Source organism: Rutidosis leptorrhynchoides, chromosome 4, assembly GCF_046630445.1.
Source record: "Rutidosis leptorrhynchoides isolate AG116_Rl617_1_P2 chromosome 4, CSIRO_AGI_Rlap_v1, whole genome shotgun sequence".
NCBI classification, from domain to species: Eukaryota; Viridiplantae; Streptophyta; class Magnoliopsida; order Asterales; family Asteraceae; genus Rutidosis; species Rutidosis leptorrhynchoides.
Genome location: NC_092336.1, coordinates 572,115,266 through 572,187,354, shown reverse-complemented (window position 1 = coordinate 572,187,354; position 72,089 = coordinate 572,115,266). Strand labels below are relative to the sequence as shown.

The 72,089-nt window shown below is 33.3% G+C and overlaps 6 protein-coding genes and 1 non-coding gene across 12 annotated transcripts; all 7 read right to left on the bottom strand.

Annotated features, from left to right (window-relative positions):
- Window positions 1-29,737: 29,737 nt before the first annotated feature.
- LOC139845421 (phosphatidylserine decarboxylase proenzyme 3-like) lies at window positions 29,738-30,447 on the bottom strand. Its single transcript, XM_071835680.1, has 3 exons — window positions 30,331-30,447; window positions 30,145-30,245; window positions 29,738-29,845 (listed from the first exon to the last, which is right to left on the bottom strand). The coding sequence occupies exons 1-3, from the start codon at window positions 30,440-30,442 to the stop codon at window positions 29,798-29,800; spliced, it is 261 nt and encodes an 86-aa protein (XP_071691781.1). The 5' UTR covers window positions 30,443-30,447; the 3' UTR covers window positions 29,738-29,797.
- A 99-nt stretch (window positions 30,448-30,546) lies between these two features.
- Window positions 30,547-31,940, bottom strand: LOC139845422 (phosphatidylserine decarboxylase proenzyme 2-like). Of its 6 annotated transcripts, XR_011758305.1 has the most exons (6): window positions 31,675-31,940; window positions 31,469-31,519; window positions 31,266-31,386; window positions 31,056-31,147; window positions 30,754-30,910; window positions 30,547-30,631 (listed from the first exon to the last, which is right to left on the bottom strand). XR_011758305.1 is itself a non-coding variant. In XM_071835681.1 (5 exons), exons 2-4 carry the CDS (start codon window positions 31,390-31,392, stop codon window positions 30,811-30,813), a joined length of 246 nt encoding a protein of 81 aa, XP_071691782.1. In that variant the 5' UTR covers window positions 31,393-31,519; window positions 31,675-31,940; the 3' UTR covers window positions 30,547-30,631; window positions 30,754-30,810. The 6 variants fall into 6 exon arrangements, 2 of the variants coding, with proteins under 2 accessions (XP_071691782.1, XP_071691783.1); XR_011758306.1 differs by having other exon boundaries at window positions 31,231-31,519; XR_011758304.1 differs by having other exon boundaries at window positions 31,056-31,386.
- Window positions 31,941-32,551: 611 nt separating this feature from the next.
- LOC139842794 (DELLA protein RGL1-like) lies at window positions 32,552-34,818 on the bottom strand. Its single transcript, XM_071832899.1, has 2 exons — window positions 34,129-34,818; window positions 32,552-33,478 (listed from the first exon to the last, which is right to left on the bottom strand). Exons 1-2 carry the CDS (start codon window positions 34,816-34,818, stop codon window positions 32,552-32,554), a joined length of 1,617 nt encoding a protein of 538 aa, XP_071689000.1.
- Window positions 34,819-36,894: 2,076 nt separating this feature from the next.
- LOC139846291 (small nucleolar RNA snoR83) lies at window positions 36,895-37,035 on the bottom strand. The gene has a single exon (XR_011759017.1). It is a non-coding gene; the product is annotated as a small nucleolar RNA snoR83 (small nucleolar RNA).
- A 1,467-nt stretch (window positions 37,036-38,502) lies between these two features.
- LOC139842793 (putative lipid-transfer protein DIR1) lies at window positions 38,503-38,832 on the bottom strand. Its single transcript, XM_071832898.1, has one exon. It carries the CDS (start codon window positions 38,830-38,832, stop codon window positions 38,503-38,505), a length of 330 nt encoding a protein of 109 aa, XP_071688999.1.
- Window positions 38,833-39,885: 1,053 nt separating this feature from the next.
- Window positions 39,886-41,857, bottom strand: LOC139845420 (probable 1-acyl-sn-glycerol-3-phosphate acyltransferase 5). The gene is made up of 3 exons (XM_071835679.1): window positions 41,276-41,857; window positions 40,916-41,046; window positions 39,886-40,353 (listed from the first exon to the last, which is right to left on the bottom strand). The coding sequence occupies exons 1-3, from the start codon at window positions 41,830-41,832 to the stop codon at window positions 39,947-39,949; spliced, it is 1,095 nt and encodes a 364-aa protein (XP_071691780.1). The 5' UTR covers window positions 41,833-41,857; the 3' UTR covers window positions 39,886-39,946.
- Window positions 41,858-48,975: 7,118 nt separating this feature from the next.
- Window positions 48,976-49,554, bottom strand: LOC139842792 (secreted RxLR effector protein 161-like). The gene has a single exon (XM_071832897.1). The coding sequence runs from the start codon at window positions 49,552-49,554 to the stop codon at window positions 48,976-48,978; it is 579 nt and encodes a 192-aa protein (XP_071688998.1).
- Between the last annotated feature and the right edge of the window lie 22,535 nt (window positions 49,555-72,089).

The following is a 72,089-nucleotide window of genomic DNA, read 5'->3' as shown; positions in this document are numbered from 1 at the left end:
AAATCAACACGTCAAACATCATGATTACGGAAGTTTAAATAAGCATAATTGTTTTATTGTATTTTTCAACGTATTTTATTTACTCGCTATTTTATTTAACGTCATTTATTTATTGTCATTTATTTTTCGCTACTTTAATTATCGTCATTTATATTTTGCATTAGGTTTTAATTGTAACTTAAAATATAAAATCGACAAAACAGTCATTAAACGGTAAACCCCCTTTTATATATTATTAATATAATATATTTTGTACAAATATAATTGTTTAAAAATATAGTGTGCAATAAGCCCGCTCCCTGTGGAACGAACCGGACTTACTAAAAACTATACTACTCTACGATTAGGTACACTGCCTATAGTGTTGTAGCAAGGTTTAGGTATATCCCATTTGTAAATAAATAATTAAAACTTGTGTAATTTGTAACGTATTTCGTAGTAAAATATAGTACTATCACGTACCCCCACGCTACCACAGCAACCACAAACCGTTAAATCAGAATTCTCTAGTGATTCGTATTCAACAAATTCAATTATGGAAGTAACTGAACCTCTAAGTATGGAAAACCGAATGAGAACCACACGCACTGGCTAAGGTCACGCCATTATTAAGCCAGACATTAATGCGCCAGATTATGAAATCAAAGGACAAATTCTACACATGGTAACTAATCAATGCCAATATAGTGGTACGCCAAAAGAAGATCCAAACGAACATCTTCGAACATTTAATAGGATCTGTACTCTATTCAAAATCAGAGAAGTTGAGGATGAACAGATCTATCTCATGTTGTTTCCCTGGACTTTAAATGGAGAAACCAAAGATTGGTTAGAATCATTACCTGAAGGGGCGATTGATACATGGAATGTTTTAGTTGAAAATTTTCTTAAACAATTCTTTCCGGCATCTAAAGCCGTGAGACTTCAAGGAAAAATTGTTACGTTCACGCAAAAGCCAAATGAAACTCTATATGAGGCGTGGACAAGATTTGGAAAATTGTTAAGAGGATGTCCGCAACATGGTTTAGACACTTATCAAATAGTACAAATATTCTACCAAGGATGCGACATTGCTACACGAAAAGACATCGACATAGCAGCTGGTGGTTCCATTATGAAGAAAACCGCAACCGAAGCTCACAAAATTATTGATAACACAGCCTCCCACTCACATGAGTGGCACCAAGAAAAAGATATCTTTCGTTCATCTAAAGCGGCAAGAGCCGATTCTAGCCATGACTTTGATTCCGTTTCCGCAAAAATAGATGCTTTCGAAAGACGAATAGAAAAGATGACTAAAGATATTCACGCAATACGAATCAGTTGTGAGCAATGCGGTGGACCACACTTAACGAAAGATTGTCACATCGAGCAAACGATGGAACAACGTGAGAATGTTTCCTACATGAACCAAAGGCCGGGAAATAATTATCAGAATAATTATCAACAGCCAAGGCCAAACTTCAATCGAAATCAAAACATTCTTTACAATCCAAATGGGCCAAACAATAACTCGTACAACCAACAAGGTCTGAATAACCAAGCAACTCAAAACAACACTTTCAATCAACAAAGACCTTGTCATAACCCGTCCTTAACCATAAGAACGAGTTAGATAACGTATGATTTCATTGCGAGGTATTGACCTCTATATGCGATATTTTTAAAAGAACAACTGCATTTATTTTACATTACAAACCATAACTCTTATTTTAATACAAGCTTTAGACAATAAAAAGATGATTATCGTTTAGCGATAATCTTAGACTTACAAACTTTACATGTGATGATAACAATACGATTTCTAGCATATTTTACATTACAATTCCTCGGATATGCAGTTTTATTTTTGACACAAATATGCATACTCAAGATCTTGCTTAAATTCAACATGTTGCAGCGGAAGCTTCTAATTATCACCTGAGAATGAACATGCTTAAAACGTCAACATAAAGTTGGTGAGATATAGGTTTAATGCCGGCAGCAATATATATATATAGACCACAAGATTTCATATATAAACATTTTAATAAAAATATTCTAAGTGGTTGAGCACTTGGTAACCATACTTAACATTTAATCACGTCGCATATTCCCTTTATTATGAAATCTTACTACACCGTACCAAGTGTAGTCACGAAACGAAGTACTGTGCAACCGTTGAATACTGGTCGTCCAGTCCGGTTGGGGTTGTCAGGCCCGATAGATCTATCAACAGGATTCGCGTTTACAATACCGCTGTAAATAATAGTTACCAAGCTACAGGGAAGTATGCCAGTGGTACAACTCAACATAGAATATATTTTTCAGTTACTTGTGTCCATATCGTAAAACATAAAATACATGTATTCTCATCCCGAAATATTTAGAGTTTAAAAGTGGGACTATATACTCACTTTTGCCTTGAAGATATATATATTTTGACTTGGTCTCCGATTGATATCACAAACCTATCCATATATAGTTTATCAATATATTTCCATTTTAAACAATCGTCACATATATATACTTATTATACTTTTAATAGTTTTAATAATTTCTTAGTCCGTAGTTAGCAGTCCGATGTTAGTAATTCAATTTTAATGGTTCATATTTAGGTGTTTAATAAATAAAACCCCCATCGAAATAAATAAAACCCCATCGTATTTGTATTGGTCGGGATTAATCTTGACCCACGGTACCGGTGTTGTCAAATGACGTGTTGCGTACATAAAGTACCGGTGTTGTCAAATGACGTGTTGCGTACAATCATGGGATCTTATGATTAATCTTCTCGTATTGTTTACGGGTGGTCCTGAAATATATAAAATTAAATTATGAGTACATATATATAAAATATCATGTTATTTTAGAAAGATGTGATTCATTTAATTTTTCTCCAATTATTTTCGTGGCTAAACTAGTTTTGGATATCCGATCTTGTTTTGGTCATAGTTTCTTCGTTACAACTCCGTTTTCGTTGGTTCAACTTGCCACTTCCTTGGATCGAGTTCTTCTTTAAGACTATGAACTGTAAATACCTTAGTTTGTATTCGAAATCACAGGTCATAGGTCAAACTTTGGTGAAACTTATGAAGTTAATCATTTTCCCTTATGTAAACAACATTAAATGATTATTTTTCTAAAAATACTTATACTTTGAGTTAAATCATGAAATTTTTATGTGTTATCATATTCATAGTAAATATCATTTTTCCAGAAAATAAACCTCCAATTAAAGGTTCAAAATAGTTTTTAATTATCCAACCCAAAACCGCCCCCGGTTGCACTCCGACGTCGTAAAAACAGTTTTTAAGGTGTTCTTTGAAAAACCAAGTTATACCTTGTTAAATTAGCATATATTTATGATATATTACATGTCTTGAAGTATTTTAAAAGTTAAGTTAGAAGGATCTATTTAGTTTGCAAACAAGTTTGAAAACATTCAAACTATGTTCTTGTTGTTAAAATTTTATACCATAAAATAAGATAGCTATATATATGAATCGAATAAGGTTATGAACAAAGTTACTACCTCAAGTTACTTGGACAAGATTGCTGTAAAAGAGGAGTAAAAACCTAGAACCAAAAGAGTGATGGAGTTGAATGAAAGATTGGAAGTAAACTTGTGTTCTTGGAAGGATTCTTGAAGTGTTTTTGTAAGAGTTTTCTTATGATGATTAAGGCTTGTTTCTATGGCTAGATCTTCATGGTTTCTTGCTGAATTGATGAGGGTTTCTTATGGCTTTCAAGTAGGTGTGTTAGAGAGTAATTTGGAAGTGATAATGGTGAACTAGAATTGATATGGGGAAGGCCATATAAAACGTGAATGGGGGGGATATGGACAAGTTTCCTTTTGTTATTTTGTATGACTTTCAATGCTAGCATCCAATTTCTAATTACCTTATACATAAGGCATGAACAAGGGCTGGTTGGTGGTGATTTGATGTGTATATACCAATAGTAAATACGTATAGAAGCTAGGTATGATACGAGTACATATACTCTAGATATACGTATAGAAATCTTGTGAAAACGGAATGAGGATTCAAATATAGCTATCTTTTGTGAATACACTTATATTGTTTTATGTATTTAAGTCCTTAAAAGTGATTAAATACATTACATATACGATATATGTATAAACATTATAGGTCATAAGTATTTATGTCAAATAACGTTACGTATGGTTATTGTTTTGAAAACTTAAGTTAGTAGTTTCAAAATATACTTATAACTTATTGTTATTAATACAAAATGAGGTATTACAACATCCTTAGATCATGTTAAATATGTATATATACATATATATACACAAACGTATAATTATCATATGTTATATAGTTCGTGATATCATCGGTCAACTAGACGGTCAAACGTTGTATAAAACTCTTTTCAAAAACATAAGTCTCAACAATTTGGATTGCTTATCATGTTGGTAAGGTTTAATTTATGTAAATATTAATCTTATAAGTATAAATTGATCGAAAAAGTCCGGGTCATTACAGTACCTACCCGTTAAATAAATTTCGTCCCGAAATTTTAAAATTGTACCTATTTTGCGTCATCGAGAAACAAGTGTGGATACTTTTGTTTCATTTGATCCTCTCGTTCCCAAGTAAACTCAGGACCTCTTCGAGCATTCCAACGAACCTTAACGATCGGTATGTTGCTCTGCTTGAGCCGTTTAACTTCACGGTCCATGATCTCGATTGGTTCTTCTATGAATTGTAGTTTCTCGTCAACTTGAATTTCTTCAATAGGAATGGTGAGGTCTTCCTTTGCAAGACACTTTTTAAGGTTCGAGACGTGAAATGTATTATGTACTCCGGCGAGTTGTTGCGGTAACTCGAGTCGATAAGCTACCGGTCCGATGCGTTCGATAATTTTGAACGGGCCTACATACCTTGGGTTCAGTTTACCTCTTTTACCGAAACGTATTACACCTTTCCAAGGTGACACCTTTAGCATAACCATGTCACCGATCTGAAACTTTAATGGTTTCCTTCGGACATCGGCGTAGCTCTTTTGGCGACTACGGGCTGTTTTCAATCTCTCCTTGATTTGTACTATCTTCTCAGTCGTTTCGTGTATGATCTCGGGACCAGTTAATTGTCGATCTCCTACTTCATTCCAACAAATAGGAGATCTACACTTCCTTCCGTACAATGCTTCGAATGGCGCAGCTTTAATACTCGCATGATAACTATTATTATACGAGAATTCTGCTAATGGTAGATATTTGAAAGGACCCGTTCATATACATTATAAACGATTCACAATAGTTGATTACTTCGCTAGGTATTTGACCTCTATATGATACATTTTACAAACATTGCATTCGTTTTTAAAAGACAAACTTTCTTTAAAACGAAAGTTGACGGCATGCACACCATTTCATAATACATCCAACTATAATTGGCTTAATAATAATCTTGATGAACTCAATGACTCGAATGCAACGTCTTTCAAAATATGCCATGAATGACTCCAAGTAATATCCTTAAAATGAGCTAATGCACAGCGGAAGATTTCTTTAATACCTGAGAATAAACATGCTTTAAAGTGTCAACCAAAAGGTTGGTGAGTTCATAGGTTTATCATAACAATCATTTTAATATATTAATAGACCACAAGATTTCCATTTATAAATATATGTACACTCGCAAGTGTATAAAAGTATTCTATAAGTTGTAGGCACCCGGTAACAAGCCTTAACATTCATGTTTTACCCTCTGAAGTACACCAGATCAGGTGTGTTTAAAATAACCTCGAAGTACTAAAGCATCCCATAGTCAGGATGGGGTTTGTCAGACCCAATAGATCTATCTTTAGGATTCGCGCCTACCGTACATAGACAAGTAGTTTAATGTTACCAAGCTAAGGGTATATTTCTGGTTTAAACCCACATAGAATTAGTTTCAGTACTTGTGCCTATTTCGTAAAACATTTATAAAACAGCGCATGTATTCTCAGCCCAAAAATATATATTGCAAAAGCAATTAAAAAGGGAGCAAATGAAACTCACCATACTGTATTTCGTAGTAAAAATACATATAACGTCATTTAACAAGTGCAAGGTTGGCCTCGGATTCACGAACGTATCAATATTGAGATTCAATATTGCAGGAAAGTACGTAGACGCAACGGAGATGATAAACACTAGATTGACCTCACGAGCATACCCATGAACCATACCCATCACCTCCATAGCTATAACCCATAATTTCCTTAGCTTCGACTTATTCAAAAAACTATTTTGAAATCACTCGGACATCACTCCGTCGTAATATTTTATGTATACTAATAATATCTTGAAATAATATAGAGCAAATATATATATATATATATATATATATATATATATATATATATATATATATATATATATATATATATATATATATATATATATATATATATATATATATATATATATATATATATATATATATATATATATATGTAAATCGATTGAGAGAGTTTAGAGAAATATATTTTCAAGTTTCTATGAAATAATGAAACCTATTGAATTCTATTTATAATAAATTTTTGAATTATTAAAGTGAATTATTAAAGTATGAATTATTAAAGTGAATTATTAAAGTATGAATTATTAAAGTGAATTATTAAAGTATGAATTATTAAAGTATGAATTATTAAAGTGAATTATTAAAGTATGAATTATTAAAGTGAATTATTAAAGTATGAATTATTAAAGTTAATTATTAAAGTATGAATTATTAAAGTAAATTATTAAAGTTAAAGTAAAGTAAAAGTAAAGTAAAGGTAAAGTTAAAGTATAGTAAAAATATAAAAACTATGTATGTATAATACGTGTATAAATATATATAATATTAATTTAAATCGTTATATATATATTTAATGAAATAAAATATAAATATCGTTATATTTATTATACTAGTTAAGTAATGAGTTTTCAAAAGTGATTCTAGATATTTATAAAAGTTATATACGTTTTAATAATAAAGTTCTTTTTAAACTGAAAACGTTTTTGTACGTTTGAAAATAGATTAATAGAATATTATGGAAACCAATTCTCCAATAGCTTTTGTCTAACTTTCGTAAATGACACTTTTTATTTTTATTTATAAATAGCTTTACAAATTATTTCGAATATCGTTAAGCGGAATAGATTTCTCAAATCATAGTGGACCTCTCAACAGAGACTGGTAATCATAATTCAATGTTTCTGATAATTCAATCATTTAATATATATATATATATATATATATATATATATATATATATATATATATATATATATATATATATATTTTTAATTTCGTCGATAATCATATTGAAACAAATACATTCATATAAAGCATTATACTTTTAAATACTTTGTTGACATTTTCAATTTATAACATATACACATATACATACATATTCATATATGTTCATTTAATGGTTCGTGAATCATTGGAATTTGGTCGAGGTTTAAATGAATGTATAAACATATTTTAAAATCCTTGAGATTTAACTTAACAAACATTGCTTATCGTGTCAGAATAATATAAAGATAAAGTTTAAATTTAGTCGGAAATTTCCGGGTCGTCACAGTACCTACCCGTTAAAGAAATTTCGTCCCCGAAATTTGATAGAGGTCGTTATAGCTAACAATGAGAATGTTATTATGACGATTATGAAGTTTTATCATGTCTAAGAAGTATGGATAAAATAATTCGATTACTCAAAGCGTATGAGGGAAGTTATCGTAAATGAAGGAAATAAGATTATAGTGATTCGTCATATCTTTTGACGTCATCACAATTGATCTCCGAATTTAAAGAAAATCTTTATAATCTATGTTGGATTTGATGCTTCGGTGATTAAGGAGATTATGATTCTCTTCGAATTAATACGATAATCCATCTTGATTTCTCTGTCGGGTGTTTCACTATAAATCCACCTCCTTCGTTTCCTTACAACTCACACCTTCTATTCTTTCTCCCTCAACTCATATTTTAAAGTATTTGTCAATATGCTTCATCCAGTACTGATTCTCGATATACTCCTCACTTTCATATCTGTCGTTCTTCTTTTTCATCTGCCTCCGGAAGAATCTATTTATTACTACTATACTCTCGGTTTTATAGTGTTTTTAGTTCTTCCGTGTCTTTATATTGCTATATGCATCGATATATACGGTTTATAATTTTTGGGTGGTTGTTGGGTTTTTTTATCTTCCCTTATATTTCAAAGCCCCTGCTTTTGTCTTCTATAATCATTGACATCCAAGTTAATGCTCCCTTCTATTTGCTGCGATTTATACTCCAATTTCTATTTTGGAGTTTTGTCCTTTCGTTTCTTCTTCTTGCGATTAAGCAACGTTTGTAATGGTCCAGTATTCGCAGATATGAATTTCAGAATGAACATAGTTAATGTTCTAAGAAGGAAATGGTAATGGCACGATCTTGATTTGTTAATTTACCAGAATACCCTGAAAAGACCGAATCATCAAGAAAATATATTCTTGATATTTTTAGAGATTAAATAGAATACAAGACTCGTGTAACATGGAACATGATGACGGCATGGTCTGTGAATCGTCATGTCCCATTAGAAACTCAGCATGACTTACTGTAATATAATCACGTTGATCAAGTGTCATTATATTATGCTAACTCATGCTTCAGTTCCCAACACTACTTCAAAACATTCATAATTTAAACTCGAAAGTTTATAGAATATAGAAACTAATAGTTTCTTATATGATGTAACACTGATAGCGCAAAGAGATAAATGACTTCAGATAAGATTAGTTGTGAAAATATCTTCAGAAATATCGCGGATATTTATAATGAAAGATATGATAATATCTTAGAATTTCTAATATTGATGGATGATGATGAAGATTTGTCTGTAAAGGTTTAGAATAAAGAGTAAGGTATTCGTTAATGACTTTAGCAGGCACTGAATCATTTGGATTCTTTGAAGGCAGATTTAGTCTTTGTGATTTGTCCACAGCCTCCTTCATAGTCTGTTCAATCCGTTTTCCAGTTCCAAACCTTCTCTTTTTCTCAGCTTTACCACCTTACTATTCTTTGTCATCAAACTTTTTACTGTTAAGATCGTTTACAGTTTTTGATGCTTCGTCAGCATTTCAAGAACTAGTTTGCAGTTCAGAATATTTTTCAGAACTTCACATTCAAAGTATGTAAGTCCAGGAGATAGACGTTTTACGTACACATATAACTGTTGGCGTAGACATGCTGCGAGATTTCAAAATACTGGTTACTGTTTTTCGATGATTCGTATGACAATTCTCGTTACAAGATGCGAATGAGTAAATGATGTGATTTCAATAAATATAATGATTTTTCGAAAAGTCAAAGATAATTGAAGTTGTTGGTAAGTTTATTACTAAGGTGGCGAGATATGAAAGGTCCCCAGTAATGATGATGAAAGGGCAACGTATCTATCGAGATTATAATAAGACTAGTCCGACTGAAAAGTCGAAGTTGACTTGCTGGAGCTGTGACAAAACTGTCTACTTTGAAAAGGAATTGAAAAGTCATTTTAGCTAATAAATGCCAAAGGGTCTGACACGGATACGCGTCGAACTATGACTTTGGCTTCGAGAGCTTTTTAGGTACATAAATGTGGGTAATATGTGGTTGGATCATCATCTCGATTGTTCATTGTTTGAAGTGTCTTCGAAAACTTCGGAGAGTTTGAACACAGTTTGTAATCGTTAATATACATATGATGTTCTAACACGGTTTTGAAGTCAAAGTATAGCTTTGAAAGATGTAGGAATCTAAGAGTGATGTCTTCTGTTAAATCATGACTTGGATTTTGATTTGTCAAAATCAGAATGCGTAATCAAATTTGGGTGAGAATGGTTGTTTTGATTTCTATACAAGAATGTATATTGTTGTGAGATTTTGGGAGTATAGTTGATGATTTGCTTAATCAGATTCGAAAAATGTAATATATTAATTGTGAATTTATATATCTCTCGGGTATTACCTACCCGTTAAAAAAAATTTCACAATTAATATTTTGTACAACAGAATTTTATTACAGTCTTTATGAAAATATATATGTGCATATTTTCTTCAGATGTAATATAGATTTAATGAGTTAATATTAAATTAAACTCATTTGATTTACGGTTGAAACTAGAACTGAATAATCCCTAAAGACTTTAGAAATTACATAACTTTTACGGAGTATTTATTCAATAAAATTGAAATTATGAATTAATACTTCGTTATTTGTTGGTGTTTGTAACCCTTGCACCATATTCTCTAAAGCCACTACTCGAGCGCGAAGCTCGTTGACTTCTTCTATTACATCGGGGTGATTGTCGGTTCGGACGAGCGGATAAATAAAATCTAGAATTTGATGTAGTATATAATCGTGACGAGATACTCTGAAAATGAGAGAGAAAATGGTGTTTCGGACCGGTTCGCCGGTAAGTGCTTCAGGTTCATCGCCAAGAGGGCAATGTGGTGGATGGAAGGGATCACCTTCTTCTTGTCTCAAATTATTGAGGAGGCTACGAACCTATCCCCAATTCATTCATAATAGATGATGGCTAATTGGTTGATCCATTCCGGTCACACTGCTTTCGGAGCTTGAGTAGGATTCCATATCGGAATTCGAGGGACTTGAACTAATGACGAATTCCATTTCGTTCGATTGAATAAAGAATTTTTTTGATATGAAATGATTTTTCGGCTATCGGGTGGTATTCTAATTACATAGAATATCTATATATATAGCACAAAAGATTTCGTAATTTAAATTACGGGATATGTCAGGCAAAGTTTACAGTAACAGATACGCTAAGATATGGATTAGCAGATATGCTAAGATATGAATTTTGTCTATACACTATTCATGCAATCAATGCAGTAAGACGTGTCTAGACTAAGAATGATAAGCAGGCAATTTCCGACAAAAATGATGAGCAAAACTTTTGAAATGCAGACACGGTCGAAGTCCAGACTCACTAATGCATCCTAACGACTATCAGTTAGACACACTAATGCAGACCTGAATCGCTAAGACCACCGCTCTGATACCAACTGAAAGGACCCGTTCATATACATTATAAACGATTCACAATAGTTGATTACTTCGCGAGGTATTTGACCTCTATATGATACATTTTACAAACATTGCATTCGTTTTTAAAAGACAAACTTTCTTTACAACAAAAGTTGACGGCATGCACACCATTTCATAATACATCCAACTATAATTGGCTTAATAATAATCTTGATGAACTCAATGACTCGAATGCAACGTCTTTCAAAATATGCCATGAATGACTCCAAGTAATATCCTTAAAATGAGCTAATGCACAGCGGAAGATTTCTTTAATACCTGAGAATAAACATGCTTTAAAGTGTCAACCAAAAGGTTGGTGAGTTCATAGGTTTATCATAACAATCATTTTAATATATTAATAGACCACAAGATTTCCATTTATAAATATATGTACACTCGCAAGTGTATAAAAGTATTCTATAAGTTGTAGGCACCCGGTAACAAGCTTTAACATTCATGTTTTACCCTCTGAAGTACACCAGATCAGGTGTGTTTAAAATAACCTCGAAGTACTAAAGCATCCCATAGTCAGGATGGGGTTTGTCAGACCCAATAGATCTATCTTTAGGATTCGCGCCTACCGTACATAGACAAGTAGTTTAATGTTACCAAGCTAAGGGTATATTTCTGGTTTAAACCCACATAGAATTAGTTTCAGTACTTGTGCCTATTTCGTAAAACATTTATAAAACAGCGCATGTATTCTCAGCCCAAAAATATATATTGCAAAAGCAATTAAAAAGGGAGCAAATGAAACTCACCATACTGTATTTCGTAGTAAAAATACATATAACGTCATTTAACAAGTGCAAGGTTGGCCTCGGATTCACGAACGTATCAATGTTGAGATTCAATATTGCAGGAAAGTACGTAGACGCAACGGAGATGATAAACACTAGATTGACCTCACGAGCATACCCATGAACCATACCCATCACCTCCATAGCTATAACCCATAATTTCCTTAGCTTCGACTTATTCAAAAAACTATTTTGAAATCACTCGGACATCACTCCGTCGTAATATTTTATGTATACTAATAATATCTTGAAATAATATAGAGCAAATATATATATATATATATATATATATATATATATATATATATATATATATATATATATATGTAAATCGATTGAGAGAGTTTAGAGAAATATATTTTCAAGTTTCTATGAAATAATGAAACCTATTGAATTCTATTTATAATAAATTTTTGAATTATTAAAGTGAATTATTAAAGTATGAATTATTAAAGTGAATTATTAAAGTATGAATTATTAAAGTGAATTATTAAAGTATGAATTATTAAAGTGAATTATTAAAGTATGAATTATTAAAGTGAATTATTAAAGTATGAATTATTAAAGTGAATTATTAAAGTATGAATTATTAAAGTGAATTATTAAAGTATGAATTATTAAAGTAAATTATTAAAGTTAAAGTAAAGTAAAAGTAAAGTAAAGGTAAAGTTAAAGTATAGTAAAAATATAAAAACTATGTATGTATAATACGTGTATAAATATATATAATATTAATTTAAATCGTTATATATATATTTAATGAAATAAAATATAAATATCGTTATATTTATTATACTAGTTAAGTAATGAATTTTCAAAAGTGATTCTAGATATTTATAAAAGTTATATACGTTTTAATAATAAAGTTCTTTTTAAACTGAAAACGTTTTTGTACGTTTGAAAATAGATTAATAGAATATTATGGAAACCAATTCTCCAATAGCTTTTGTCTAACTTTCGTAAATGACACTTTTTATTTTTATTTATAAATAGCTTTACAAATTATTTCGAATATCGTTAAGCGGAATAGATTTCTCAAATCATAGTGGACCTCTCAACAGAGACTTGTAATCATAATTCAATGTTTCTGATAATTCAATCATTTAATATATATATATATATTTTTTTTTTAATTTCGTCGATAATCATATTGAAACAAATACATTCATATAAAGCATTATACTTTTAAATACTTTGTTGACATTTTCAATTTATAACATATACACATATACATACATATTCATATATGTTCATTTAATGGTTCGTGAATCATTGGAATTTGGTCGAGGTTTAAATGAATGTATAAACATATTTTAAAATCCTTGAGATTTAACTTAACAAACATTGCTTATCGTGTCAGAATAATATAAAGATAAAGTTTAAATTTAGTCGGAAATTTCCGGGTCGTCACAATATTTATCCCATCCGTTTCCAAAATCGATCACACATGCCCTGAGCATGTCTTCAAGAGTCTGAATTGTTCTTTCACTCTGCCCGTCGGTTTGCGGATGATATGCGGTACTCATATCCAAACGAGTTCCTAGTGCCTCCTGTAGTGATTGCCAGATCTTTGAGGTAAATCTACTATCACGATCAGACATAATGGAAATAGGTATTCCATGCCTTGAAACTATTTCCTTTATATATAATCGTAATAATTTCTCCATTCTATCCGTTTCCTTTATAGGCAAGAAATGTGCAGATTTGGTAAGACGATCAACAATTACCCAAATGGTGTCGTATCCCCAAGCAGTCTTTGGTAACTTCGTGATGAAATCCATGGTAATACCGTCCCATTTCCATTCTGGGATTTCTGGTTGTTGAAGTAATCCTGACGGTTTCTGGTGTTCTGCTTTGACTTTGGAACAAGTTAAACACTCCCCAACATATGTTGCAACGTCTGTCTTTAAATTAGGCCACCAATAATGTGTCTTAAGATCTTGATACATCTTTCCAACTCCAGGATGTATCGAGTATCTTGTCTTATGTGCCTCATTCAATATTAACTTCCTTAATCCACCCAACTTTGGTACCCAAATACGGTTTGCAAAATATCGAATTCCATCTTCCCGCATAATGAGTTGTTTCCCATACTTCTTCATTATTTCATTTCCTATGTTTTTTTTAGTAAGAGCTTCTCGTTGAGCCTCTTTGATTTGTGAGTTGAGATTCATGCGAATTTTTATGTTCATTGCTCGTACTCGAATTGGTTCTCGTTCCTTTCTGCTTAAAGCGTCGGCCACTACATTCGCTTTCCCGGGATGATAGCGAATCTCACAATCGTAGTCGTTTATCAGCTCGACCCACCTACGTTGCCTCATGTTCAGCTGTTTCTGATCGAAAATATGTTGAAGACTTTTATGATCAGTAAACACAGTGCATCTAACCCCATATAAGTAGTGTCTCCATATCTTCAACGCAAACACGACTGCTCCCAGTTCTAGATCATGCGTCGTATAATTCCGCTCGTGAATCTTCAATTGTCGGGATGCGTATGCAATAACTTTCTTTCGTTGCATAAGAACACAACCAAAACCTTGTCGCGAAGCGTCACAATATATTTCAAAATCATCGTTCCCTTCAGGTAACGATAAAATAGGCGCCGTAGTTAACTTCTTCTTCAGTAATTGAAATGCGTTCTCCTGCTTCGAGGTCCATTCGTATTTCTTCCCTTTTTGCGTTAATGATGTCAACGGCTTAGCTATTCGGGAAAAATCTTGAATAAACCTTCTATAATAACCGGCTAAACCCAAAAATTGGCGTATCTGCATTGGTGTTTTAGGAGTCTCCCATTTTTCAATGGCTTCAATTTTTGCTGGATCAACCTGAATTCCTTTGCTACTAACAACGTGGCCAAGAAATTGCACTTCTTTCAACCAGAAAGCACATTTAGAAAATTTAGCATATAGTTGTTCTTTTCTCAACAACTCTAATATCAACCTTAAATGCTGCTCATGCTCTTGCTCACTCTTGGAGTAGATAAGAATATCATCAATGAAAACAATAACAAACTTATCTAAATATGGACTACAAACTCGATTCATGAGGTCCATGAATACAGCTGGCGCATTCGTCAATCCAAACGGCATGACCAAAAATTCGTAATGACCGTAACGTGTCCGAAAAGCAGTTTTCGGTATATCTTCTTCTTTGACGCGTAATTGATGATAGCCCGATCTTAGGTCAATTTTCGAGTACACACATGATCCTTGGAGTTGATCAAATAAGTCGTCAATTCTCGGTAGTGGATACCGACTTTTGATAGTTAACTTATTTAATTCACGATAATCTATACACATCCTAAAAGATCCATCTTTCTTTTTAACAAATAGAATCGGAGCTCCCCACGGTGAAGTACTTGGTCGTATGAATCCACGATCCAGTAATTCTTTTAACTGACTCTGAAGTTCTTTTAACTCGGACGGTGCAAGTCTATATGGAGCACGGGCAACTGGTGCAGCTCCTGGTACTAAATCTATTTGAAATTCTACAGATCTAAATGGAGGTAATCCCGGCAACTCTTCCGGAAAAACTTCAGGAAAATCTCTTGCCACAGGCACGTCGTTGATGCACTTCTCTTTTTCTTTCTTTTCGACTTTATTAACATGTGCTAGAATAGCATAACATCCCTTTTTTAAACACTTCTTGGCTTTCAAATAGCTAATGAGTTTTAGCTTTGAGTTACCCTTCTCTCCATAAATCATCACCGGCATTTTATCCTTACAAGGAATGCGAATTGCCTTCTTGGCACACACAACTTCAGCTCCTACTTTGGACATCCAGTCCATGCCGACTATTACATCAAAACTTCCTAATTCTACGGGTATTAAGTCAATTTTAAATGTTTCTCCAGCTAAATTTATTTTACAATCACGGCAAATTTTATCGGCTTTAATTAGTTTACCATTAGCTAACTCAATCATGTACTTAGCATCTAGAGGTAATGATGAACAATTCAATTTAGCGTGAAAGTCTCTACACACGTAACTTCTATCAGCACCAGTATCAAATATAATAGATGCGGATAAGTTATTAATGGTAAACGTACCCGTAACAAGCTCCGGGTCTTCACACGCCTCTCTAGCATTAATAACAAATGCTCTTCCACGTGCAGATCCATTATTCTTCTCTGGATTCGGACACTGGCTCTTATAGTGACCTTGTTTTCCACACCCATAACAAGTAATGGTAGCCAAAGCAGTTCTATTTGCATTGGTGGCAGGAGTCTTGGTACCATTTGTATTTGTAACGAGAGCCCTACAATCTTCAGCAAGATGACCCTTTCGATTACATTTGTTGCATACCACATTACAGTAACCAGAGTGATGTTTGTGGCATCGGTTGCATAAAGGATTTTGTCCTTTGTAACCAAAGCTTAAACCACTACCCGCACCTTGCGTGATTTCTTGTTTCTTAAAAGATTGTTGTTGGTTACCTCGATCATAATTTCCATTCCACTTTCTTTTGTTACCTGATACCTTCACATCAGTATTGGATACTTTCTTATCCATGATGACCTGATCCATTAGCTCGTTTGCCATGGTTATAGCTTCATGAATTGTCTTAGGTTTCGATGCTATAACATTTGCCTTGACCTTTTTGGGCAAACCATCTTTGTACATTTCAATCTTCCGTTCTTCGGTTGGAACCAATTCAGGACATAGCAAAACTAATTCCATGAATCGCTGATTGTAGTTGGTGATTTCAGTACCAATAACCTTCAGACTTCGTAATTCATCTTCCAACTTCCTAACCTCGTTCCTTGGACAATATTCGTTGATTAACATTGTTTTGAATTCTTCCCATGGAGTATCATAAGCTACATCTCCTCCTACAGCCTTCACAAAATTTTTCCACCACGTGAGTGCACTATCTTGTAAAGTGCACGATGCATACTTGGTCATGTCCTTCTCAACACAACCACTGATTTTAAACACAGTCTCCATCTTTTCTATCCACCGGGTTAAACCGATCGGTCCTTCTGTTCCACTGAATGATGAGGGCTTGCAAGCTTGAAAAGTTTTGTAGGTGCATCCTACACGAGGATTTGGGTTAACTGCAGCAGCTCTTGCAGCCTCGACCCATAACATTCTGTCGTTCACTCGCTGGTTGATGAATTCCTCGACTTCCTGTTCCGTCATTCGATTCAATCGCGCCATTTCCTAATGAAAGAAAATAATTATTCACATGGAATATTATAGATGTAGTGTGTATTTATAGTACATTATAGCTTGTTAATAATATGAACCAGGTATTATTATAAAAGCCTTTTCTTCTTATTAGCGTTTTATAATTATATCTAGGGTAGTACCTACCCGTTAATGTTCATACTTAATAGCTTAGTACAGAACCAATTACTACCATCTAAATAATACTTAACCATGGAAAATTATTGCATTTCATACTTCACTATTTTACATATGCTTATCTTACATCGAACATTAAGCAAACCACACTAATAATATTATACAAAACATTATATGATCCCATGGTTTAATACGGCAGCGCATCGTTTGGTCTATTTTCTAGGACGTTTAGGTTCAATGAATCGCTTAACGCTTATCCTAGCTGTCTGCCTATATTTTGGCTGTGGGGCTGAAGAACTGGATGCCGGGATAGAACGAATAGGAATAGCGGGAATAGGGGTGGTAGTGTCTAGTGGAGTTGGTGCCACATCATCCTTACTAAACTCGGGATTTGAATTTTCTAATTCACTAGCCTTTCGTTTCTTTCCTAGTTCGAACTTGTCTTTTGTAATTTCCTGTATTTCTTCCTCGGGTTCACTTTCCTCCTCGGGTTCACTTTCCTCCTCGGGTTCACTTTCCGGGTTCTCTATAGTCGGTTCATCCGGAATTTGTGAGTCTTCCCCAAAGATATTATTTTCGTCATCGGATAGGTTAATGACTGGAACACCATCTGAAGATTCTGGTTCGGAGTCGCTGAATGTGATAACAAGTTTTGAGCCCGACATCTATCACACAACAACTAACCCATTAGTACTACATAATATTTACATATAAATTTTAACCAACAATGATAAGCAATGGTTTTTAAATTAGACCCGGTCAAAGTCCAGACTTACTAATGTATCCTAACGACTTATCAGTTAGACACACTAATGCAAACCTGGTTCGCTAAGACCACCGCTCTGATACCACATGTCATAACCCGTCCTTAACCATAAGAACGAGTTAGATAACGTATGATTTCATTGCGAGGTATTGACCTCTATATGCGATATTTTTAAAAGAACAACTGCATTTATTTTACATTACAAACCATAACTCTTATTTTAATACAAGCTTTAGACAATAAAAAGATGATTATCGTTTAGCGATAATCTTAGACTTACAAACTTTACATGTGATGATAACAATACTATTTCTAGCATATTTTACATTACAATTCCTCGGATATGCAGTTTTATTTTTGCCACAAATATGCATACTCAAGATCTTGCTTAAATTCAACATGTTGCAGCGGAAGCTTCTAATTATCACCTGAGAATGAACATGCTTAAAACGTCAACATAAAGTTGGTGAGATATAGGTTTAATGCCGGCAGCAATATATATATATATAGACCACAAGATTTCATATATAAACATTTTAATAAAAATATTCTAAGTGGTTGAGCACTTGGTAACCATACTTAACATTTAATCACGTCGCATATTCCCTTTATTATGAAATCTTACTACACCGTACCAAGTGTAGTCACGAAACGAAGTATTGTGCAACCGTTGAATACTGGTCGTCCAGTCCGGTTGGGGTTGTCAGGCCCGATAGATCTATCAACAGGATTCGCGTTTACAATACCGCTGTAAATAATAGTTACCAAGCTACAGGGAAGTATGCCAGTGGTACAACTCAACGTAGAATATATTTTTCAGTTACTTGTGTCCATATCGTAAAACATAAAATACATGTATTCTCATCCCGAAATATTTAGAGTTTAAAAGTGGGACTATATACTCACTTTTGCCTTGAAGATATATATATTTTGACTTGGTCTCCGATTGATATCACAAACCTATCCATATATAGTTTATCAATATATTTCCATTTTAAACAATCGTCACATATATATACTTATTATACTTTTAATAGTTTTAATAATTTCTTAGTCCGTAGTTAGCAGTCCGATGTTAGTAATTCAATTTTAATGGTTCATATTTAGGTGTTTAATAAATAAAACCCCCATCGAAATAAATAAAACCCCATCGTATTTGTATTGGTCGGGATTAATCTTGACCCACGGTACCGGTGTTGTCAAATGACGTGTTGCGTACATAAAGTACCGGTGTTGTCAAATGACGTGTTGCGTACAATCATGGGATCTTATGATTAATCTTCTCGTATTGTTTACGGGTGGTCCTGAAATATATAAAATTAAATTATGAGTACATATATATAAAATATCATGTTATTTTAGAAAGATGTGATTCATTTAATTTTTCTCCAATTATTTTCGTGGCTAAACTAGTTTTGGATATCCGATCTTGTTTTGGTCATAGTTTCTTCGTTACAACTCCGTTTTCGTTGGTTCAACTTGCCACTTCCTTGGATCGAGTTCTTCTTTAAGACTATGAACTGTAAATACCTTAGTTTGTATTCGAAATCACAGGTCATAGGTCAAACTTTGGTGAAACTTATGAAGTTAATCATTTTCCCTTATGTAAACAACATTAAATGATTATTTTTCTAAAAATACTTATACTTTGAGTTAAATCATGAAATTTTTATGTGTTATCATATTCATAGTAAATATCATTTTTCCAGAAAATAAACCTCCAATTCAAGGTTCAAAATAGTTTTTAATTATTCAACCCAAAACCGCCCCCGGTTGCACTCCGACGTCGTAAAAACAGTTTTTAAGGTGTTCTTTGAAAAACCAAGTTATACCTTGTTAAATTAGCATATATTTATGATATATTACATGTCTTGAAGTATTTTAAAAGTTAAGTTAGAAGGATCTATTTAGTTTGCAAACAAGTTTGAAAACATTCAAACTATGTTCTTGTTGTAAAAATTTTATACCATAAAATAAGATAGCTATATATATATGAATCGAATAAGGTTATGAACAAAGTTACTACCTCAAGTTACTTGGACAAGATTGCTGTAAAAGAGGAGTAAAAACCTAGAACCAAAAGAGTGATGGAGTTGAATGAAAGATTGGAAGTAAACTTGTGTTCATGGAAGAATTCTTGAAGTGTTTTTGTAAGAGTTTTCTTATGATGATTAAGGCTTGTTTCTATGGCTAGATCTTCATGGTTTCTTGCTGAATTGATGAGGGTTTCTTATGGCTTTCAAGTAGGTGTGTTAGAGAGTAATTTAGAAGTGATAATGGTGAACTAGAATTGATATGGGGAAGGCCATATAAAACGTGAATGGGGGGGGGGGGGGGATATGGACAAGTTTCCTTTTGTTATTTCGTATGACTTTCAATGCTAGCATCCAATTTCTAATTACCTTATACATAAGGCATGAACAAGGGCTGGTTGGTGGTGATTTGATGTGTATATACCAATAGTAAATACGTATAGAAGCTAGGTATGATACGAGTACATATACTCTAGATATACGTATAGAAATCTTGTGAAAACGGAATGAGGATTCAAATATAGCTATCTTTTGTGAATACACTTATATTGTTTTATGTATTTAAGTCCTTAAAAGTGATTAAATACATTACATATACGATATATGTATAAACATTATAGGTCATAAGTATTTATGTCAAATAACGTTACGTATGGTTATTGTTTTGAAAACTTAAGTTAGTAGTTTCAAAATATACTTATAACTTATTGTTATTAATACAAAATGAGGTATTACAACATCCTTAGATCATGTTAAATATGTATATATACATATATATACACAAACGTATAATTATCATATGTTATATAGTTCGTGATATCATCGGTCAACTAGACGGTCAAACGTTGTATAAAACTCTTTTCAAAAACATAAGTCTCAACAATTTGGATTGCTTATCATGTTGGTAAGGTTTAATTTATGTAAATATTAATCTTATAAGTATAAATTGATCGAAAAAGTCCGGGTCATTACAGACCTGGCTTATATAAACCACCACAACAAACCGGAGAGAAAAAGCCAAATCTAGAAGAAATGATGGCAAAGCTAATGGAATCTCAAACACAATTTATTACAACTCAAACCCAAACGAATGAGAGGTTTGATCAATCATTAAGAACTCAACAAGCTTCCATTTTGAATTTAGAAAAACACGTAGGTACTCTTGCTAGCATGATGAGTGAGAGGGAACAAGGAAATCTACCGAGTAATACTGAAGTAAATCCTCGGAATGACAATGTTAATATGGTTTCAACAAATTCTGAAAAACCAGCATCAGAAGATGGGAAGGTTTTAGATGTGAGTAACAATAAGAAGTTACAACACCACCACCACCCGAGTATGTAAAGCCAGTGGTAGCACCATACAGACCACCCATCCCGTTTCCAAGAAAAGGAGTTGAGTATGAGCAAGTGATAGGTAATAAAGTTTGTGATACCTCTGGAAAGAAGAAGAAGAAGAAGAAGAAGAAGAATAAGAAAGTGCAAGAAACAAAAATCGTAAAAGTAAACCCGGTGAAGACAGTTCCACCAAAACCTCCACCCAGGGTGGGTGATCCGGGTGAATTTATTGTTCCTTGTCTACTTAGTGATTGTGTCATGTATGATGCACTAGCAGATTTAGGTGCAAGTGTGAGTGTAATGCCTCTTTCATTATATAAGAGATTAGGAGTAGGTGAGTTAAGTCCAACGAAAATGAGTGTTCGACTCTTTGATCAAACCATTAGGCACCCAGTTGGAATTGCTGATAACCTACCCGTTCAAGTGGGTAATTTAACCTTTTTAGTCGAATTTATTGTCATTGACATAGAAGAGGACCCAAACATTCCTCTAATTTTAGGTCGACCATTCTTAGCGTCCACCGGGGCGTTATTTGATGTAAGAAAAGGTAGAATGACACTTAGTAATGATGAAAAATCGATCACCTTTGTGAGTCGAAAGTCTAAATCTCCACCATCCAAAACCGTTGAACCAAAAACGATTGGTAAAAACCATATTGTTTTACCAACTCCAACGATAGTGCTTAACAATAATAAAACGCCTAAGTGTGGGAAAAATGAAGTAACAACTAATAATGACATGATAACAAAGAACCCCATTGTTGGTACGAAATTAAATGATCCCGTTATTAACAGTTCAATGAAGAAACTTATTAAACGGATTCGCGATGCTAGAACCAAGGGAAACTTTAAGTTATGTAACCGGTTAGTATCCAATCTTTTGTCTAAAGAAAAGGAGAAACTAATTGAATTTGTGGATATTACACATGAATCCGACCAATGGCTTAAAGCAAAAGTCACAGATATGCAAGTTGATTATGGTCCAAGAGAAATTGACGATGAAGTTTAACACAATTTCGACACCACAGCTACCTAAGTGTGGGAAGATTCAAATGTTCTAAGAAATAATGCTGTCTAGGGTTAGTTGTTCTGTTCTTGTGTAGTTCTGAGAATGGAATCCGATTGGTCTTTTCCACTAGCAGACACTAAAGAACTAGTTTTCTCCCCCCATTCTGAATTTTTGTTTTGTAGGTTTTGTATGAAATTAATACGCTTTTTCAATTTAAGTTTTGTGTGAATTTAAAAACAAAATTTACTTTATTTCATTAAGTTTAAAAAAAATGATTTCTAAAATTCATCGTAAGTTAAAGACTAGGTCATGGAACCGAAATTGCTTTACCCGAGGGCGGGGCGAAAAATTTTGTTATCATTATTTTTAATTTTATTGATCTAAAGTATACAAAAAATTAAAAAAAAAACCCGAAAACCTTTGCTTTTAAAACAATCGCTTTAAAAACGACAAATTTTAAATTTTTTCGAGGGACGGACTAGGTAAACATACCGAAACTACCTAAAGTAAAAGGAAACAAAATTTTAAAAAATTATTCACTTAAATTGTTTTAATAAATAAATGTTTTATAAATATATGTTTTATATATATATATATATATATATATATATATATATATATATATATATATATATATATATATATATATATTATATGTTTATAGTTTATCTTATGTACAAAACAGGGTAAAACAACGCATTTTCAAAGACTGGCATTAAAGTTTAGCAAAAGCTACTAATTTTAACGACAAGACGTAAAATATCAAATGTGATATAAAACAATATGTTTGCAAACTCGGTATTTTTAATCATTTTTCTACACTAATTACCCTCATGAATTTAAATTTTTACTGATTTATTGCAAATGAGGGCATTGCATGATCTCAAGTGTGGGGAAGGGTTATAAATTCTCTCGGGTTTACACTTAGTTTAATTGCCAAATTTTGTGAAAATTTAAAAAATTTTCAACTAAATGAATTCAAAATCATGTTTATACATATTTATGAACGATAAAACTAGGTGTTAATACCGAAATTATTGTTACCTCGGAGAGAACATAAATGGAGAAACAACCCAAAACGCTTGAATTCATTTAAAATGGAATAGAAGAGAATAAAAAGGCAAAGAAAAGAATAAATAAAAGCTAAGTGTGGGAAGAATTTACCAATTTCTTTAAAACACATATCACATATTTGGTACATATTATTGCAGGTACTTTTGCTTTGGACTAAACTAATCAGTTTTACCCGATTTACTGTAATACATTTGAAAGAAAAGATGGATCTACACGATGAATCAATTCCATCATTAAAATGAAGTAAAATCTTCAGAAAAAGACACGCGCTTCTTGATTTAGGTCAGGAAGTTGACGTCCAGACCAGCTGTAGGTTGACGAAAAATCTAGAAAAGTCATCACTAAAATCAGCAGGAAATCCACGGACCTCAGCATCAAACAGGGTCGCCAAGTGGTCAGACTTATCCTAACCATGAGAGGATCTGTCTCGTAAAATGGGGAGGGCACCGTGCAAATTAGCTTGATAAGACTAATGAATCAGACCCCCAGAAAGGATAATCTCCTTAAAGATTAAAAATCAGCATTTAAGCCTGATATTACTCAATCCTTGAGATTGACCTTAAAGTTTAAGAATTACAAACTCATGGAATTCGATGATATCTAAACTCGAGCTTGAACGAGAAAATATTTTAATCAAAATTATAACCGATTTGTTTTCTGAAAACCTATTTTCAATGCGTTCATTACCATTGAACGTAAAATCCTAAGAATTCACCGGAATTCATTAGGTCACCTGAACCAAATCGGGTGTCAACCGTAAGAACGGTGGTTGCATAGCATGGTCGAAGACAGGACCGTGTGCCAGACCGAAAAATTATTGGGTGATCTTTACTATTGCTCCTATAAAGGATAGTAATTGCATCCGACACGTTTTAGACCATGAACAAAACCATGTCACGGGACATTGCCTTAACAGTTGCTTGTTCAACGCTTTCCTTTATAACCGGACTGTAGTTTACTGAAAGGTAATATACGGAGCAAGTATACTGGACGTGTTGCTTTCCCAATACAAGGTTAGCAAGTGGGTGACACAAAACCATAAGTTTTGAGCTAAAATTTTCAAATCTGAAACTCATCAAACCCACAAAAACAATTTGCACACACCGGTGAAGGGTTATTCTGGAAAACTTATCTAGGGTAAAATCTAGAATGAATTTTCAAAAGATCAAATGTTTTCATAAAGATCCAATTTCCTTAAGGATCTAAATTTTCATAGTCATGTGGGACTGTAAACCACATCGTTACTATCATTGTTTATACCGCCGTATCAAAATCACTGATGTATAAAGTGTGAGAATAAAAAAAGTGATTCGAGTGAAGTGTGATTTTATTTCAAGTTCTGTATTGCTTGAGGACAAGCAACGTTCAAGTGTGGGGATATTTGATAGTGCTCCAAATGAACATATATTTAGGCACAATATCCTTCCAATATGTAAAGCTTTTAGTTACTATTGTTCTATTTTTATGTAATAATCGTTTAAATAAATAAGTGCGAAGACAAAAGATGAAAACGACGATTTGAAGAAGCAAACGACCAAAAAGCTCAAAAGTACAAAGTACAATCCAAGTGGTTCAAATTATTGATAAGAAACGTCTCAAAAGTTACAAAAGTACAAGACGCAAAACGCAAAGTACAAGATATTAAATCATACGAAAGGACGTTCGAAAATCCGGAACCGGGACCTGAGCCAACTATCAACGCGCGACGCAACGGAGCTAAAATCACAAGTCAACTATGCACAAGAATATAATATAATATTTAAATAATTATATAAATTATTTATATATTATATATTATATTAAATAACGTCGACAAACTAGCAAACAAAAAATATGTGAGCTGGATCTGACGGCCATGCAATCGCATGGGAAATAGGCATAAAACTCATGCGAGTGCATGAGCCCATGCGAGTGCATGAGATTTACACTAAAATCTCATGCGACCGCATGAGTTACTATAGCAGGCCACATCCTATAAATTCGCCAGTTTTCTGCGAGTTTTATGACATCCATCTATCCTCTCTATCTCTCTGTAATATATATATATATATATATATATATATATATATATATATATATATATATATATATATATATATATATATATATATATATATATATACATATATATATATATATATATATATTATAATTTTAATTTTAATTTTAATTTAATAATAATAAGGGTATGTTAGCGAATATTGTAAGGGTGTAAGTCGAAATTCTGTCCGTGTAACGCTACGCTATTATTAATCATTGTAAGTTATGTTCAACCTTTTTAAATTAATGTCTCGTAGCTAAGTTATTATTATGCTTATTTAATGCCGAAGTAATCGTGATGTTGGGCTAAATATTAAAATTGGGTAATTGGGCTTTGTACCATAATTAGGGTTTGGACAAAAAAATGACACTTGTGGAAATTAGACTATGGGCTATTAATGAGCTTTATATTTGTTTAATTAAATGATAGTTTGTTAATTTAATATAAATATTTACAATTGGACGTACCGGACTTACTAAAAACTACACTACTGTACAATTAGGTACACTGCCTATAAGTGTTGTAGCAAGGTTTAGGTATATCCATTCTATAAATAAATAAATAACTTGTGTAAAATTGTATCGTATTTAATAGTATTTTGTAGTAAAAATATAACTATTTCGTATACACCTCTACGCACATCATACCCTCACTTATTCGCGGATCCGGAAACGCAAGATCTCGAAGAAGAAACAACGACTACTACGCCTACTTAAATTTCGGGACGAAATTTCTTTTAAGGAGTAGATAATGTAACATCCCGCCTTTTTCTGTTAAATTTCCGTCTAACTATTTAAAGTCCGTTATATATTTATAACATCTCCCGTTGGCACGCGTTTTAAAATTATCTCGTTTAGATAATTCACGCACCCGTTTCCAAAGTTGAGGGACTAAGATTGTCAAAAGAGCAAAGAGGTGACTAGGTCAAGAGTCAACATTCTTCCTCATCCATTCATTTATCCATTTTCATTTCCCTTTTCTTTTCAAACTTTCACCATTTTCTCTAAATCTCCAATACAAAGAGTCATCATCTAAATCAAATCGAGCAAGCATCAATCTAAACAAATTACATATTCGGAATCCTTGCATCTTCCTCTTCGAATCCATAATGATTACATCTCATTTGGGTAACTTTCTAAAATCACTAGATTTTGTGTTCTTGATGTTTTTAACTTATAAAGTTGTTAATTAGTGTCTATGGCTCAAGTCTAACATGAATATATGATTTATATGCTTGATCTCGTTGTTTAAATGTAACTAGCATGAACTTGAAAAGTCTGTGTTTGATTTTGAGTTTTGGATGATTTAATGTTGTTGTTATGATAAAGTGCAAGTATTAAATGTGTTCCTAGCATCATTAGCTTCAATTTGATGTGTAGGTTGATTAAGAAAAATTCACTAATATGATTATTGATTTTGTGGTTCTTGAGTTAGGGTTTGATAGAAGTAAAATGGAATTTAAATACATTGAATTCTTTGGAATGTAAATTGTGAGTGCATAATAATATTGTATGCATAATTACCTACAAAACGGCTTATGATATGTATGCATTTAATTCTCGAATCATAAATATGCATTTATGGACTTGAAAGCATTAATGGTGGATATTTAATGAGTTTTCCACTTGGTTTTGTTTATTGCAAATGATAATTTGATTGATGAAATGTGTTTAGTTGTGTTCCTCGTCAAATTACTTTTCCAACGATATATGGTATGCGTTTTGAATGTTTTCGGTTCATGAATTATGTTAATTTGGGTATGCGCGCCGCGCACACCTCAGCGCTCCACGCAAATCAGAAAATCCAGATGATTGCCCCTTTTAGTTGATTTTTGACCTGGTTCCACGTTGAAGTGCGCACCGCGCAACCCTTCGCGCGCCGCGCATCTGCCAAGTTACTTTTTATTTGTGTTTTGTTCTTCATAAAAACTTTTCCGCTTAACCGTAACTCCGATTAACATGAAATTTGACTAATGTGCTCATATATGATTCCTCATCAAGGGAAAATTGTCGGATTCCCGACCCGACACGTTGACTTTGACTTTGACCAAGTTTGACTTTTAGTCAAACTTAACCAAACATTTATACGATTGTTTTAACATGCTTAACTACTTGTAACGTGCATGAAACTTGACAAATTGATTCACATGCTATATAATCGAGTCGTAACAAGCCATAGGACTAATCGAACATCTTTGACCAATCGTGATTACCGTTATTGATACGACCTATTTGTTTAGGTCAAGACTAGCATTGTTCTTTGCACACGTATACTTGCGAAGTACTTTTTACTCGTGCACTCAAGGTGAGATCATAGTCCCACGTTTTCAACAACTTCTACTTTAAACTATGGGATGAGAAACATATACGTACCATACTTTTATGCTTTGAACACAAGTACGAAAACAAACATTCCACGTGCTAGTTTGAACAAAAAGCCTCAATTCAATTATCATTAGTTACACTTGCAGGCTGTAAACGAGAACTTATATTATGTGATCACATGGGCTTGACGAGCCTTATTCGGACAGTTCGCTACCGTTAGCGGATGAAATATATTTTCGAGTATAGTGTATGTTCTAACACTACGTAACAGGGTACAAAACAGTTAAGTCTTGATAATTGGGTGCTCGCGAACATACTTTTGGAATACAAACGATTTGGATAATCAACTATATTAAATCTTGTGGTTCAAAAACAACGTTACTAATACACCTATGATTTCACCAACGTTTTTCGTTGACAGTTTTCTATATGTTTTCTCAGGTCCTTAAACGCTATGTGATACATGCTTCTGCACTCTTTTTGATACTTGCTTGGATGTCGAGTATATATGCATACATGGAGCATCTTTTGGATTACTTTCAAAATTGTGTCGCATAGGTTTCAATTGTACGTTAAACATTGTAATGTAGCTAGTCGTGGAACTACCTTTGTAAACTTGAAACACTTTTACATTTGAAATGGATGCGACATATTTTTTTGGTCAAATGTCATTTTAAAGACTTATGACCACGTAACGGGACCTAAGTAGACGGCGCCGTCAATGACGAATTGGTCGGGTCGCTACAGAACAAAACTTGAGAGAGTTCTTGCAAGTGTGTGTGAAAATTAGAAGTAAAATTTGAAAAATGAATGTGTAAAAATGAGTTAGAAATGGTGCTTATTTATAGGCTTGAAAATTTGGTTTTTAGTGAAAATATCTAGTATAAGTTAAAATGTATTAAGTCATGGATGACATATTAAATTGATTAGGTCATGGATGACATCTTACACAAATAATTGCAGATTTCTATTGGTATATACCAATAGTAAATACTTCTAGAAGCTGTGTATAATACGGGTAAAAATACCGTATGAATGCGAGTAGAATTCTTGAGGAAATTGAACGGAAATACGAGTATAGCTATCCTTTATATCTATTGGTATATTATAAAGTATATTTAATACTTGTAAGGATGTATTTACACTCGTAATACATTATATGTAAATACATTTTAACATAAGTTAATTACGTCGTTTAAATAGTAACATATATATTGTTCAAAAACTCTTTAAATTAGTAGTATGAAAATATATATATAATACTTTATTAATATACTTAATGAGATATTTAATTATCATATTTTCAAGTTAAATATATATAAATCCATATATATACACAATAATTAAACAATTAAACAATTAAATCAAGTTATGACGTTCGTGAATCGTCGGAATAAAAGGGTGACCAAAAGCTTGTGTAAAACTCTTTCCGGAGGTTCAAGAATTATTAAAATTAATTGCTTATCAAGTCAGAATTATTAAATCATATAAATAGTATAATCAAGTAGTCGGAAAAATCCTGGTCGTTACATATAGTTAGAGTTGTACCAAAAATATTCAAAGGATATTAGTTAAAGACTCGCGAATTCGATACTATTGATCGATTTCTAAAATCTTAAATTATTTAACTATACATACCAATTACATTCCTGACTGATTGATCGATTATAATATAAATTTACCTTGTAATGAAGATCGATTTGTCGAAAGCACAACTAAAGGGGTGTGTATCACCTACAACAGCCCATTGTGGAAGCTCTCCTAAGTTTGAAAGCATCAGAACTTCTCCAACATCTTCAATCTATTTTTAAAACATGATTATCATTTATATGTTAATGAATCTTCTTCTATATCTATATTGATCAACCGTTACATAAATATACCAAGAATGAGGGCAATCAAATGAAGCCAATCTTCATTTGTTGTGAGCATGTTGTGGCCGGAAGTCATCGCAATTTAAATGAACCACAGATACTCAAGTATAACTCATCCAATCCCAATTCCTATAAACAAAATATGAATTAACTTGATAGGTAACTTACTTTTAAAAATAATCCATAGGGTACTTGACTTCAGCCAAATTGATTTGATCCTATAAATTAAACAAGTCAATTCAATTAGAAACAAAAAAACAACAACTTATTAATCTACTGTCAATAAGAAAGCAACTAAACAAGGCAATAACTATGCCCATCAAGGTTAAGTATCACAGATTAACAGGACTAAAAACTATAGCTTTGTGAAATTGGAAAACAGTTGAATATAGATGAATGAATTAGAAGGATATCATAAAAATTAAACGGATGAAAATGGATAAAGACAATTTAACTATGAACATCGCTTCCAAATATACAGAAGATTCATCATTTCAATAAAAAGAATTCATCTTGCCTTAAAGAATTCAAGGAATGCTAGTATGTCCTTAACAGATTCAACTGAATTCATTTTCTTTCCCTGCTTTTCAGATAAGCTCTGCAATATTTCTTTTGCTCCTGCACACATCAAATTACCAAAGCCATGAAAGTTCAGATACATTACGGACCTTGTAAAATATACAGAGTAGCAAAAAAAACATACCTTCGTCCATAATGCCAAGCCCTACTTTAGATTGATAAATCGCTCTCATTGATAAAATAATCTTTCCATCAATTATCTCCTCTACAAGCCTTTTTCTTTTTTTGTCGATCATAGACCTAAATACCAAAAATGCAGCTGCTTAGATGTCATCACCTCAACAACAATAGAATAATAAAACTTTCAACTAAATCTGAAGACACAACATTATGAAGATAACACAATATATGAAGCACTTGAGCCAGAGTTCAAGCCTACATCATAGGTAGAAACATGAGCCCATTCAGATAGCTTAAACATCCACCTTAAAATAAAGTACAAAACATTGATTTTAGATCATGTACCATAATTAACTATCGTAGAAACAAAAATGTAGATAAATAAAATAAAATTAAGATATAATCAATTGTGAAAATAATATTTTACCTATAAGAAGCTTGATTTTCAGTTAAGAAGCCTCCAGTCATAACTTGATTTCCTTCATCAAAACAGAGTGACATGTGACATGTGAATCATTGAATTCAACTTATCAGAAATTTTGAGAAGCTCCCCGCAAACTGGGCAACAATTAATAATTGGCTCCCTGCAACAAAGGAATGATAATACAATTTGTATTAGTATCAACTAATATCAAATATACTCCAGAACTTATGACATATCTTTTGAGTTTTTTTTTAATTTTTTTTCAATTTCTAAATGCAAGACAGCACGGTATCACGTAGGCATACTTTTCTTGTTGCATGGCAAGAAGTAAAGCCAGCTCATTCATGCTAACAATACCGTCTCCATTTTCATCAGCAGATTTAAAGAGTTCCTCTTTCTAACAAAAAATGTGAAAATAATATATTAAGAAGTGAAGTAAAAAAAAGAGCCAATTGATAATGTAAAGTCAAACAACTTAACAATATAGTGGAATCAGGTCATTTTAAGAATGATACCCAAATGCACAAAGATCATATAGTTCAAAATTTAAACGTTTTGAGCAGCAATTCGATTGCCAAACGCATCTACCAGTTCTGAGAACTCAGAAAAAGACAATTTCCCATCACCATTGTAATCCTGCATGATTGCACGGTCACAAACACTAAAAAGTTGCTGGAATAAGCAGTTAACAAAACGGTAAAGATGACCCAGGACGTACAACTATAGACAAGATGCGTCGAGCGAAACTTTTCTGTATTTCAATTGGGTCCTGCAAACGGATAAGTTAAATGACCATACAAATGTAAGCAACCATTAATGGACAGAAAAATATACATTTATATATATTAGGAGAAAAGTTAATAAATGTTTCAATACCCCTTAATCACGATAGCAGAAGATTTAAGATAGCAGAAGATTACTTACATATTTTGATTCATAGAATCAATCGATGAAGTATCTGAATGAATTCTATAATAAGCATCTGATAGAATCTGATTCATATAACTATCTTTTGACATATTGAATCAATCGATGAAGTATTTGAATTAAATTGAATAAATCAATTTCATATATTTATTATTGATATAATCTGAAATCGTTTGAATTGATCTGATACTGTGGATTGTGGAATGATGAGATGGGAGTGGAATGAAAGGGATTAGGTTATCCCGAACGTGAGAGGAATACGATTAGGTTATCCCGTGTTTTTTTTTATTAGAAGGGTATTTTAGGGATGGATTATATGTAAAATTGATTTATTAGCTAATTTGTTAGTGAATGATTAAGGACCGTTGGATCAAGGGGTATTGTAATGTAATTTTTTAATCTAATGGTAATAAAGGGAGTTTTGAAAACATTTATTAGCTAATCGAGACTCTCTTTTAATGTATATAGTGATTATGGTCAAACCCACACACCCATACATATACATGTCCATCTTTCGACTTGAACCCTCAATCTATTAAGAGCTACATCGACACCGTTAGACCAATGACCCAATTATAATTCATGATATGTGGTTAATACCTATAAGTTTGTCCAATATTATTTCTTTATACTTAGGTAACAATATTTTTGATTAGAGGGGTACCTCGATATCGTTAGGCCAATAGCCGTATGATATTTTTTATAGTTATGTCATTACTAACATACTGATATATAGTACTATATGTTTATATATAAGTTTAAATAAACAAATATTTATTGATACTTATATATAATACATATTATGAATATGAATCATAAATCCTACAAAAGTAGTTAACACGAGAAACTGGTTATCCAATTCCACGATCGAGCTTTATTCACGAATGAACCTCCACGTCGAAAGAGAATGCAATGGGGTTCCTTTCCACCCGACGATTAAACACTTGCCGTTATTCTCAAGTGTGCAAGAACTTGCACATGAAAACTGTTTCAACACGAGGTTCGCTTGATACATACACGAATCACTAAACTCAATTTCCTCCATTCCAAACCTCACAAAAAACGATCTCCACGTATTCAAATTTACACCCCTACTTATTCGCTCGTCCCCTTCAGTAGCCACGATGTTTTGAATACAATCAGCAAGATGAACACCTTCCACTATGGCTCTATGAGCGTTATTTCGACTCATACATGCTTCTAAGCTATCAAAAATTGCACCATAAGAGAATAATGTCTCAGTAAACCTGTTTACAAAAGATGTTGAAATATGGTTAGCTTCCACCTCCGCCACTACAATAATCGACGGATTGATCGTACTAATCACTCTCATCAGATTCTCTAAACTACGAGGCCTCGAAATCAACGTGCTTAGTATTTTTTGACAATAGACTGCAACGGTTTCACCCTCTTGAACATCAAATTGTTGTTCTTCGACCTCAGTGATGTCAGATAACAAGAGGATTCTAAACTCAAATGGTAAACTCAAACTTGTAGCAAAACTCTCTAGTCTTTTTCCGGTTTCACCAACGTTTTGAACATCTGAGGACGTGGCAAATGCTGTTAGTTTCAATATTTCGATCTGGGATTTTTGTTCTGATACTGCTTGTATCATGGCCGTCCATTGTACACCGCTTCGAATATGAATATCTATCAAATGAACCTTGCTTGATGTACCAACTTGATCTAGGATTGCTTGTATTCCGGAAAATTGCAATATTTGATTGAAAGGAAGAGCTTGATGACATGCCAGGAATGTTGGATTTGATCCCATTGCCACAGGAGTTTCATTCTTTAAACCCTGCTTTCAAGTATATATAACTCAATATTTATACTTAAGTAATGAGCTTTCAACAACGTTAACAACACTACGAAAAAAGTGAGTCAGTTTTTTGCTCCGTCCGTGGAGCGTATTTAATTCCATAAACCAATAATAATTTTCATTACAACGATGAATAATGGTGCGTAGTACAAATAAATCAACCTAATGAAGATTAACTTCAACTAGTATTGATTTTAACTATCTTAGTTATGTGTAATCATTTTTGTTTTAACTTTACATATGACTTATTTATTTCATAAATACTCTCATAGTCAAGGTTGCAAATCTCGCTACTAGGGAGTACTAGGTCTGCACATTTCAGGCAGTACTCGGCAACTCAGGGAGTAATCCACGGATGTTGACCAAGTTTTGACTGACTTTTGTCCGATTATTCCGAGTAATTTCGAGTTTTGGCTGAGTTTGACCAAGTTTTAACCGAGTTTAAATTACTTGGCTCCGAGCTCTCCAAAAACCGAGTACTTAACAAGTAATTGCAACCGTGCTCAGTCACAGTAAAAGCGTTCACTTTAACTTAGCACGGAGCTGAGTTTTAAAAAATCTCATCAACTACAATTTCGAGATGCTTTTAATAAGATGCAAGGAGTAGTTGAAAATTTAAATATGCTCACCGTTTTTTCTCGTTTCGTAGGAACATGTATTCCGGTTTCGTTGCTAATTCTTTTATGTAATGCTTCACTTAAATAATAAACCAAGCGTTCGATTGGAGAACTTTCATCGGAAGCAACCAAGCCACATTGCAACAAGTACTTAGTAGCGAGCTCGAAATGTTTTCGGCCAACTTTCTCAGCAGCAGTCAAAAGCTGGAAAACTAGCTCAACGTCCCTAGTTTCATCTACCGATAAGCTTGTGAAAGCAGAGGACCCGTACGGATGTGTAAACATGGTATAACCATCAACTCGTTGTGTAGAAAACTTTATAAACTTTTCAGCTGCAAGTTTAATTATTTCAACTGTGGATAGACTTTCATGACTTTTGAATTTAGTATCATCGACAGAATCATCTCGTAAACGTTTGAATTTGCTTTGGTAATTACTTATGAGCTCTAGTGACCCTGGAGGTGCAAATGTTGACTTTGACTTTGACTTTGAAAGTGAACTGCAGTTGATGGGATCATGGTTTTCGAATTCTTGAAGTTGGATCTGATTGTGGTTTACGTCTTGTAACGAAGGTAAATCTGGTGTAAAATTGTCGATTTCAGGTTGTGGAAAGTGTTGGTGATCATCATGAACATTGTCATATAATTCAAAAGGGTTAAAAGCAGAGAATTTGGTGTGGTTGATAAGAAACTTTGGTTCCATGTTGATGATGATTTAGGAAATGATTTGGTAATAGATTTGTGATGAACTGATGATAAAGAAATGGTGAAAGGGTGATGAAGACAATGTGGATTAAAAATAAGGGGCTTTTATTCTTGTGTAATTCAGCCGGCATAAAAATGCTTTTTAGAATAGTTAGACCACTCCCTATAGTTCATTACCCGCTCATTACTCGTTCATTACTCGTCACTACCCGTAACTAACCAAATGCACGAGCTAGTTACTCGCTTTAGTTACCCGCATCCACCATCAATTTAACGGAAGTTTTAAATTTAGTTATAGGAATTGTGGGTCCAGTGACTTTTTATTGTTGGACTTGATGCTTTATTGCTTGTACGTTGTATATTAAGAGGAGTATTGTTTTAGCCATTATAGAGAGTGTTTAATTAGACTACTCCCTATGGGGTTCATTATCATTCATTACCCGTCACCATAGCTTATGTGACATTAGTATATGCATGGTATTATAGGCATGAACTCATTATAGGTATTCATTATAGGTTATTCACCATGAATTTGGCGACTCCTCTTCTCATCCTCTTAGCATTTGTGGGTCCAACATATTACTTTTTGCAACAAATACCCGAAACACTATATGTACATGTTTTAATTCATGATGTACAACTTCATTTATATGGATATTGTACAAGTATTGTTCTATATTGTACAAGTATTTATCTATAATTAATCTAGATTGTACAAAACAACACTTCGTATTTATTAATAAGTGTTTAGTTATAGGATTTTATGATGTGGCAGTTAAGAGGAAAATATTTTAGTCATTATAGGCAGTGTTTAGTTATAGAATTTTATAGGTTAGTTATAGAATTTGGATGCTGACGTGGCAGTTAAGAGGATGAATAGTGTTAGTCACTGTAGGGAGTGACCTTATGAGTTAGTTATAGGATATTGGTGTTGATGTGGCGCTGATGTGAAAGGTTAAGAGGATGAATAGTTTAGTTACGATAGAAAGTGTTCTTAAGAACAAAATGAATGAGGTACGGCAAGAACTCGTCAAGAAGTACGTTTATTTGTTTGTGACAAAGTCGGTAACTATTCAAATTCGTGTCCAAATTTGAATAGCTACTAGAATGTATAAATCTTTAATAAGTTGGCTACTATTAAACACTTTGATGATTAAAGTACGGCTGGTATGTCGGTCGGCTGTGAAGAATTATAATTGTTGTTAGATGTTAGATATAATCGTACATTACAACAACAACAACAACAACAACAACAACAGTACCCAATACCACTTGAGTGGTGTATGGGGGAGGTGAGATGTAGACAATCCTTCCCTTATCCGAGAATAAAAACAAGTCATTTCTCCACCCAAAAAAGTAGAGAAAGTCATCCCTCTCTTTATTCGGCGGATAAAAAGATTGCTTCCGAGTGGACATATTATTATAATTTTATTTTTATATTATGTTATTTTACATTTTACAAATCAAATGAATAATAAATATTGTTCAAGTTCAATAAGTTCGCACTCATTTAAATTTCAGATATAATCGAATTAAAAACAACTCGAGCTTATAGCTAAATTTGATTACACCCTATTTATAAGTTTGAAAGTTTAATAACTCTATATTTGTTAAAAGTTACATGAATTCTATTTTTGTAGAAACTTACATAAACCTATCTTTCTTAAATGTTACTGTACACCACTACATCAGTCTATGCTATGAGACACATTAGATCCAAACTGGTGCACTTATGCTTACTTGCTTAGCTAGTTAAGCATAAATTGATTCAATCTATATCAATATTATATACTCCTACTTAACAACATAAAAGAGCAGAACCAATTGTAATCATACATCTATCTGTCAAGCCCCTTGCTATAAATGATCAAATGAATTGCTTTGTATGCTTTTAAGATCACTGTTAGACAGCTAAAACTATAATTCCTTAACTACAAAATAACCTGTTAACAGCGATTTATACCAGCAACGGTTTATTTATCTTGAAAGCAAAGATTTAGATAAAAGATTTGTCACTTTTCAATTGACCGGCAAATATAAAAATAAAATTTGATGGTTGTGAATAGTATACAAGAAATGTATGGAGAAGTTACTAGGAAACACAATAGATCGGGTAACGAATAAGTGTTTCTCAGCGAAAACTTCCATTTTTAATTTGTTATTGGCCTCCCATGAATCAGAATAAGCACTCTATTGCTTTTAGCTTATCTGGGATTATGAAGGCACACAAACCATTATTATTGTCTAATTAAAACAATTAATCGACATAGATGTAATTATAATGAAGGGCCGACCGACCGTCTCGAATAACCTACCCGTTTTCCAAGTGGAGTCTAATGAATTCTTCCTTATCTTCAATTAAACAAAAATAAATAAATAAATAAATATATCCAAATCAGAAAATAATGATCGCTGATACCAAGTCTTTACAAAAGTGTGCGAGTAGTTGGTTTTATGAAGAAGCTGGAACCCTAAAAGGCTTCACTGAAGTAGACAAATAAGCCCAGTTTCAAGTTACAATATAAAGCCCAAGAAGAAGACCAAGAGCATTTTCTAGTAACTTGGCCTAAATGTAAAAAAAAAAAATGATTGTTTGATAAAGTTTGTCACAACAACCAACATTCTCCAAATTTCACTAGGGTTTGATAAAGTTCGTAAATTGTTGCTAACCTATTACTTGTACTTTATTACGCTTATATAATCTGATTCAAACAATCAAAGTTAAAAAGGTAAATACAGGGGCGGAATATATAAGGGGCAGGGCGGGGCACCCGCCCTAGCTGGTTTTTTTTTAAAAAAAAATTACACTAAAACAAAAATTTTATCAAAAAATAAGGTTTTTTTAGTGTTCGCCCCACCTATTAATGAAAAATTTAATAAATTTTTACACCCGCCCCATCTGTGACCAAGTTCAAGTTCTGCCACTGGGTAATAGATAAGGTTTTTAATGTTCATGTTACCGAAAAAGACAAATATTGTTTATTCAATTCGAATGTATGGGGGTTTATCAGTTTTATCTAATGACCATTTTAAAACTCCTTTTTTAATTAGGAGATGATATTTTCACTTAATTATTTGATATATCTACTCATATTTTTGCATTAACAGTTGTATTATACAAACAACAACTGCATAGAAAAAAAATCCAAAAACTAAACTTAAGTATTTAGGGAAAAAATAAAAAAAAAAGTCGGTATATCAAAAACTAAACTTAAGTATTTAGAAAAAAAGTCGGTATATCAAAAACTAAAGTATTTATATGACCCTTTCTAATCACTATAAATGTGCCACTTGTGCCTAACACCTCTTATTGAAATATTATGTATCTCGTTATTGGTTCCATATTCGAAATCAAAAATAAGAAATAATTTTATTAAGACGTATTATTGGAGAGCTGAAATTGTATATTATTTTTATAAATAATTATCAAGTGACGTCTAATATTGTGCGACAACAACATATATGTGATCTACAAACAATTCAAAGGGATCGTTTCACAGTACGACAATAATACTCAGTCTCACACAACATAAACTTTTAATATTCAACGTCAACCAAACAATATCACAAAATGTTTCGCCACCATAACACAACCATGTTTTAGTGCAACACTAAACAAGAAAACAAACACCAACGTAATCAACAATCAACAAATCGACGATAAAATGACCATAAACTTGATCTAGCAATGGAAGTTTGGTGCTTGTGTTATGTTGCATCTTCTTGGTAGATCCATGGCACGTTTTGGGTCGATTTTATAGTAAGCCAACACTCCTGGGTACTTGTCCTTTAATTTGCAGAAACACGACATGTCAGCATTGCGTAGGGCAGTGCAACAATCTGCAGTCGGTTGTGGGAGAGGGTCCACATCTTTTGCAACTGCTGGCTGACATGTCTGTAGATCATCAGTGGTTACACCACATATTGGCAAACCATTTACAGCCAAGGGTTCAGTCACAAGGGCAGCAATTAGAACAATGGCTACAATGGCTAGCTTTGTGTACGACTCCATTGAGTTTTGTTTTTTTGCGGTTTTTAAATGCTTGACTATAATCTTTTGTGTTTTGGTGTGGTTTTTGAGCAAGTATGGTTGGGTTTATATAGAGAAAGAAAATTGTAATCCGTGTCTACATTTAAGAATATGTGGTGTAGATACAAATTGGTCCTACCAAATTTTGAAAGATTATATAACTAAATTAACTGTCGTTATGTATCCATTTGCCGGTTCACTGAAATAAAACAAAAATATTTTTTTCATTGTATAATCTTTGAGTTGTAGGTAACATACCTTTCGGGAATAAGGTTGTAATTATAACTATAATAAGCATATTAGACCATATATATCGGTGGGTCACTTTTACCCGTGAGATGAGATGTACACAAAGTGACAGAAAGTGACTAGGTTAACAAGGCATTAGCTAGTCACTTCCCAATCCGTTAATTTAAAATGAGGCATGAGTTTGTCAATAAATAATCAATGAATTTTAATGATTTAATAAATATAATTTTTTATTATTAATTTATTGTTTCTCACCTATTTTTCAATCAGATTTTACCACATCACCATACAGATATTTGACACAAAAAACTGACACGATAGTTAAAAAAAAGTCACAAATTGATATTGTCATGTCATAAGCAAATTCCACTTTTTGGTCAAAAAGTATACCGACCAGCTATTATAGCTATTATATGAGACACGGTTAGAAATGGTATTATAAATGGTATTATAGTAGTGGTTTTCATATGATCTCGTGAGTCTATTGGGTGTTTGCTGGCAAAGTTTGACCTTATTTGTCACGGGTTAGCTCAAAATTATATGCTATATCTTGTCATCTTTAATTTCCTATCTTATTTTAACAAAACTATAATAATCTATTAATCCAAATTGTGAATATATTATATGAGAAAACATCGTATAATGTTTTATCATATAGCCTGTCATTTAAGTAGATAAATTTTCATTAATTATGAATCAGGCCAATAGTTATATTTATCTTATCAGTAGTGATGTCACCAGTGGAAATATAGACAGACTGTGTTCATCAAGAATGAGTTTCCCATATTATTATCGAATTAGTTCAACTTCAAACAATTTGTCTGTTGAATACACAAAAGTAAAGGTTTTACATGGTGAAAATAGGTGATGGGCGGATATTAAAATAGGTAGCTGATACTAAATATGCACACACCAACGATACATAAAGTTTGATCCACGATGAAAAAACCGTTAATGATATGCATATTGCGGTCAATATGATCACCCAAAAAGCGTTAAGTATGCACGATACAGTAGGAAGGTCTCCTTCTATTTCTTGGTGAGGAAAACAGCCGCACGAGTTAAAATCGGAGAGCAATTTGTCCTTTTTGGAGAATCTGTCAATTAACCAAGAACCAATCATTTTCTCTGATTCTGGAATGTCGTTAACAGCAATACGTTGAACATGGATATGAACTTCTGATGGGGCCACACCAAAGGCATTATCCAAGAATGTTGGGCACCGGTTTTTGTAGCCGATGGTGATATCATATACTGCAACATATCATAAACAATGAATAATGTATATTTAGAAGCGCATTTGAAGTAAAAAAAACACAGTTAAGTCTTACTTGTAACAAGAAAATTAGAACTTTGCTAATGACCAACCAATCGCATAATGTTTACCAATATAATTAAGAGCGGACAGTATATAATAGATAATCAAGATTGGAAAGCCGCCTGACGCAGACGAGTCAGTTCGGAATTTAAAACGACTAGTTGGTCGAGGCGGGGTCGAGTCAGAAGTTGACTAACATTGACTTTTAGTAATATATATATTTAACATATATATATTAAACATAAATATTTCGACATATGTATCAACATCTGTATAGGGCACAAAATCTGAGTTAAAAAAATGTTAGAATTTTGATCTAACTTTGACCAACCTTGACTTTGGCCGACTCAGACCGACTTTGACTTCTTTTTAGCGATGACCGACTATTTAGACGTTTTTGGTCGAAACCGAAGGCTAGTCACGAAACAGACTAGTCGACCGAGACGGCCACCGTTTACAACACTGTAGATAATACATAGATAATAGGATAATGAGAACCTGCATCTAAGCAGCCCCTTAGTTCCTCTAAGGAGGCAACAAAACCCTTTGTTTTGGGGAGCAGGACATGATGCAAGACGGGCAGACCGTGTTCAACAGCATATTTCTGGCTACGAATGCATTTCTGTTCACTGCACCAGAAAAAATATATATTAATACATTCATGCTTGATAAAAAGAAGCAAGAATCAGAAATTGGCACAACAAATGACATGTTGCTGTGTTGGGATCGTTTCGATCCATTTGGGGAGTGTTTGGGATCGTTTTTAAGTGTGTGTGTGTGTGTGTGTATACTTATTGCATACTTTTACGATCATCCGATAACCTAGAACCGAAATAAAAAACATAATATAACCATTACGTGAAGTCGGTGCCCTCGGGAAAAACAGCAAGCCAGAGAGGATCCTGTTGATTCTTGAAACTCGAAAGCATCATGCGCATAGGTGACTCATCTAGGTCCCACCTTCTTTCAACTGAAATAAACTCCAAAATATGAAACGCCCAACCAAATACCGGCAGCTTCATCAAACTGCTCTTAAGAACGTATTTAATGTACCCTAAACGTTCTTTCCGCAAGGCTAGGTCCCACAAGTACATCCAGTCAACCTCGGTTCTATGGTTTGCAATGATCAGCACTCTTTCTTTTGCAGGAACATTTTCACCAGAAAAAACTACCTTCGTTTTGTTAATTTTTTCGAATAAAAAAGGCCACAAAGCTAGCCAACTACCAAAGAAAAAGGCTGTTGCTTTTCTGCTGTAATGAATACTAATAAGTCTTACGATAACAGCTGTAAGAAAACCACAGTAGACTAAAATCACGAATGCCGTTGAAAGCAACAACAATAAACAACACAATCCCCTTAAGAATCTCAATGGCGTTAAAACGCGTGTTTCCTGTCCAACAATGTTAACTTCCATATTGTCCTGCAGATTTCAAAAACGTCCTAAAGTACCGCTTACAAGAAATTAAGAAAGCCCGGTGAAGAAATTCTGAGCGTCAATAAAAGTAGCAGGTCAAATTACATAAGAACCCTAAGATACTCTGGTACAAAAAAATGGAAAAGGAACTTATCGACTATAAAACGAGTTTGTTCCTATCATAATTTGTTCCTGCGAAAAAAGAGTTGATAAAGAAGCTTAGTACGAGTTGGAAATATCATTGTATGCGAACTGTACAAATATTAAACACATAGATTCATGGTCAAACATAATATGACTCAGAAGATAAATATAGGGCTTGGAGATGCACCTAAAGAGTAATTATTGTAATGCGGAAATAAGCCCTGCATTCAGCAACACAGAAAATAAAAAAACAAAAAAGCATCACAGCTACACTAAATCAATAATAAGTCGTATGGATGTTAATATAATGTAGCTAGGCATATATATTCAGATGGGGTGAAATTTTAGCCATCATTGTTTATGTCCTGATTGCTGAGCGTTTTTTTTTTTTAAACTTTAGCCGAAGGCAAACACAGGCAAGATGCAAATTATTAGAGCCTTCCACTCTAAATCAAAATCACATTGCAAAATACTTGTTATGAATATCAAATCATCACATCACATTACATAATATAAAAGGAAGAAAACAACTAAAGTCACCATAATATATGTACCCGAGGTGGCAAATGGGTAGGTGGGTAGCAGGTAAAGGCCCTGTTGGGTTGACTTGAAGTGTCAATACTTTGAGTTGAGTTGAGCTATACTATTAACATAATAATCTGGTCTGATATATTTAAAGAGCAATGTAAATGTCTGTAAGCATTTCTTGCCAATTGACTCATTTGACCCGTATAACTTTGAGCTACATTTTTTTTATCTTACCTACACGGCCGGTTAGAGATCTAACATAACTCCAAATCGATCCATTACCTAAAAACGGGTCCAAATTCCAACCACCAGATTCAATATCATATGGAATTCAGTAAACATTAAAGAAGGAAGACTGAACCCTGTTATAAGTAGAGTACAGACTGACAATGGAACAATCCAGTTGTCACCCACTCGCCCTAACTAAGCATCTGGACCAAATTGCTTTTGGACTAGCGGTAATCTGAAGAACCCATCAACCAAGAGGTAGTACTTTCAAGCCTCGTTGGAGACAATGTACATATATGTGTAAGGTTGCACAAAATAGGTTATGTAGGTTTGTTGTTCTATAACGTACAGTATATACATATACATATATAAAGAATTAAGCATGCATAATGCAAGCAAATATAAAAGATGCGTAGCAATACAAAGAAAAAACAGTATGTAATGTGAATGTAGGGTGTAGTGCTATTACATTGTACCCCAGTTTTCGACAGATGTATAATCATTAATGACTTGATCACAGTCACAGGTCTTCAAGAAATTTTAATGGGAGTATGTATGTACTATTGTCTATTAAATGGTCCCTCAATACTTAGTTTGGATGGTCATGAGCTACACTGGATATACACTTCCAGACATCATATTGCATTGCATGAAGTGGCCCACGCCCAAGTATATCATAAATTAGTAGATAGAATATTGAAGGCACTTGTATAACCCATCACCAAAAAAGGCTTCAGTAATGGCCAACTACACCTATTAAATACTTAAGGTTGGTCATGGCCAATAAAACCTGTTAGTACATGTAGTTGGTAAAGGGTTAGCAGGGTTTTATTAAGATTCAATGCCATTTCTATTGAATTGAATTGATAGTTGAGTTGATATATCATGTTTTGATGTACTCTACATAGGAGTATGTATTCAATTCCCATACATACGAGCATGTATTCAATTCCCATACATAAGAGTATCAGAGTATGCATTAGCTGTTGTACTTTTTCCTTGTTCATACTTTGTTTTAGCTATAACAGGCGAAATTTATCCATATAACCCTACTTCTAATTAAACAAAGCCCATTCGATAGCTAAAGTAACAACATTTTACGGTTAAAATTCCTCTGCGCGTATTACTCATCAACCATACATCATTCCACTAAATATACATGTTTGTTGTTATGCGTATGCCACATGATCAACTTATCTAGTGCCTTTTCCCATTACCTGTAAACATTTTTAATCTATAAAACTAGCATCCTAAATCACCATACTTTGTTATTACGAACAATTTTTTTTTTTTTAACAGCAGTTCGGGATTACCCGGTGGACTTAACCACCCACGCGTTCATCTCCGGCAGTTCTATAACCCGCCTCCAACTGCTGCCCTGTAGGAAACCCGGCCCAATCCGAGGGCATGGACAGTAAAACCTCCCCTCTCCCACTGCCCCACGCAACGCGATGTGCGGAAGGCAGCCTTGGGTGGAATTCAAGGGTTAAGGGTCAATCTTGTGTGCAATGCTGCACCCCACGTGAGTCGAACTCCTGACCTCTCGCTAAGAGAGGCAGGCCACTAACACATGAGCTACAACACAAGGTTTGTTATTACGAACAATTAGTGTTAGCAACCATAGATTCATAATTCATTTGTGTAGTGCATAGGTACTACTGCCTAGTAATGCTCTCATTGAGGACTTTCATCAAACAATTGGTGTTAATTAAAAAAAAAACAAAGGTAATTAACAAATCCAGCTAAACTAAATAAGCCAAATAGCAAATCTCTCTGACAACACAAATAAATAAATAAACATATTATATATAAAAATTTATTCCATAAACATGCAACTTTACGCTACAAATTTACATATATAATATAATATGTACTTTTTCCAGCTTCAGAAGCTGTAGATAAAACTACAAATGATTGTAATACAAAAATGCACAATATACAAAGGATTCAATCGTAAAACGACAATGAGGATGGATCGTGAGTTAATACAACCGGTGAATCGTCATAGTAATATAGATAAATAAACGTTAAGGAGCTGAGGATTACCTGATCGAAGTATTTTAGGGCAAAAATGGAAATGCAGGGGGTAATTGTGAAGGGGCTACAGTGTTTTATTACCCAAAATCTTGAAAGTTCATGAGAGAGATAGAGAGACAGAATGCTGTATATACTATTCAAATTAGATTCCCACATTTCTATACCCCATTCGGATTAATTATTATTCTGAGGAAAACGAGAAATGGAAAATAAATTTCCTTTTTCCTTTCAATTTGGGCACTAAAGTATTCGTTATTTCGGTAATTGTGTTTTTTTCCTCAGAGTGCTCCCAACGTTTTCTGAAGGCTCAGACCGTTGCCAGTTGGGCGTCAATGACAGCGGTCCGTGGAGCCATCCGCACGGTCCATGGTCCAGCTCTTCGTCCGTTTCCATTTTCTTTTCAAACATGTTTGAGGACAGGATAAAATGACGGTTTTAAAAATAAAAAAAAATTTAAAAACCTCAACCGCTATCAACGGCTATATATATATATATATATATATATATATATATATATATATATATATATATATATATATATATATATATATATATTTAATTTATTTAGTATTAAACTCTATATATATACATATCAATATCCCATTTTCTATTCACACAATTCAATTCAAACTGCTAGCAACGGGCCGCCGTTGGGCACCGCCGTTGACGGCGTCGTTGCTAGCCCCCGCCGTTACCTGCGCCGTTGAATGACCGTGGTATGAAATGCTACCCTTTGATATATTGGAACAAGTTGGTGAGTGGGCATTTGAGCGTTGAAAAGTGTAACGACTGCTTTTTTTTTTTACAATATATTTCCTTTATATACACTACTACTCATTTCATACATTTTATACCTCAAACTACTACTCAAACTCTTTAAATATAAATATAAATATATATATATATATATATATATATATATATATATATATATATATATATATATATATATATATATATATATATATATATTTCAGAATGAATCGAGATGATGAAAATTATGAAGAGGCGTTAGCTATTGCAAATGCATATGATCCACTTCAAACACTCGATGTTATCGATTTTTTAGAAGAAGATGAAGCCGAAAATGAAGTTGTTTCTATACCTAGAGCTCCTAGAAGACATTTTCCGAGAGATCGGGAAGGGAGTACTAAACGATTGTTCGACGTTTATTTTTTCGACACACCCACTTTCCTGCATCATCGTTTCCAATTAACTTCAACCCCTTGTGACCCGGTAACACCATTAACGATCAAAGCGTGTGGACACGATCTCGGTTTGTTTTCCATAAACATGGTGTCCCGCAAGGACTACTATAAGATTTGTAATATCAAGCAAATCGGCAGGAAACTCGACCAACTCAAACTTCGACGCGGCACCAATCTCGTTAACCCACATGTTGCAAATTGAAAACAAAACATCTTTAAGATCCGCCTCAACCAAATCATGCACATGTTTCGGGATTCCAGTTTTGACAAAAGCATAAAACGACCCAACGTTGCCCAAAGTATTTGAAACATTCGCGATTTTCAACACTTCGTCGAAAAGACTCGCAATTGACAAAGCACTCTCGGCCGAAACATCAGCAATCGGGATACCCTTGATTTCCAACCAAGTTAAGCGAAAATAATTTTTGGCCAAATCTTTCAAAGGAGCCACGAGTACAACGAGTTAGACTCTAATATACCTTCATAACCGGAGCCGTTTTCTCAAACAATATGGTTCCGAATATACCCACTTTGGAAACAGAGGCGGACCTACATTGGAGTGAGTGGTAGCATGAGATATCAGTGAAATACGCGATGCGTGGAATTTTACTTGGATTTTTAACTAGAGACATTAGTGACAATGTAAATTTTTTTGAGTGACATAGTGACACCATTGAAATAGGCCATAATGTAGATTTTTTTTTTTTTTTTGTGTTTAACCAGTTACACTAATGACCATCATTCCTAGATTCGTCACCATTTGGAAACCTTGCTAATTGAACCTTGTCCTTGATCAAGAAAGTTGTCATGATCTTGTAAAGAGGTTAGTTAGTAACGGATAGTTAGATGATTAAACACAGGTAATAAAGTTGTCAACAGTGGCAATTCAGTCTTTCTTGTTGGTCATCTTGAAATAACTTCCGCATTGACCTAATAGTTGATTTTGTTTTAACACTTTGACTAGTCTACCTCATTGCAATCTTCAGCTCTATCATTAACCTTTTTTTTTTTTTTTTTTTTTTTTTTTTCAAAGACAAACACACCCATACACGAATACATACATGTCTACCCCGGGACTCGAAACCTCAACCTATAGATTGAAAGGGTCACCTCGATACCGCTAGGCCAATGACCCTTTGGTATCATTAACCCATTTTCATTTGTTAACATACCACATGATCAATTATAGACATTGTCTTATATCGAGAAGGTATAAGATTAATTAAACAGTAAACAAGTTTTGTTTTCCCCAATACTAATTTCATAATCCAAGTGATGAAGAAACCTCTTTAACGTGAAACCCAGATTATATGCAAATTAAAGTACGAGTAACAAATATAATAATCACACTTTCACTTTAATTTAACTTTATCATTTTCCTTTTTAATACTCTATATGTCTCGAATTAAATGCTCACTTAGTAAATTTGTTCCAATTTATGATAGTTTAGTGGAATATCCACTTTACTATTCATTTAACAAGCCGTTATAAATTAAAATTAATTAAATTAATTTTTTAAAATAAAGTAAGAAAAATATGAAATAGTATTAAAAAATTTGTTGACTTATGTATATAAAAAAAGGTAGAATTGGAAATTTAATAACTTTTTAGTATTATTTTGAATCAGAAACATTTGAGACAATGTGAGGGATGAAACATCATTACTTAATTATATATTTAATATTTAATACATTATGCATTTAGTTTTTCAACTATATTCCTAAATAAACTTATAACTATTAATTTAGGTCATTATATTATATTATATTATACCTATATACTAAAACACACCCGAATTTTTGTCGTTTATTATACCTATATACTAAAACACACCCGAATTTTTGTCGTTTCAGTTGTTTTGGGTTGTCATTTTGAGTTTGAATTCACACTACAATCGACCCCTCAACTTCGGCTCAATTTACACAACGGTCCCTCAAGTTTACACTTTTCCAAGGTAGAAAGTGTAAATATATAATGTTATTAAAATAAAAGAAACTAATTCCACCCGAATTTATAACGGACCCTATCTTCTCACTCGGTGTGAGTTAAATTTTTCCGAGACCAAACTAACGAACCCAACGGGACTAACTATACGCCAAATGGACACTTTTCAAAAAAACACTAAACACCTCGGGCTATCTTCAATACATTTACATACACTTATAATAAACAACCCAAACTACCTACATCATATCGATGGTGATGTTTCCATTTTTTACACAATCTTCCTGACGTCAAAAATGCATATGCCGTTAGGTATACTAGGTACTAAAGACGTGTATCCAAAAACACCCGTAGCAAAGCGTTTTTATTTCCGTAAATACATAACTCTTCGTTAACTATGATTATGTAACCCGCAAGGCACCGCGGCATCACGCGAGACACTTTTCTAGTTTTAAATATAGTGATTTATCTTTTTAGTTAACTCTCCAAATCATCATTATACCCTATAAAATATTGACACTTGATTAGACCAACAAATCATAAGAAGAGAATTAATAAGTGACACATATCATAAATCTGAGGGAAGGTAGTTCAATTTTATAAGCTCTTATAAAATGCTCCAAGCTGTAGAAACGGAATACAATTGAAATAGAAATGATTAATTGATTGAATCACTAAACTATTACAAGGATTTCACATAGTGTTCATCTAGATCAAAACTACTGTTATTCTTTTAACAGAATGCTAACAGCTATTTAACTAACCTAACAACCCGGTTAATTTTACAGAACTAGTCCCCTAACTATTAATAATTTACATTTACATCATAAACCTTGACCCGGGTGTAATAAAATTACATTTAACCACCTTGTACTATCATAATATGTTCAATATCCTCCCCTCAAGGTGGAAGATCATCAAAACCAAGCTTGTTGACCAGAAAAGAATGTTGTTTTGGTCCTAAAGCCTTTGTCATTACATCTGCAAGCTGCAAATGTGTATGGATGTATGCTGTTTGTAAGAAACCATCTTGCACTTTGTCTCTAGTGAAATGTCAGTCAATATCCAAGTGTTTTGTACGTTCATGGAAGCATGGATTAGCTGCAATCTGTTGAGCAGCCTTGTTATCACAAAACAAAGTAATTTGAACTTGAACATGAATTCCCAGATCCTTGAGCATGTATGTCAACCAAATCAATTCACATGTGGCAGAAGCCATGCTCCTATACTCTGCTTCTGTAGAAGATCTGGAAATCGTCACTTGTTTCTTTGTTTTACAAGAAACAAATGAGTGACCTAAAAAGATACAATAGCCTGTGAGAGATCTTCTAGTCATTAAACAAGAAGCCCAATCAGCATCTGAAAAACCTTCAATTTTTAGATTAGGTTGAACAGGGTAGAACAACCCCTTGGAAATGGAACCCTTTAAGTATCTTAACAAGTGTACTGCAGCCTGCATATGTTTATCTTTAGAATTTGAAATGAACTGACTTAGACGTTGGACTGCATATGATATATCTGGATGTGTCATTGACAGATACAAAAGTCTTCCTACTAATCTTCTATAAACATCTAGAGAAGATAACTGATCAAGTATAGAATAATCGGGTCGGGTTCGGTCCGTGCTTGACATTACTGAGAGGGGATTTAAGGGTCAATTGAGTTTAACTCTCCGGTCTGGAGTACCGTGAATAACCCCTTGCAAGATGATGATCTCAACAGGGGTGGTTAAACGTAGACCCACCATTGGCGGGTAGTCCGGACATTGATGGCTCGCGTTGACGATAGGATTTATGTTCAAGGAACGTTACCTGTATATCTAGAGTGTCTAGTGCAATGCTGTGAGTCCGGTAGCGCGCGCGAGGAGGGCGCTGTATGAGCAGCGCAACTGGTTCGTACGTATATACTCAAAATAGTATGTGTGTAATTTCCTAAAGAACCAATCCCTTGCCTTGTTGTAAAGACCCGTCCTAATCCATAAGAACGAATACAAGAACATATGATTACATTGCGAGGTATTTGACCTCTATATGATACATTTTACAAACATTGCATTCGTTTTAAAGATAAACTTTAATTACATCGAAAGTTGACAGGCATGCATACCATTTCATAATATCCAACTATAAATGATCTAATCTGTCATTTACTTAATCATAATCTTTACTGAACTCAATGACTTGAATGCAACATCTTTTGAAATATGTCATGAATGACTCCAAGTAATATCTTTAAATTGAGCAAATGTACAGCGGAAGATTTCTTCCAATCCTGAGAATAAACATGCTTTAAAGTGTCAACCAAAAGGTTGGCGAGTTCATTAGTTTATCATAATCGATCATTTCCATAATTTTAATAGACCACAAGATTTTCATATTTATAAGCAGAACCTCTCGTCTGCATAAAGATAAAATCATTCATATGGATTGAACACCTGATAACCGACATTAACTTTAATGCATAGAATATCCCCAAACAGAACCTCTCGTCTGTATAATAATAATCTCGAAGTACTAAAGCCATCCATAACCTGAATGGGGGTTGTTAGGCCCAATAGATCTATCTTTAGAATTCGCGTCAATTAGGAACAGAACCTCTCGTCTGCCTAATTCTTAGGTTATCAAGCTAAAGGGGGTGATATTCGATTTCGATAATTCAACCATAAAATGTAATTTTGATCACTTGTGTCTATTTCGTAAAACATTCATAAAAACAGCGCATGTATTCTCAGTCCCAACAATATATATAAAAAGGGAGTAATGAAACTCACAATACTGTATTTCGTAGCAATTATGCATATGATGACACTGAACAAGTGCAAGGTTGGCCTCGAATTCACGAACCTATATTAATTATATATATTTATATGTTGGTCAAAAACTGTCTAACAATTTAGGTCAGGTCATAGTGTATCGCAATCCTAATGCTCAAGACTAATATGCGAAAGTCAACAAAAGTCATTTTGACCAAAATAACTTCCAAAATTTATACATGATTATTATATAATCTAAATATAGTCGTTTTATATATTTAAATATTTTTAACAAATTTTATTAGAGTAAATAATATAATTCATTTATTAATAGATAAAATTTTATATTAAAATTTATATAATAAAATTATACTTTTATATATCTTAAGTAATAAAATTTATAAAATTCATTTAATATCATAAAAATATAATTATAGGTATTTATTAATGTAATTATATTACATGTAGTAAAATGTCTTTGTAAAATAATATCGATAATAACAATAATAAACAAAAGTTGTATTATTTTGTAATAATAATTATTATTAATCTACTAGCAAAAATAACAATATTTATGTTTACATAAAAATGATATTAATTATGATAAAATGATAATTTTATTAATGATAATAATAATAATGATATTTTATAATAACAATGATATTTCTATTAAAAATAATAATTTTAGTAAAAATGATAGTTTTAATATTAATAATACTTTTAATAATAATAATAATAATAATAATAATAATAATAATAATGATAATGAAATTTTTACCTAAATCAATAACTTAAAATATTTTTATCTCATCATGTTACTTTTACTCATTAATTCCTAATCAATTTGTTAATAGCTTTTAATCGTCTTTTATATCGCGTTGATAATAGTAATCATAATAATTAGATATTATTAATATCAGTTTTAATTATAACAATACTAATAATAATAAATATTATGATAATATTAATAACTATTTTAATGATAAATAATAATTATAATCTGAACGATAATAACGATAGTAATAATAATAAAAATAATAATTTTTATTGATAATACCTTTTATTAATAACGTTAATGATAATAATAATAATAATAATAATAATAATAATAATAATAATAATAATAATAATAATAATAATAATAATAATAATAATAATAATTAGATTATAACGACGATAATAACGACGATAGTAATAATAATAATCATTTTAACAATAATACATAAAATCATAGATAATCTAATTGACTATAACTTCTAATCCGTTCATCGAAATCATTCGATATCTAAATGAAAAGTTCTTAATTTTTTGCTAGCTTTTCAACGACATGCATATCATATACCTTATCTTAGTAGCATATGTATCTAATTAAGGATTCAACATAAATTATCTAATGACAATATCAAACGTACAAACATGCATAATCCTATATACTCGAGCACTAGTCAAGGATACACTATTAATATATAAAGGATAAGTTATGAGTGCTCACGTATCAATATTGAGATTCAATATTGCAGGAAAGTACGTAGACGCAACGGAGACGATAAACACTAGGTTGACCTTGAATCATACTCATAACCTCCATAGCCATAACCCATAATTTCCTTAGCTATATCCCTCTTGAAAAACCCGTTTTGAAATGATTTGGACATAACCTCGTCCTAGTATTTTCTGTATAATACTACTAATAATAATACTCCTAACCATAAGATTAACAATAATATTAATCTTAATAATAATAATAATAATAATAATAATAATAATAATAATAATAATAATAATAATAATAATAATAATAATAATAATAATAATAATAATATATAAGTGTATGTGTGCGAGTGTTGGATGAAATGAATCAGAAATGAGAACGAGCGAGCTTTTAAAGACTTGGACACTCCCCACCTAGCCATGCGATCGCATGGGTTCAAAGGGGGTTGGCCATGCTGTAACATCCCGCATTTTTCCGTTAAATTATTTTAACGCCCGTCTTTTTCTTTTTAAATAATACCCTTCGTATCTAAATTCGTATCCTTTGTTATGTAACATTTTAAATATTTTCGTTATCGGATTTTAATATCTCCCGTACTCCCGTGTAACTTAAAATAATTCGTTCGGTTATTTTCCGCACCCGACTACAAACTAGAGGGACTAGTTTTGCCAAAAAGACAAAGAGGTGACTAGCTTTTGACTAGTCAACCCCACCTCCCATCTTTTTCATTTTCATTTTTCCTTTTCTTTCACTACTTCCATAATTTCTCTCAATTCTCCATTTTGAAGATTCATCATCTAAATCAAATCGGTCAAGCTTTAATCCAAACAAATTACATATTTGGAATCCTTGCAACTTCCTCTTCGATTCCATACCAATTTCATCTCATTTGGGTAACTTTCTAAAATCACTAGATTTCTTTAAATTCGTGTTCTTGACTTATAAAGTAGTTAATTAGTGTCTATGGCTCATTGTGATGTCGTGTATGTAATTTGTATGCTCGATTTGTTGTTTTTGGTGTAACTAGTTCATTATGAAAATTGCTTGCTAAATCTTTGATTTTGGATGATTAAAAGTTGTTTAATTGTTAAAGTTCATGTATTAAATGTGTTACTAGCGTCATTAGCTTCAATTTGATGTGTAGGTTGATTAAGAAAACTTCAAAAACATGATTATTGATTTTGAGATGTTTGACTAGGGTTTGATAGTTCTTGACATGAATTTTTGGATGCTTGAATGCCATGAAATGTTAATTGTTAGTGTTTAGTAGTAATGTATGCTTCATTACCTTCAAAACGGCATATCACATGTGTGAATTGGATTCCCGAAACTTAAAATGCATTTGATGAACTTGAAACTTTGAAAATGGATTCTTAATGATCACTTGACGGAAAATCGGTTATTGAAATTGATGTTTTTGTTTGATGAAACGTGTTTAGTTGTTTTCCTTGTCAAATTACCTTTCCAATGATATATAGTATGCATTTTGGATGTTTTCGGTTCATAAAATATGTTAATTTGAGTTTTGGTTCGTGACTTGGTCTATTTTTCTGCAAACAGCAAAAATTCCAGGTATGCGCGCCGTGCAACCTCAGCGCGCCGCGCAAAACAGAAATCCCAGATATTTGCCCCCTTTAGTTGAGTTCTGAACCGGATTTACACTAGGGTGCGCGCCGCGCAACCCATAGCGCGCCGCACATATGCCCAGCTCATTTTTGTTTTTATTTTTCCTTTCACAAAATGTTTCCCGCTTAACCGTAACTCCGATTAACATGAAACTTGGCCATTCTGCTCATAAATGATTTCTCATCATGGGAAAATTGTCGGATACCCGACCCGACCCCGTTGACCTTGACTTTGACCAAGTTTGACTTTTAGTCAAACTTAACCAAACAATTATACGATCGTTCTAACATGCTTAATTACTTGTATCGTGCATGAAACTTGACTAATTGATTCACATGCTACATAATCGAGTCGTAACGAGCCATAGGACTAATTGAACATCTTTGACCGTTTGTGTTTACCGTTATTGATATAACCTATATGTTTAGGTCAAGACTAGCCTTGTCTTTGCACGCGTTTACTTGTTGAAGTACTTTTATAACTCTCGCACTCAAGGTGAGATCATAGTCCCACTTTTACTCTTTTTGAACTTATATTTGGGATGAGAAAACATAAACGATTCTTTTGAACTAAGTGAACACAAGAACGGGAAAACAAACATTCTACATACGAGTTTAGAACAAAAATCCTCAATTCGATTATCATTAGTTACACTTGACGGGTGTAAGCGAGAACTTATGTTATATGGCCATATGGGTTGACAACCCTCATCTCTGACGGTTCGCTACCATCTACGGATGAAATATATTTTCGAGAATCAGTGTTTGTTCTAGCACTATGGATGGGGTATACAATGGATGGAATGTTAAGCTTTGATAATTGGGTGCTCGTGAATATTAACTTTTAGAATGTATTACTATTATTTCAACTTTGCAAACCTTGTGGTTCGACTTACTTACTTTTACTCACTTACTTACTTAAACCTATGATTTCACCAACGTTTTTTTGTTGACAGATTTCTATGTTTTTCTCAGGTCTTACACGATATGTGAAACATGCTTCCGCTCATTATTTGATACTTGCATTGGATGTCGAGTATACATGCATTTCATGGAGCGTCTTTTGACTTTACTTTAAACCGTGTCGCCTAGATTTCATTCGTATTATAACGTTGTAACTTAACTATTGGTTGAACAATTCTTGTAAACTTTGAAACAATCTTTATTTTGAAATGAAGGCGACATATTTTGGTCAAAAGTTATCTAAAAGACTTATAATCAGGTAATGGGACCCACGTAGCCGACGCCGTCACTTGACGATTTGTCGGGGTCGCTACAAGTGGTATCAGAGCCAGGCCCCGGACCAAACGTGCACAGCGAGGACGCTGTGTCCCATTAGGGGGGAGGATTGTAACATCCGTGTTACATCCGTCCCACATCGGTTGGAGAGGGGAACGAAGCATGCCTTATAAGGGTGTGGAGACCTTTCCTAGCATGACGCGTTTTGGGACCACAAGCGCAGCAGATCCCATAAGAACTCTGCAGTTAAGCGTGCTCAGGCGAGAGCACTACCAGGATGGGTGACCTCCTGGGAAAGTGTTCTTCGTGTGTGGTCGCCAAGAAAAATCCGTGAGCAACCTACGGGGGAGACAAGGGTACGTCCCTATCTCTGCAAAGCGGACAATATCATGCTACGGGGAACGTTTTATCTGGGGTCGTTACACATGCGATCGCATGGCCCTATCCTCCAGCTCATATACACGATCTAAAAGCTGCCGACACTTTTATATTATTATCATATTTATATTATAATTATATTTAATCTATATAATTATATAAATATTATATTATACTTATATACATTGTTAACTTGTAAACTTAGTTCTAAAGAGTTGTACGTTGTCACTCAAGTAATGCCTCGGTTTCAGTTTTTCGAATGACGTTTCGTACGCTGAGAAAACTAACACTTTGAGTTTCGCGATGTGTACCATTATCAAAAAATTAGACTCATACCTCGATAGTTTATCTTATAATAAATGTAACTTATATATATGAGTGTTATGGTCATTTGCTTCTATAAATCATAGTCTAGTTATATATATATATATATATATATATATATATATATATATATATATATATATATATATATATATATATATATATATATATATATATATATATATATATATATATATATATATATATATATATATATATAAGTATTATTTTAAATCAACACGTTTTATAACTAAATAAATATTATATCTTACTATTGTGCGAGATATATATATTTTCTTATTTAGAAATATAAATTTGTACTTAAAATATTTACTTAATAATATAACATTTAGTTTTTCAAAACTATTTATATTTCAAAGTTCATTTTTATTTCATTTAGAAAAATATTATAACACGTAACGTTTTCATTTTAAAACTTAAATAGATACATTTCATTTATGTATTAACGTTTTAAATATCAATCACATCACTAAGCGAGTGTTACTATCGCGTACTTAACTAATTTGAAAACATATATTTTTAATGAACACATTTTAAATACAAGTTGCAAGTTATCTATATATTTAACAACCAATATTTCAACTTACGTTTATTTAATCAAAGACATTTTAAATAATCAAGTTCTATTATATCGAAAAGCGTTTTAGTACATTTGAAAATAGATCAATCGTGTATTATGAAATTAAATCTTTCACTAACCTTTGTCTAACTCTCGAAACTTGACAATTTGTTCTTACTTGTAAATCACTTTACCATTTTCCGAATATTGTTAAAATGGAAAGATTTCTTAAATCAACGTGGACCTCACAACAAAGACTCATAATCATACAATGTATTTGATAAATCAATCATTTGATATTATCTTCTAATTCCACCGATAAACATATTGAAACAAATACGTTCATGTAAAGTATTATACGTTTAATACTTTGTTAATATTTTCAAGTTATAATATATACACATATACATATATAGTCATATCCGTTCATATAATGGTTCGTGAATCATTGGAATTCGGTCGAGGTTAAATGAATGTATGAACATGGTTTAACATCCTTGAGATTCAACTTAACATACTTTGCTTATCGTGTCGGAATAATATAAAGATAAAGTTTAAATTTGGTCGGAAATTTCTGGGTTGTCACAGTACCTATCCGTTAAAGAAATTTCGTCCCCGAAATTTGATCGAGGTCATCATGACTAACAGTAAGAATGTTATTATGAAAAATATAAGCTGATACATAGAATTTTATCATGATTAAGAAATACAAATAAAATAATTTGATTTCTCGAAGCGTATGAGTGAAGCTATCGTAAAAGAGTGAAATGAGTAGGTGTAGATTCGTCATATCCTTTGACTTAGATAGAATTGATTTCTAAGTTCAAGAGATTTGGAGAAAATCTTCGTAATGATATTTGATTCTTCGGTAATCAAGGAAATTAGAATTCGCTTTAACTGCGATCATCTGTTTTGATTGCTCTATCGGATATTTTACTATAAATTCACCCCCTTCGTTTCCTTACAATTCACACCTCCTATCCTTTCTTCTTTAATTCATACTTTGAATCATTCATCAATATGCTCCATCCGGTTCTACTTCTTGATATATTCCTAACTTTCTTATCTGTCATTCTTCTCTTTCATCTACCACCGGAAGAATCTATTTACTTCTACTATACTCTTGGTTTTATAGTGTTTTTAGTTCTCACGTGTCTTTATATTGCTATATGCATCGATATATACAGTTTGTAATTTCTGGGTTGTTGTTAGATTTTATATCCTTTTTTATATTTCGAAGTCCCTGCTTCTGTCTTCTATAATCATTGTCATCCACAGTTAATGCTCGCTCCTATTTGCTGTGATTTATACTCTAATTTCTATTTCAGAGCTTCATTCTTTTGTTTTATCTTCTTGCGATTAAGCACCGCTTGTAATGGTCCAGAATTCGCAGATATGAATTTCAAAATGAACATAATTAATGTTCTAAGAAGAAAATTGTAATGGCACGATCTTAATTTGTCAAATTACCAGAATACCCCGGAAAAGACCGAATCATCAAGATTATTATTTCTTGATATGTTTAGAGGTTAGGTAGAATGTAAGAGTTGTGTACATGGCACATGGTGACGTTTTGGTCTGTGAATCATCACGTTCCATTAGAAACTCAGCATGACTTACTCTAATATAATCACGTTGATCAAGTGTCATTATATTATACTAACTCATGCTTCAGTTCCCAACACTACTTCAAAAACATTCATACTTTAAACTCGAAGGTTTCAGAATTTAGAAACTAAAATAGTTTCTTTTATGATATAACGTAGATAGCGCGAAGAGGTAAATGATTTCGGATAACAATAGTTATGAAGATATCTTCAGAAACATTGAAGATATTGATAATGAAAGATACGATGATATCTTAGAATATCTAAGATCAGAGGTTGATGAAGAATATTGTCCGCAAGGGTTTTAGAGTAAGGAGTAAGGTATTTGTTAATGACTTCAGCAGATACTGAATCATTTGGATTCTTTGAAGGCAGGTTTAGTCTTTGTGATTTGTCCACAGCCTCCTTCATACTTTGCTCAATCCGTTTTCCAGTTCCAAACTTTCTCTCTTTCCGAGCTTTGCCAACACACTATTCTTTATCACCAAACTTTTTACTGTTAAGGTTGTTTATAGTTTTTGCTGCTTCATCAGCATTTGCAGAACTATTCTGCAGTTCGGGGTGTTTTTCAGAAACTTCACATTCGAAGTATGTAAGTCCGTTATATGTACACATATAACTGTTGGCGTAGACATGCTGCGAGATACTGATTGCTAATTCCCGATGATTCGTATGATAATTCTCGTTACAAGATGCAGATGAATAAATGATGGGGTTCTGATAAATATAATGACTTTTCGGGAAAATCAAAGATCAGTGGAGTTGTTGGTAAGTTTATTGCTAATATGTGGAACATAAACGGTTCCTCGATAATGATGGCGAAAGGGCAACGTATATATCGAGGTTATAATAAGATGTTTCAACTGAAAATTCGAAGTTGACTTGCTGGAGCTGTGACAAAACTGGCTACTTTGAAAAGGAATCGCAAAGTTATTTTTGCTAATAAATGCCAAAGAATCTAACGCGGATACGTGTTTAAACTTTTACGTTGGTTTCAAGAGTTTTTTAGGTACATAACTGTGGGTAACATGTGGTTGGATCATCATCTCGATTGTTCATTATTTGAATTGTCTTCAGGAATTTTGAAGGGTTTAAACACAGATTGTAATCGTTAGTATACATATAATGTTATAAGATTTTGAATGATACAAATATTTTCTGGGTTCTATGAATAGAAATGAAGTTTTAGCACAGTTTTGAAGTCAAAGTATAGCTTTGCAAGATGTAAGAATCTAAGAGTGATGTCTTCTGTTAAATCTTGACTTGGATTTTGATTCGTCAAAATCAGAATATGTAATCAATTTTTGATGAGAATGGTTGTTTTGATTTTTATAAAAAAATGTATATTGTTGTGAAAGTAGTGAGTATAGTTGGTGATTGCTGAATCAGATTCGAAGAATGTAACATATTAATTGTGAATTTATATATATCTCTCGGGTATTACCTACCCATTAAAAAAAATTTCACAGTTAATATTTTGTACAAAAATTTTATTACAGTCTTTATGAAAATATATAGGTGTATATTTTCTTCAGATGTAACATAAATTTAATGAGTTAATATTAAATTAAACTCATTTGATTTACGGTTGAAATTAGAATTGAATAATCCCTAAAACTTTAGAAATTACATAACTTTTATGAAGTATTTCTTCAATGAAATTGAAATTATGAATCAATACTTCGTTATTTGTTAATGCATAATGTTGGTGTTCGTGGAATTCTTGTGAACTTCGCAGAGTACGAATGATGTTATCTGAAAAGTTTCGAGTACATCGATGATGAAAGTGTAAAATCAAACCTATATTTGAATAATACACTTGATTTATTATGAAATGGAATTCATTGAATTGAAACAGAGATCGTAGTTAACGATGGTTAAGTTGTTAAGGAAGGATGTACATCATAGCATATTAGTAATATGAATTTAACCGAGTAATATCTACCCTTATTTAGTTCATACATAATAGCTTAGTAAGAAAAGATTTATTTTGATCTCAAAATTCATATTTATATAAATAAAATATACATATAATTTCTTCAGAGGGAATGAGTTAATAATTCATAACTCATTGATACAATATACTTCGTTGTTGATTTGTAATAATGTCCACGGTGATTCTTGAACTGGCGAAGCTTGTGATATTATAGATGATGTTGGTACTGACGGTGCTGGTGATGTTGACGATACTGTTGATGATGTTGGTAAAACTAGTCTAGCTTGCAAATCGTACACCATTCTGGTCAGGTTTTCTACTCTACTGTCTCTGTTCACTCATCTGATTTGTAATCAGAATCAGAATAATCTCTAAGATTTTGGAGATTACATAATCGCCGCAAAATCTTTCTTCAATGAAGTTATGAATCAATACCTCATCGTTTGTTGTTGTTGGTATTCCTTAGTATCTACAAGGCATATGTCGTCGATGTTCGTGGGATAGTTTATGATGTCGAAGCATGGAATGTGGATGTTGTTGATGGTGGTAATGGTTCTGTTGACGTTGATGATGGTGGTACTGTTGATGCCGGTGTTGTTGCTGGTGCTTGTAACCTTTGCACCATATTCTCCAAAGCCACTACTTGAGCGCGAAGCTCGTTGACTTCTTCTATTACACAGGGATGATTGGCGGTTCAGACGAGTGGATGAATAAGATCTAGAATTTGAGATAATATGTAGTCATGACGAGACACTCTGGAAATGAGAGAGAAAATGGTGTCTCGGACAGGTTCGCCGGTAAGTACTTCAGGTTCATCGCCAAGAGGGCAATGTGGTGGATGGAAGGGATCGCCTTCTTCTTGTCTCCAATGATTAAGTAGACTATGAACCCATCCCCAATTCATCCAGAATAGATGATGGCTGATTGGTTGGTCCATTCCGGTCACACTGCTTTCGGAGCTTGAGTGAAACTCCATATCGGAATTCGAGGGACTTGAACTAGTGGAGAGTTCCATTTCGTACGATTGAATAAAAGATTTTTTGATATGAAATGATTCCTGGCTATCGGATGGTATTCTACTTACATGGAATATCTATATATATAGAATAAAAGATTTCGTAGATTACGGAGGAATTTACGGAATATGTCAGACAAAGTTTACAGTAATAGATACGCTAAGATATGAATTAGTAGATACACTAAGATATGAATTTTGTCTATACACTATTCATGCAATCAATGCAGTAAGATGTGTCTAGACTTAAGAATGATAAGCAAGTAATTTTCGATAAGAAATGATAAGCAAATCTTTTGACATGCAGACACGGTCGAAGTCCAGACTCACTAATGCATCCTAACAACTATCAGTTAGACACACTAAGAACGAATATAATAACATATGATTACATTGCGAGGTATTTAACCTCTATATAATACATTTTACAAACATTGCATTCGTTTTAAAAGATAAACTTTCATTACATTAAAAGTTGACAGGCATACATACCATTTCATAATATCCAACTATAAATGATCTAATCTGTCATTTACTTAATCATAATCTTTACTAAACTCAATGACTTGAATGCAACGTCTTTTGTGTAACATCCGTGTTACATCCGTCCCACATCGGTTGGAGAGGGGAACGAAGCATGCCTTATAAGGGTGTGGAGACCTTTCCTAGCATGACGCGTTTTGGGACCACAAGCACAGCAGATCCCATAAGAACTCTGCAGTTAAGCGTGCTCAGGCGAGAGCACTACCAGGATGGGTGACCTCCTGGGAAAGTGTTCTTCATGTGTGGTCGCCAAGAAAAATCCGTGAGCAACCTACGGGGGAGACAAGGGTACGTCCCTATCTCTGCAAAGCGGACAATATCATGCTACGGGGAACGTTTTATCTGGGGTCGTTACAGATGGTATCAGAGCCAGGTTTCGATCCTGGGACCTGTGGGTTATGGGCCCACGTAGCTGACGCCGTCACTTGACGATTTGTCAGGGTCGCTACAAGTGGTATCAGAGCCTTGGTTGTAGGGATTTAGAGTTCATTTGTGTCCACCCCGAGTCATAGGGTACATAGGTGAATCTAGACTACAACCGGCATATAGACTGAAGTAGGAATTATTTGACTATTTGTGCATTTATACTCGAACTCTTCTATCATATCTAACTCGTATTCGATCTTGATCTTACGTTGATAAATTTTGTTGACGCGCCACCTTGACTTTATAAAGTAATGTTAAATGCACATGTAAATCAGGGTAATATAATTTCCGGGATTATATTACGGTGATTCACATGGACGTTCCGACATTATGACGTAAAGAATTTAAGGCGAGTCAAGGAAAAATTTCCTCTCTATCCTTATTCCATACTCCGGTTAGTATTGTTGAAAATACTAACCAACGATATTCTTGTGTCATGAAGGAACAATGGCTCACCAAGGTCAACACAATACTCCTCTCGAAACCCTAGAACAAGCTCTTCAACGAATGATAACCACCGCCGTGGGTACGGCCGTGGCCGATCACTTTTCTAACAACAACAATCATGGAACCGGTAATTCAAACGAAGGTTGCTCCTACAAGAACTTCATGAAGTACAATCCTTCCACTTTCGATGGAACCGGAGGATCGGTTACTCTCACCCGATGGTTTGAACAAATGGAGACCGTTTTTAACACAAGCGGTTGTCGAGACCAAGATGAGGTCAAGTTTTCCACCCTCACTTTCACCGGCATTGCTCTCTCGTGGTGGAACACGTATGTACAATTGGTGGGAAGCGATGAAGCCCACACACTCTCTTGGACCGAATTAAGAGAAAGAATGATCACCGAATACTTCCCGCGTGACGAGACTCGAAGGCTCGAGCAGGGTCTAAGGAATTTAAAAACGGTCGGGAACGACCTCGAAGCTTATAATCAACGGTTTACCGAACTAGTCACAATGTGTCCAAATATCATGACTCCCGAATCCCTAAGAGTCGAACTTTACATGGATGGCCTCCCTAAGAGCATTCAACACAGGGTAATGACACCTCAACCCACTAACCTACAAGAGGCTTTAACAATGGCCCGCCAAGCCTTAGACACGGCGAATGAAATGGAAACGCCGGCACCAATGGTCGAGAACCAATCGAGCGGCAATAAAAGAACATGGGAAGCCTCTCAATCAAGCAACCACAACCACAACAACCTCTCCAAGAAGCCTTTCGCCTCCAACGACAAGAAAGGCTATACCGGAAAACTACCTTTTTGTAACGAATGCCACAAGCATCACTTTGAAGGATGTGGCAGGTTTCGCCACCGGCGCCAAGGACCCGTCACTCGAAATATGCCCAACGCACACAGAACGGGTGCTTGCTTCGAATGTGGCCAACTGGGTCATTTTAGGAATGTGTGCCCAAATAAGAAAATCAACCCCAACGCACGCCGTTGAACCTTCAACATCGACACCTAGGATGCCCGGAACGACGATGGACTAGTAACGGGTACGTTTCTTCACAACAAACCGTATACTTCATACTTATTCGATTCCATTACCGCTAGACGTTTTATAACCAAGTCTTTGACTCGTGCTCTTTGCACTCCACTTTTTCCCTAGACACTACTTAGGCAATTTAAGTGACCAACGGAATATATTGTGTGCCTATAAATTTTATCAGAGGATATACGTTAAGAATTATGACTTGACACCTATAGAACTAAGGAGCTCAAAACCTATTCGTTAAGGAGAAAATTTTTTTTTTTCTCTTTCTTTCCTACAATTATGTATGGATTTTTGTGAACTAAATAATTTTCGGTTGGAAACCGATACCCACTTCCTCGTATCCATGACCTCATGATTATTTGCGTGAAACTCGTGTGTATTCCAAATCGACCTCCGTTCCGGTTATCACTAATTGGGGGTTAAGGGAGACGATGTCTCCTAAGCCATCTTTCGAACTCACAACGTTAGTTGTAAATCTCTCTTGGTACCATTCAATTTATCCAAGGCACGCCCGTATCCACAAACCTCTCGAACCGCGTATGCAAATTCATATAGACTAATTCGTTATCGTATTTATAGATGATATCTTGACCTATCCAAGTAAAGAAGGAAAACGAACAACATCACCATCTCCCGCTCGAACTTTTGAGAAAAGAGCAACTCTATACCAAAGTCTCTGAGTGAGAATTTCTGTTGAACGAAGTCCAATTTTCTAGACCATGATGTTTATGGTCAGGTCGTTACAATCAATCTCGAAATCAAGCCACATGTAATCAGGAAACTCTCCCAACTCAGACTTGTATTCGTAAAAATCTTAGATCTCACCGGTTGTTACCGAAGATTCATTTTTGACTTTTCTCGTGTTACACAACTTTAAACCTCTTCATGTCTGAGCCTTGAACGTGATTCTTCACACCAACCTTCCTAGCTAAATTCGTATAGCACTAGATGGAACTCAAACATGGAAATATTTCTACTTGAACGCCGAAAGGCATACTCTCTCGACTCAAAATCAACGTAACTAAAATTCGTTATTTTGCGCGAAGAATTCGAATACTAAATTTTGGATCCGATCAACTTTCTCGTCATCACGTACCACACTACATACCTATGTTATTTCACCGTTACCGTCTGATATTACTGGAATTTAAGATAACACACAATCCAATGATACTTCACTCTTCTTTGACTTAACGCCCTTGCGTTGCTGATAATCGTCCAACCATTATTCAACCCCGAACTATACAATTACGTGTACTATCTCGTTTCTCTTTCAGACTTCATTTTTTTTTGACAACTAGAGGCACGTTATGGCAACCTCGAGATGTAAGCTCATCCTATTCTAAGTCCTCGTTTCACTCCTATCTTTATCGCTCGCACTTCCGTTTAAGGGAACTCCTTGTAACATTTCTCCATGGATAGAGAAATTCCTCATATTACCTTAGTATTCGCCACGAGGGTGAATAGTCCTAACGAACATTTTTTTTTCGAACCCTAACTGACTTGTTCAAACATATCTTAAGAGATCCTATTCTAACACGGTGTACCATTTCCAATTACCTCGGATCAAAATACTCGTATCGCTTCTAGTTTTGCAAGAAACCTTGGAAACCCACTTGGACATACGTACCGCGTATCTCCCACAACCGACGAACCGGGCAAACGTACGATTCAATCTTGGAAAGACATGTTACAGACTGGTATTGTCACCTTTAGTAGTTCCCTTTACGACGACAGCTATCACTCGTATATTAACGCAGCACTTCCGAAACCCTATATGACCGCTAATGTCATACCCCTGTTCATTTAACCAAAGCATGCGGCAAGCAAATCGCCGAATCTGAACTCCATCAAGAAACAACAATTGAGATCGTTCAAGTCCGAGGAGGGCTAGAGACAACCCATGGTCGCCAGAAGAGTTATACCAAACTTAGATGAAAACCTCACAAATCCCAGTGTGTAATCGCGTAATATTGAGAAACCACACCTTGGAAAGGTGAAATCCATTTTAGGAAATCGAGAAAGGCTATATCTGCAATATTGAACCTTTTGAAACCTTGGGGCGTATTGGAACCGCTTCCTACCGTTTAGAACTTCCGATGCAATTAAGTTTCCGTTTACCCTACTTTTCGTGTAACAAACTTAGAAACGTGTCCTGCGGAATAGGAACGTGCAATCCTGCTAGATACATCAACTATTGATGACAAACTTCTCTTCATAGGGGAAAACCAGTTGAAACTGAGGATCGTAAAACCAAACCTTAATACAACGTAAAACCCTGACTATCCAAATCCATGAGAACACTCAAGGACGTACTTTCACTTATTCATAGCATTGACAACGTAAAGTCTCGAGTAGGAGATATCGACTACTACTTTCAACTAAATTTCGGGACGAAATTTCTTTTGAGGTGTGGATAATGTAACATCCCGCATTTTTCCGTTAAATTATTTTAACGCCCGTCTTTTTCTTTTTAAATAATACCCTTCGTATCTAAATTCGTATCCTTTGTTATGTAACATTTTAAATATTTTCGTTATCGGATTTTAATATCTCCCGTACTCCCGTGTAACTTAAAATAATTCGTTCGGTTATTTTCTGCACCCGACTACAAACTAGAGGGACTAGTTTTGCCAAAAAGACAAAGAGGTGACTAGCTTTTGACTAGTCAACCCCACCTCCCATCTTTTTCATTTTCATTTTTCCTTTTCTTTCACTACTTCCATAATTTCTCTCAATTCTCCATTTTGAAGATTCATCATCTAAATCAAATCGGTCAAGCTTCAATCCAAACAAATTACATATTTGGAATCCTTGCAACTTCCTCTTCGATTCCATACCAATTTCATCTCATTTGGGTAACTTTCTAAAATCACTAGATTTCTTTAAATTCGTGTTCTTGACTTATAAAGTAGTTAATTAGTGTCTATGGCTCATTGTGATGTCGTGTATGTAATTTGTATGCTCGATTTGTTGTTTTTGGTGTAACTAGTTCATTATGAAAATTGCTTGCTAAATCTTTGATTTTGGATGATTAAAAGTTGTTTAATTGTTAAAGTTCATGTATTAAATGTGTTACTAGCATCATTAGCTTCAATTTGATGTGTAGGTTGATTAAGAAAACTTCAAAAACATGATTATTGATTTTGAGATGTTTGACTAGGGTTTGATAGTTCTTGACATGAATTTTTGGATGCTTGAATGCCATGAAATGTTAATTGTTAGTGTTTAGTAGTAATGTATGCTTCATTACCTTCAAAACGGCATATCACATGTGTGAATTGGATTCCCGAAACTTAAAATGCATTTGATGAACTTGAAACTTTGAAAATGGATTCTTAATGATCACTTGACGGAAAATTAGTTATTGAAATTGATGTTTTTGTTTGATGAAACGTGTTTAGTTGTTTTCCTTGTCAAATTACCTTTCCAACGATATATAGTATGCATTTTGGATGTTTTCGGTTCATAAAATATGTTAATTTGAGTTTTGGTTCGTGACTTGGTCTATTTTTCTGCAAACAGCAAAAATTCCAGGTATGCGCGCCGTGCAACCTCAGCGCGCCGCGCAAAACAGAAATCCCAGATATTTGCCCCATTTAGTTGAGTTCTGACCCGGATTTACACTAGGGTGCGCGCCGCGCAACCCATAGCGCGCCGCGCATATGCCCAGCTCATTTTTGTTTTTATTTTTCCTTTCACAAAATGTTTCCCGCTTAACCGTAACTCCGATTAACATGAAACTTGGCCATTCTGCTCATAAATGATTTCTCATCATGGGAAAATTGTCGGATACCCGACCCGACCCCGTTGACCTTGACTTTGACCAAGTTTGACTTTTAGTCAAACTTAACCAAACAATTATACGATCGTTCTAACATGCTTAATTACTTGTATCGTGCATGAAACTTGACTAATTGATTCACATGCTACATAATCGAGTCGTAACGAGCCATAGGACTAATTGAACATGTTTGACCGTTTGTGTTTACCGTTATTGATATAACCTATATGTTTAGGTCAAGACTAGCCTTGTCTTTGCACGCGTTTACTTATTGAAGTACTTTTATAACTCTCGCACTCAAGGTGAGATCATAGTCCCAGTTTTACTCTTTTTGAACTTATATTTGGGATGAGAAAACATAAACGATTCTTTTGAACTAAGTGAACACAAGAACGGGAAAACAAACATTCTACATACGAGTTTAGAACAAAAATCCTCAATTCGATTATCATTAGTTACACTTGACGGGTGTAAGCGAGAACTTATGTTATATGGCCATATGGGTTGACAACCCTCATCTCTGACGGTTCGCTACCGTCTACGGATGAAATATATTTTCGAGAATCAGTGTTTGTTCTAGCACTATGGATGGGGTATACAATGGATGGAATGTTAAGCTTTGATAATTGGGTGCTCGTGAATATTAACTTTTAGAATGTATTACTATTATTTCAACTTTGCAAACCTTGTGGTTCGACTTACTTACTTTTACTCACTTACTTACTTAAACCTATGATTTCACCAACGTTTTTTTGTTGACAGATTTCTATGTTTTTCTCAGGTCTTACACGATATGTGAAACATGCTTCCGCTCATTATTTGATACTTGCATTGGATGTCGAGTATACGTGCATTTCATGGAGCGTCTTTTGACTTTACTTTAAACCGTGTCGCCTAGATTTCATTCGTATTATAACGTTGTAACTTAACTATTGGTTGAACAATTCTTGTAAACTTTGAAACAATCTTTATTTTGAAATGAAGGCGACATATTTTGGTCAAAAGTTATCTAAAAGACTTATAATCAGGTAATGGGACCCACGTAGCCGACGCCGTCACTTGACGATTTGTCGGGGTCGCTACATTTTGAAATATGCCATGAATGACTCCAAGTAATATCTTTAAATTGAGCAAATGCACAACGGAAGATTTCTTTCAATCCTGAGAATAAACATGCTTTAAAGTGTCAACCAAAAGGTTGGTGAGTTCATTAGTTTATCATAATTGATCATTTTCATAATTTTAATAGACCACAAGATTTTCATATTTATAAGCAGAACCTCTCGCCTGCATAAAGATAAAATCATTCATATGGATTGAACACCTGGTAACCGACATTAACTTTAATGCATAGAATATCCCCAAATAGAACCTCTCATCTGTATAATAATAATCTCGAAGTACTAAAGCTATCCATAACCTGAATGGGGGTTGTTAGGCCAAATAGATCTATCTTTAGGATTCACGTCAATTAGGAACATAACCTCTTGTCTGCCTAATTCTTAGGTTACCAAGCTAAAAGGGGTGATATTCGATTTCGATAATTCAACCATAAAATATAATTTTGATCACTTGTGTCTATTTCGTAAAATATTCATAAAAACAGCGCATGTATTCTTAGTCCCAAAAATATATATAAAAAGGGAGTAATGAAACTCACAATACTGTATTTCGTAGCAATTATGCATATGATGGCACTGAACAAGTGCAAGGTTAGCCTCGGATTTACGAACCTATATTAATTATATATATTTATATGTTGGTCAAAAACTGTCTAACAATTTAGGTCAGGTCATAGTGTATCGCAATCCTAATGCTCGAGACTAATATGCAAAAGTCAACAAAAGTCATTTTGACCAAAATAACTTCCAAAATTTATACATGATTATTATATAATCTAAATATAGTCGTTTTATATATTTAAATATTTTTAACAAATTTTATTAGAGTAAATAATATAATTCATTTATTAATAGATAAAATTTTATATAATAAAATTATACTTTTATATATCTTAAGTAATAAAATTTATAAAATTCATTCAATATCATAAAAATATAATGATAGGTATTTATTAATGTAATTATATTACATGTAGTAAAATGTCTTTGTAAAATAATATCAATAATAACAATAATAAGTAAAAGTTTTATTATTTTGTAATAATAATTATTATTAATCTACTAGCAAAAATAACAATATTTATGTTTACATAAAAATGATATTAATTATGATAAAATGATAATTTTATTAATGATAATAATAATGATATTTTATAATAACAATGATATTTCTATTAAAAATAATAATTTTAGTAAAAATGATAGTTTTAATATTAATAATACTTTTAATAATAATAATAATGATAATGATATTTTTTTACCTAAATCAATAAATTAAAATATTTTTATCTCATCATGATACTTTTACTCATTAATTCCTAATCAATTTGTTAATAGCTTTTAATCGTCTTTTATATCGCGTTGATAATAGTAATCATAATAATTAGATTTTATTAATATCAGTTTTAATTATAACAATACTAATAATAATAAATATTATGATAATATTAATGATAATATTAATAACTATTTTAATGATAAATAATAATTATAATACGAACGATAATAACGATAGTAATAATAATAAAAATAATAATTTTTATTGATAATACCTTTTATTAATAACGTTAATGATAATAATAATAATAATAATAATAATAATAATAATAATAATAATAATAATAATAATAATAATAATAATAATAATTAGATTATTACGACGATAATAACGACGATAGTAATAATAATAATAATCATTTTAACAACAATACTTAAAATCATAGATAATCTAATTGACTATAACTTCTAATCCGTTCATCGAAATCATTCGATATCTAAATGAAAAGTTCTCAATTTTTCGCTAGCTTTCCAATGACATGCATATCATATACCTTATCTCAGTAGCATATGTATCTAATTCAGGATTCAACATAACCTATCTAATGACAATATCAAAAGTACAAACATGCATAATCCTATATACTCGAGCACTAGTCAAGGATACACTATTAATATATAAAGGATAAGTTATGAGTGCTCACGTATCAATATTGAGATTCAATATTGAAGGAAAGTACGTAGACGCAACGGAGACGATAAACACTAGGTTAACCTCACTAGCATACCCTTGAATCATACTTATAACCTCCATAGCTATAACCTATAATTTCCTTAGCTCTATCCCTCTTGAAAAACCCGTTTTGAAATTATTTGGATATAACCTCGTCGTAGTATTTTATGTATAATACTAATAATAATAATACTCCTAACCATAAGATTAATAATAATATTAATCTTAATCTTAATAATAATAATAATAATAATAATAATAATAATAATAATAATAATAATAATAATAATAATAATAATAATAATATAAGTGTATGTGTGTGAGTGTTGGATGAAATGAATCAGAAATGAGAACGAGCGAGCTTTTAAAGACTTGGACACACTCCACCTAGCCATGCGATCGCATGGCTTCAAAGGGGGTTGGCAATGCGATCGCATGGCCCTATCCTCCAGCTCATATACAGGAGTTAAAAGCTGCCGACACTTTTATATTATTATTATATTTATATTATATTTAATCTATATAATTATATAAATATTATATTATACTTATATACATTGTTAACTTGTAAACTTAGTTCTAAAAAGTTGTACGTTGTCACTCGAGTAATGCCTCGATTTCGATTTTTCGAACGACGTTTCGTACACTGAGAAAACTAACACTTTGAGTTTCGCGATCTAACAACCTGTCCTAATCTATCTGGACGAATACATTACATTTGGTTACGTCGCGAGGTACTTGACCTCTATATGATACATTTTACAAACATTGCATTCGTTTTTAAAAAGACAAAATTTCATTACATCGAAAGTTGACGGCATGCATACCATTTCATAATATATCCAACTATAATTGACTTAGTAATAATCTTGATGAACTCAACGACTCGAATGCAACGTCTTTTGAAATATTTCATGAATGACTCCAAGTAATATCTCTAAAATGAGCAAATGCACAGCGGAAGATTTTTTTCATACCTGAGAATAAACATACTTTCAAGTGTCAACCAAAAGGTTGGTGAGTTCATTAATTTATCATAATCATTCATTTTATCATTTTAATAGACCACAAGATTTCATATATTGACACGCGTAACTCGCGAATTAAAATTCATTAATATGGTAAACACTTGGTAACCGGCCTTAACAGGATGCATATAGAATATCACCATCATTCTGGAACTTACATCGGACATGATAAATCGAAGTACTAAAGCAGTTCAAATTCTCTGACTGGGGCTTGTTAGTGCCCATAAATCTATCTTTAGGATTCGCGTCAATTGGTGGCAATTATAATAAACGCCAATTCTTAGGCTACCAAGCTAAAAAGGGGCATATACGGTTTGATAATCCAACCATAGAATGTAGTTTCGATCACTTGTGTCTATTTCGTAAAGCATTTATAAAAGCAGCGCATGTATTCTCAGTCCCAAAAAATATATATTGCAAAAGCATTTAAAAATGGAGCAAATGAAACTCACTCTACAATATTTTGTAGTAAAAATATTCATACGACGAAACTGAACAATGCAAGGTTGGCCTCGGATTCACGAACCTATATTATTTGTATATATAATAATACACGTAATCGTAATCGATCGATCAATTATATATATATATATATATATATATTATTAATAATATACTTTTTATACTATATGTTATTTAGATAAATTTAGTTTATATGTTTTATATAACTATTACATATCATTTATAATAAAAACTGTATTTTAAGGTTTAGTATATATTTATATATTAATTGATATAGCTTAACTAATATCTTTTTAGTAATAAAATTATAGCGTAATGTATCTTTATATAAAGGTATCTATT

What these genes read in the sequence shown, in the direction of transcription:
- LOC139845421 (XM_071835680.1), bottom strand. Translation starts at nt 30,442, where the DNA reads ATGATCGACAAAAAAAGAAAAAGGCTTGTAGAGGAGATAATTGATGGA. An exon ending in GCTTGGCATTATGGACGAAG is followed by an intron (nt 30,246 to 30,330) that starts GTATGTTTTTTT and finishes TGATGTGTGCAG; the next exon opens with GAGCAAAAGAAATATTGCAG. An exon ending in CATTCCTTGAATTCTTTAAG is followed by an intron (nt 29,846 to 30,144) that starts GCAAGATGAATT and finishes TTTAATTTATAG; the next exon opens with GATCAAATCAATTTGGCTGA.
- LOC139845422 (XM_071835681.1), bottom strand. Translation starts at nt 31,392, where the DNA reads ATGCAGGATTACAATGGTGATGGGAAATTGTCTTTTTCTGAGTTCTCA. An exon ending in TTTCTGAGTTCTCAGAACTG is followed by an intron (nt 31,148 to 31,338) that starts GTAGATGCGTTT and finishes ATTTTTTGTTAG; the next exon opens with AAAGAGGAACTCTTTAAATC. An exon ending in CTTGCCATGCAACAAGAAAA is followed by an intron (nt 30,911 to 31,055) that starts GTATGCCTACGT and finishes CCTTTGTTGCAG; the next exon opens with GGAGCCAATTATTAATTGTT.
- LOC139842794 (XM_071832899.1), bottom strand. Translation starts at nt 34,818, where the DNA reads ATGGAACCAAAGTTTCTTATCAACCACACCAAATTCTCTGCTTTTAAC. An exon ending in CTACGAAACGAGAAAAAACG is followed by an intron (nt 33,479 to 34,128) that starts GTGAGCATATTT and finishes ACTTGAAAGCAG; the next exon opens with GGTTTAAAGAATGAAACTCC.
- LOC139842793 (XM_071832898.1), bottom strand. Translation starts at nt 38,832, where the DNA reads ATGGAGTCGTACACAAAGCTAGCCATTGTAGCCATTGTTCTAATTGCT.
- LOC139845420 (XM_071835679.1), bottom strand. Translation starts at nt 41,832, where the DNA reads ATGGAAGTTAACATTGTTGGACAGGAAACACGCGTTTTAACGCCATTG. An exon ending in CCCGAGGGCACCGACTTCAC is followed by an intron (nt 41,047 to 41,275) that starts GTAATGGTTATA and finishes TTTCTGGTGCAG; the next exon opens with TGAACAGAAATGCATTCGTA. An exon ending in AAGGGGCTGCTTAGATGCAG is followed by an intron (nt 40,354 to 40,915) that starts GTTCTCATTATC and finishes GATATGTTGCAG; the next exon opens with TATATGATATCACCATCGGC.
- LOC139842792 (XM_071832897.1), bottom strand. Translation starts at nt 49,554, where the DNA reads ATGTCAAGCACGGACCGAACCCGACCCGATTATTCTATACTTGATCAG.